The 72,089-nt window shown below is 41.5% G+C and overlaps 2 protein-coding genes across 2 annotated transcripts; both read left to right on the top strand.

Annotated features, from left to right (window-relative positions):
* The first annotated feature begins 19,930 nt into the window (after window positions 1-19,930).
* Window positions 19,931-68,181, top strand: si:ch211-195m9.3. The gene is made up of 19 exons (XM_039791389.1): window positions 19,931-20,062; window positions 20,159-20,191; window positions 33,148-33,184; window positions 40,310-40,458; window positions 40,986-41,117; window positions 41,904-42,092; window positions 43,112-43,210; window positions 43,355-43,543; window positions 52,584-52,682; window positions 52,803-52,991; window positions 56,627-56,640; window positions 56,967-56,989; window positions 58,646-58,746; window positions 62,152-62,243; window positions 63,049-63,128; window positions 64,932-65,091; window positions 66,072-66,234; window positions 66,358-66,411; window positions 66,520-68,181. Exons 1-19 carry the CDS (start codon window positions 20,014-20,016, stop codon window positions 66,774-66,776), a joined length of 2,109 nt encoding a protein of 702 aa, XP_039647323.1. The 5' UTR covers window positions 19,931-20,013; the 3' UTR covers window positions 66,777-68,181.
* LOC120553218 lies at window positions 44,902-46,498 on the top strand. The gene is made up of 2 exons (XM_039791399.1): window positions 44,902-45,558; window positions 45,729-46,498. Exons 1-2 carry the CDS (start codon window positions 45,309-45,311, stop codon window positions 46,145-46,147), a joined length of 669 nt encoding a protein of 222 aa, XP_039647333.1. The 5' UTR covers window positions 44,902-45,308; the 3' UTR covers window positions 46,148-46,498.
* Window positions 68,182-72,089: the final 3,908 nt, after the last annotated feature.

Below are 72,089 nucleotides of genomic sequence, written 5' to 3'. Positions count from 1 at the left end.
GCTCCGGTAGATAACGGTCGTTAGGGCACCTGTCGGTGCCGTAGCACCGGGTCTCGGTAACAGCTGAATATTCTATCTCATGATGAAAAAGTAGAGACGATTGTAGACGAAAATGAAGAGAGATTTTATCTTAGTTTTTATTTTATGCAAAACATTTTAGTCTCGTCTTTTTTCGTCAACAATAATGCATGTTAATTTAGTCTTAGTCAGCGTTTTTGGACATTGGCGCAGTCTGTCATCGTCTCGTCTTAGTCATGGAAAAAAAGGTCGTTGACGAACATATTTAGTCTCGTCTCGTCTGACGAAATTAACATTACGTCTCGCAAGCCCAAACAAGTGTATGCGGCCGCAGCGTGTGTCTGTTTTGTTTCCGGTCTGTGAAATTACGACTCCTGCTATGGCCATGCCAAGACCCGCCCTTCAATCACTACTATTGGCCAGGCATCCAAGGTAACGTAACCCCATTTGTTCAGGTCCTATCCCCTGACAAATCCGCTATTCTAACCACTCAAGGTGAAATGCCTAACTCCAACCAATCAAGCTGCTTCGTAGGGCGGGTCTTGGCGTGGCCATAGTGGGATTCGTAATTTTGCTTCCGGTCTAGCTAGATCCGAAAGAACGTTATTCCTTCTTTAACTGTTTATGCGTTAATCACGCGATAAAAAAATTGTCGCCGTTAAAATGGGTTTACGTTAACGCCGTTAATAACGCATTAAACTGACAGCCCTAATAGTAACCCAAGTTAGGTTATTTGTGACCCAACTCCTGGGTTAAAAAGGCCCAACTAATTTCTGGGTTATTTCAACCCAGAAAATGGGGTTGTTCTTTTGACCCAGAAGTTGGGTTATTTTAACCAAACATTTGGGTCAAGTATTTAACCCAGAAGTTGGGTCAAAAAGAGTAACCCAATTTTCTGGGTTGAAATAACCCAGAAATTAGTTGGTCCCTTTTTAACCCAGGAGCTGGGTCAAAAATAACCCAGGAGCTGGGTCAAAAATAACCCATAATGGGTCCAAAATACCCATAATGGGTTATTTTTGCCAGGAGTTTTTAGTGTGTAGGCTAGTGTGTCATATGAGTCACGGGATCTTGATTCCGATGGCTTTAAAAGTGAAATATTTTTAGGTGCGTCTAATGTGGGAGGAGTGGCCCATTGCCTATTTAGACGCAGGCCTTTCTCTCAGCATCTCTATCTCACTCTCTGGTGCAGCAGGTCAGCTGTCATGCCTCAAACAGGCTCCCAGATGCTCCCGCTATTGGCTCTCGGATTGGGTAGGCTATGGGCGCATTTTTGCCTAAATGCATTTGGATTTATGAGAGTAATAGGTTGAAAACAATGTAATCATGCTTGTGGTTATATTCTTTCAGTTTGGCTGATTTGCGACTTCACCACTGTCTGTGGTAAGTAGCATGGTGCTGATTAATTTTCCTTAATTGACGGATCTCAGAGCGTATTGTTTTCTAAGTTTTGTAAGTTACACACGTCCTCTCGTGTGTGTGTTTGTGTGTGTGTGTGTGTGTGTGTGTGTGTGTGTGTGGGTGTTTGGCAAGATTGTGCATAATTCCAGTTGGGAATTACTGTATATAGTTCAAGAATATATAGTTTTGTCTCTTGTGGTTTAAGAGAGCGGTGCTGATTAATTTTCCTTAATTGACGGATCTCAGGGCTTGTTCATCCCAGAGTGTATTGTTTTCTCTGTTTTTTTTGTCCAAGTTACACACGTCCTCTCGTGTGTGTGTGTGTGTGTGTGTGTGTGTGTGTGTGTGTGTGTGTGTGTGTGATTGGCAAGATTGTGCGTAATTCCAGTTGGGAATTAATGTATCTAGTTCAAGAATATGTAGTCTTGTCTCTTGTGGTTTAAGAGAGCAGCTAATCAGTATTATGTTTGATTTGCGCAATGATTTAAAAACCGCCACAGGTGCAGAGAAAGAGTAGCTTACATAATACATTTAATCATTCTTTCTTTCTTTCTTTAATTAAATGTGGCGTGCTTTCTCTTGTTTTCCTTGTGTGTTGAAATTGGAAACGTGTTTTGTAATGATGCAACACTGTACACGGTTGTGGAAAAGGGTGAGAAATAGGCTGCATGATGTTAGTGGATGTAAATTGTGGGGGTGTATTGTTTGTGCCTCTGATCTGAACCCGGAGAACCGGGCGTGAGTCAGGTTTTGAGCTAAAAAATTCTGACAGGGAGTAATCTGTATAATTTATGTGTTAACAGTTGGGGGGGGGGGCAATAAAAATAACATTTCTCAAACAAACATTACAGCCAAAATTCTGCAATTGTAGAGGATATGTGTAGGCCTAGTTGTGGAACTCCAGTTAGTAGGCTGGCAAGGCTATTTGATTCACTTTGAACATCGGTCAAAGTGTTCCACAACTAACGTCACTAAAGTATAAAACTTCGTTCTCTCCTACCCAGCGCCGTTTCTCGTGACTTCAGTGTGTAGCAGGCAGTGGACCAAACCACTGTGAGATAAAGAAGGGCTTAAAACACAGTATTTGCCCCACTTGTATTGTTTTACTACTTACACAGTTATTTTAATTATATATTGTTACATTATTTACAATAAACTCTCAGAAATAAAGGTACAGAAAAGTAAAAAAAAAAAATGGTACAAATGCTCGTCACTGGGGTAGTACCACCAAGGGGAACAACCTTGTACAATATTAATGGGTACAAAGAAGTACCCCTACAGTTTGTGCCTTTTAGGTACAAATATGTAAAAAATCATTCATGGGATCAGTAAGTAAAGCCTAAAATCATGAGCTTTTACAGCATAAAAAAATTGAATTTGTTACATATACATGTTTTAGTAAGTTGATAACTTATTTTAAGAAGTAGATCAAAATGAAAATAATGAAAAGTGTCTCAACTTAAATACATATTGATTATGAATAAACACTTTTACCTTTTCTTAACAAGAGAAAAGAATTGAGTTAGTGCTACTTGTCATTCTACTGAGCATCTTTCAAAAGCTGAGTTCAGTACTGAACTTGCCCGGACATGTTTTGCTGCTTGACCAGTCTTCTACAAGACAAAGGAAGAGCGGGAGAAATGGGTTTGCAAGAAAAGTGTCTTGGTGAGTATCTTTCTTTGTTTTATTTGCAACATGTACTAACTGTATAAGCATACAGAATTGGTTTTCACACACTAAAATTGAAGTTGTAGCTTGTCCTAAGCTAATTCACCGACTGTTGAGTTAGCATACTTTTAGCTAGCTAGTGTCTTAAGAGCACCATGCTTCAGAGCAGTCTTTTGTATCTTTTGTTTGCAGTGGTATCTTAATGATGTTAATTGGCACTGAACTGCCATTAATGTTTTGCATTGTGAAAAAGCATGGAGTAAGACCAAAGCACATTTCTGTGCAGTTTTTTGCAAGAAGATTTCTTAGTTTTAAAATGAATTGGATTTGTAAAATTTGCAAATTTGAAACACCAAGAAGGACTGATCTCTTAAAACATTATAGACTTAGACATGGCCATCAGATTTAATATTTATAAGGCTTTTTTTTTTAACTAATCAGTTCATTATTTGATTTTAATTCAAAACAATACAGATTGATCACCCCCAACCGGCTCGTCAGACACCGCCTACCAAGAGCCTGGGTCTGTCCGAGGTTTCTTCCCAAGAGGGAGTTTTTCCTCGCCACTGTCGCACTGCTTGCTCTTGAGGGAATTACTGGAATTGTTGGAATTGTTGGGGCTTTGTAAATTATAGAGTGTGGTCTAGACCTACTCTATCTGTAAAGTGTCTCGAGATAACTTATGTTATGATTTGATACTATAAATAAAATTGAATTGAATTGAAATTGAATTGTTAATTTGTACAGTCTAATTTTTATAAACCTCATTCTTTGGTCTTTTTTCCTAGTGATGTAATTGTTAAAAACCCAAATTCATAGAGGAACAGTTTAGCATATTTTTCTTATTCACAGGATGAGTCTGTGGAAAAAAGGAGAGAGGTTGCTATCCGTGGCTTAATGGTGTATCTCAGAGAAAAGGAGGAGGATCTCTTCAAAGAGCAGTTGGTAGGTAAATCAGACACTTAGGTTCAGACACACTGTACTTTGTGTTACTCTTGATTTTAAGTATGATGACTAAAACACTGACATTGATTCTGACCTACTTATGCCAGGCTGCTGGGGATACTATCAATGAAGTGATGAAGATTGTCATATCCAGAGGTGCCACCATGTCTGATCCACCCAGCGCGAGGATCTTCATTGAGGGAACAGAAGTCCTGCAAGACCTGGACGTACCCAGAGCCTGTGCCTTGCTAATGTGGCTGATATAGGGACTCACCCTCAGGTATTTCAAAAGATATTCCTTGAGCTGGATGGACTGAAAGCCCGTCCGAAGGTAATGTCTTTAAAAAGTAACTACTGTGCTAAAAATGTGAAGAATTAAACTGTCCTCAAATTCAACAGGATATGTTGCACTGTTATGTTTGTAAAGTTTTGTTGTGTAAGCACCTGGGGTCTCATTTATAAAACTGTGCGTAGGATCCTTACTATAAGTGTACGTGCGCCCAAAAGCCCAAATTGGCGTACGCCGAAAAAAAGTCAGATTTATAAAACCGTGCGTACGCACACCTGTAAGCAATGTTCCCTTTATAAATCACAGATTGACTACAAGTGCGCGTACGTGGATCAACCTCTTATTCCGCCCTGTACACGCCCATTTTTAACCATAAATAGTCAATGTAAAGCACCTCGTGAATGCTGATCAGTATGTGAATGACCCTGGCAGTTGTTCTTCGTTACACCGAAACATGCCGAATCATGACGACTGGCGGAGAAAACAAACAAACAAAAAAAAAACTCTCAGACGCTCGGGAATTGCTCCCAATTGAATTATAATTTCGGCCTGTTGTCGCCCAGCGTATGGAAACCGGATCTATAGACTACCTTTATTCATAAAATCTTCCAAATCAGCAGGCATTACGGTACTCGGGGACAGCTTCGATATACCAGACGTATATAATAAGATTTAACAGAACTATATATTATATCCAAACAAGCCTTAGTAATGAAGTTGAAGATTATATATAATATTTATTTTAAAAAAACACTTAGCTGTCAGCCATTTCCCTCTGGAAACAGTTTCACCCAGAGTGGCGAGGACCTGTATTTGGACCGGGATGGCACGGTTCCGGCGCGTTGCCCTCTCTACTGGACCCAATTCAGTACATAGATCCAAGAGCGCAGCTATATTACTATTACAGCTACATTAGGGAATTTAAATCGGCATATGAGCCAGTCATCGTCATGGTCCCTGAAGTTTCTTTCTCTCCTGATTCTTCCATTGCTGTCCTCCTGCAGGGCCAGCAGTGCCATCATGCAGCATTACGCACGGGTATTTATGTTTAGTCTACAACAATTTGTGATTGTTAACACCTTGCTAAAATCACAGCAACAACTGGTATCCCCCACACCGAGATACAATTTGAAATCGAAATGTAATAGGCAAACACACTTTTCTTCATGCAGGGTTTGTTATAAACAGTATTACATTTTAGACCGATAACAAGGACATAGAGCGTAACGATTTCGCGAGAGCTTAACGGCTGTATTTCCAGACTTTGACATTTGATGATATATGCACAGTTTTACAGACAGATATTTAGTTATTTACACTGTGTTGTTCAGTTATCTAATGGTAGGGTATTTGATGCTATCCTGTATTCCATGCAGTCGGGCCATCTCCTCCTCCTGCGCTTAGTAGCGGACAATGTGACGGCGAGACAGCGCTGATTAAATATTAAGAATGAGTTTTTATTTAAGATTTGAGTTTGAGGTGTTTATGGAACAATTATCACTCAGTACAAGCGCAAATAACACTGCTGGATTTAATCTTGATATGGTGTGAAGAAATGCGCGTGAGGCATTATTTGTTAATACTTAAACATATTAAGAGTAGCCTAACCCTTATTCCCACATGTACTTTCTGCAGTCTGACTTCAGTTCACCACCTCAACATCTGCATCGCCAATTCTAATTTTGTCTCCAAAATGTGCGTACGCATGGGTCAGAGTTTGCGTGGAGGACCGCACATTCTCCCGTCTTCCGTTTGTTTTTTATAAATCACAACCTTTGCGTGGGAAGTGGCGTACGCACGTTTTCAGCCCCGGTTTGTGCGTACGCCACGTTTATAAATGAGACCCCTGCACTGTTGACAGTTGGCACTTCATTAGGTACACCTACTTACAATGCTTAGTGTTCTTGCCAGTTTTTTAGAAGTGTTAATATGTATCAGACACTATTTACAAAGTCCCTTGGAAACATGCCTCTATATTCGCCATGGAGAATACATGTAGCTGTTTAATATGTTTTTTTCCAACACCAGCAACATTTCATTTATGTATTCCTTTTCACATGGTGCATGGTGTTTTTTGTTTTTTTATTGTATTCTTTAACATGCACAGAGAATGAAGCACTGGATTCAGGGGATTGGTCCTCCAAAATTTACATTAATTAATAATTTGAGCATGTTCCTTTTTTTAAGGGCAACTTCCTTGTAAAAGCCTGTAAGTATTTGACATATGCTCCCAAACACACTTTTAATTTTGATTAAAGGGGAACTTTGGTATTTTTCAACATGGGCCCTATTTCCCCGTGTGTGTTTGTGTGTGTGTGTGTGTGTGTGTGTGTGTGTGTGTGTGTGTGTGTGTGTGTGTGTGTGTGTGTGTGTGTGTGTGTGTGTGTGTGTCAGACGGATGGGGAAAAGAATATCTTTAATGTGTCCAGTATTGATGGAGAGAGCATCAGCTGGCAGCCGCAAAAGGAGCTTAAACGTAGTTCTTAGGAGACTTGGTTTACACAGCCGAAACAAGTGAAGGGTAAGGGAAATGTTTTCCATACCATTCCCTGTTAAAACTGATTTGGGTGTGAATGTATTTATTTCTTGTCTAAGTAGGCATGTTTATTTAGTTTATAAGTTATAAAATAGTACTATAATAATATAGTTTTTAAGTTTACTTTGCTTTTACAATAAAAGGTTTGATCATAAAAAAGGAATTGCTGTGTGTATTTTATTCTGGCTAAAGTGTATTAAGTTACTAACACAAAGTTAAGGTAACAATTTGCATGGACATTTCTGAGTAGAATCGAAGGAAAATAAATAAGTTAAAATAGCCTAAATAAAGTAATTTGACAACTTAATATAACCTAAACATTTTCATGAAATTTAAGTAGATTTACTTTAATTAAGCTTGTTAGTCATATTGATTGTACTTAAATAATTGAGTTAGTCTGACTATAAAAGAATCATGTAATTTACTCAATAATAGCTGAGTTGGAACTACTTAAAAAAAGTCCATGCAAATTGTTACCTTATTTTTTTTTTAAGTTGAGCCACTATAATTGTTTTTAGAGTGTACCCTCGAATATGTTCCTTCAAAGGTACAAATGGCTCGTCGCACGTAGGTACAGAGTTGTACCCTTTTATACTGTACCTTTTTGAGAGACAATTTTGTACATTAATAATACATTTGTACCTTAATCCACTGGTACAAAAAGGTATCCCATTAGATGGTATCAATATGTTCTCGTTAGGGATACCACCACAGCGACGATGCCATTGTACCTATAAAGTGGCAAAAATGTCCTTGTTAAATAGAAAAGAATGAGCGCAAAAGAAGGCAATGTTTTGTTTTCCCACAATCAATGATTTAAAAGAAGTTAAATTGTACTAATTCAAATACTGGAAAGTGAATAACTCCCGCACACCACAATCTTCATTTGTAATACACTTTAATGAACAAAGTTATAAAGAAATACACAACATCAAAAGATTAGTCAATACACACCAGTGCTAAAATATTTGTACAATCTGAAGGTGTAATTTTTAACTATTCTTACACACAGTATTTCATTGCCACAAAGACAGAGCTCCAGGTACCTCATCTGCATGCACAGGTGTGGTTTCAGATCCTAACCCCATTTGTTTTTTAAACTATTCTTACACACAGTATGTCATTGCCACAAAGACATCACCATCAATTGTATATATATCAAGAGCATTAAAATCTAGCTCTGCCCCAGGCTGTATCAGTCCATTCCTGGTCAAATTTGACTGAATCAAAGCATAAAAGTGCTGGCTAAAATACTTTGGAAATAACAAAGAACCCACACCGTAAAAAATGTGACCAATGGTTACTTAAAAAATGCATGGCAACAAAGTGACACGTAATATAATTGAATAGATTTAAAATTTTAAGTTACTAAATATCTAAGAGAAATTGCTTTAGATTTACTAAATATCTGGGAGAAATTAATTTAGATTTACTAAATATCTGGATAAAACTAAGTTGTATTCACTAACATAAAATAAATTATATTAACTAATATGTTAGCACATAGTTGCCTAATTCAACACATTTACACTGCGTTTCTTATTTATTCGTATCTAAATGAATTGTTTACATTGCATTTTTAATTGTTATCACATTACTTTAAATATATTCAATTATATTGAATGTCACTTTGTTGCCATAATTTTTCTATGTATAATACACTCAATATCATGCCTTCTTGGTGCCACACTTAAATTGGGTTAATAAATCATCATGCATAATAAGAACAGCAGGTAAAGATTTATTTGTCCATTTTTATGTCCAGTTTATCTAACATTTTTCAAGTTGTTTAGTTCAAAGTGCCAAAATACAACAATAAAACACAGAGAGAGGCTATAAGAAAACAAAGGCAGAAACCATGTATGTGTACAATAGGGACACAATATAATGGCATTTGGGATTCTTGTTAATAAATGTTTAATCATTTAATGGTGTTTAATTTCATTGGCTTAAATTGTCCACAGAGATTTGTGATGTTATTTAAGCTTTAGTCCTGTTAGTGCATTTAAATTAAGACAATGTTTTCAGTCTGCAAATTTTTCTTACAGTTTCATTTATGTTCCAATTGAAATCATCAGGGCCGTTATGTTTTTCAAACGGCTAAAAATAATTGATTAATATCACATGGCGTCTGGGATAAGGTCAAGTAATTCCATTAGCCTCACTTCTTTACTTTTTGCTAAAACAGGACTCACTTAAACAATCACATTAATTTGTTCAAATTCTTCAATTAAAACATGTCAAATTTGCATCCCTAGTGTAAACAGAGGAATCACAAGGTACAATAACAGCTGCCTGTGGAAATATAAATTCAAAAACACAATGCTACTCCTGTAAAATGAGTATGGTTGGTTTGATATTTCTAAACAACCACATGTTGCTCTGAAAATCAATCAATCAAATCAATCCTTCAGTAACAGTTTGCAGTTCCTCCACAGTGAGTGGGTAACCATGTGACAGTTTTGACAGTTACTTAATTGTTCCCTTTCATTCTGCGAGGGTCCCTTTTCTTAAGCTAGTAGCTTATTCTTGAGGCTGTTCACTTTTGGGTACAGCTTTGGACAATCCAGCTCAAGGAGGAGTTTCTGGAAGACTTCAAGCGTGTACCTGAGCTCCTTGGGATAGACAAGATTCACTGCATATGCCAAGCCAATGAACATGGAGAAAGCCCTTGGAAGGTTACCCAGAGCAGTCAGAACTTTCACGCCCTCTACTACGATACCGATATCATCAGGACCCTCTGGCGTAGTAGTCTTGATGTTGTAGATTTTAATCCTTTGTACAGCAGGTCCTGCGACACACTGTCTTCATCAGCGTCCTGAAATAGCAAGAACATTGGGTATTTCACTGTACCACCAAAGGAGAAGGTTCTAATTGAACAACTCCCAAATTGGCTGTTGCACATGATACACTTCAGTTACGTAGAAAAATCTGAGATAATGTACTTCCATAAGCATATTTTCATGCCAGGTAAGTTAAAAATGATCTAATCAGCTCACCACCACATGAAAACAATTTAATGACACCAGAGATGATGGTCTGAATTTAGTCACAGTTTTAAATATTTATAGAATTTTGGAAATTAAATCAATCCATCGCACAATTCCCGGCACTTGTCTGTGCACTTTGTGATCCGTTGCACACCTGTTATTTTACATTCACTAACACAGGCTGGTCACCTAGTGAGCCTCGTTTCTGGGGTATTATACTGTAGTCTTTTTCCTGGTGCACATCTATGATGTTAAATTAAACTTAGCCAGCCAATCAGCAGCATTATTAGACCTAGGTACAAGCATGCTTATGTATCAAATTTGGTACCCAATGACCAGGCACTTTTCAATACTTACTTACTTACTCAGTATCGAAGCAATTTCGCTGTCGATACCCAGCCCTAGAGATGAGACAGATTACCTTCTTTATATTTTCTTCAACTTACATCATACTCCTTTAAGAATTGATCTGTGGATTCCCCAAGGTACACCATCAAACACCGAATGACAACATCTCTGGTCATGCTGATGCTATGGTTGCTTGGGGCCTGAAATGACAAACATAAACATGATTCAAGGTCATGGTGTAAAAATCATTTAATGACATAAAACTTCTTAAACAGGGCTCCGGACTATCTTTTTACACCTCGGTCCCGTATAAACCTTTACACAACATGTACTCTATATGAAATGTGGCATCACAGCATTTTCTGTTTTGCATACAAGTCAAATACATACCTGTTCATAAATTTCAGTCAAAGACTCTTCATGCACCTGGGAAAGTTCGTATTTTACACATACATAAGAGGTAACATATAAGGAGTAACTAAACAAACACCAAAAGTTTACACTTGTTTGTCCACATATGAAGAAAATCTTAGCCTTATTCAAACAGGTAACAGAAATATTTTAAACAGTTTTGGAAAATGATCATGCACATTTCTGTCAGGAACATACTAAACACACAAGCAACAAAGTGAAACTTTCCTGATAAAATATAATGAAATTCTACTTAATGATTCACAGCTGCTTTTATTCAAACAAAACTGAGTAAAATGTAATTAATAAATAACTAAAATTTGTTTAATTAAGCTCAATGTGATTCCAAACTACAAATAGTCTTTTTATTATGTACATGTTACTAATGTTTGATTACTAAATATTAATTAACACCATTCTCAGTTTTTACAGTGCATATAGTGTCCACATTAAAAATGTATTTCGCTCGGAAAAAAAGAGGAATTCTCTCACCATGCAACACATTCACAGCAAAAACATCTGCCGACGATAAACCTCATCTACTAAATCTTTTTTTCTAAATGCCTCGTTTACACCCGTTTACAAGTGCCAAAGAAAACTACGGTGGCCGACAGGGGCAAACGCCCTGCAACTTCAGGAAACACATGCAAATAGACAAAACACAAGCAAATTAAGTAAACAACTACATTAATTTGACAACACATGCGCAGCATTCAGCAAACGCGCTGCAAATACACACAACACAACCAAATATAAAACGCGCTGCATTTAAAAAACGATGCAAAAAGAAAAGCAAACCCCGAAAAAAGAAGCGATGCAAAAGAAAAACAACTTCATTAATTTGACAACACATGCGCAGCATTCAGCAAACGCCGATGCAAATACACAACACAACCAAATACATAAACGCGTGCGAATAAAAACGATGCAAAAGAAAAGCACACAAACCCCAAAACAAATGCAAAAGAAAAACGCTGCATCCAAATTCCACAACGGAAGTTCTCCAGACCTCTAGAGGGAACAGCTGATCAGCTGGATTTTCGAACCCTTTTCTGCCTTTTTATTAGAGTCGGGTATGGCTGCATAGTAAAAAGAGAACTCCTGTCTCATGTCCTTATTAATAACATAATATAATATTAGTAATATACAGTCTCTGCTCCCGTCTCAGCAGGGACGCTGGTGCCGTGCTCGACCTTTCAAAATAAAAGCTCGCGTTTGGTCGGCTCGTCTTCCTTTGGTGTTTTGGATGTTTTTGAACTAAACACTACGGCAATCATGCTAATGAATACAATAACTTTTTCAGGGATGTATTACGACAACACATCGAGCCAAGGAGCAAAGCAATTTTGTCTTTATTTGCAGGCGGGATTTAGGCTATTCAGTTTGATAAATCCCACGGTAAATTGGCTGGTTTACTAAACAGGGGGGGACTATTTTAAATAGTCTATTTTTTGTATTTCAAGAGCGTATTGCTCCACTAATATGAATACAGATTGGTCGCTTATTTTGTTGTAAGTAAATGTTTAAATAAGGCTGTTATTTAGTGAATCTATCACTGCTGGCGCTGTATTGTACCACTTTATAGAGACTTTTTTTCTACCAAAAATGTTTTGCGCTTGGCTTAAAAAAGCAATTTAAAGGTGGTACAATATCCTAAAAAGTTTGAGAAACACTGCCATAGAGAACAAGACCCGGGAATTCCACACAACATAGACGCCATCTTCTAAAGTTAACCCCCCCCCCAGGAGGAGCGCTATGTCTAAAAGCCACCATGGGCTTAGCGGATAACGGTGGTACTGCACCCCATGGCCCAGAAAGACTTTTCACATAGACTTTGCATGGCGAAAGAAACTTGTATATTTCTTGTACAATTTTTTTGGGGGTACACCAACCTACCAGCCCGAAAACTTAAAGGGTCCTTGTTTAAAACGTCACGTTTTTAACATTATTAACATTCAGCCGAATCCAGAGTTATTAATCTAGGTATGACGAACGCGCAAAATGGACGCGAGCAGAGCCGCGGGACTGTACCTGTCCGCTCACATGACTGTTCTCCCGAGGTCCTGTAGCTGTAATAATGGATATAGCTAATGTTTGTAATTCACCATGTGTTATATTAATACGTCCATGGTGTTATCTTATGCTACACCCAAGGGATGTATGTATGCTGTAAAGCCTGTAACGATGTAACGTCATGTATGAAGCCCGAGTTTCCCACTTCTGATTCCCACAGGAAGTGACGTTAATAATGACGTTTTCACTGGGAAAAATGTTTTTCCGATGTCCATGAACACACGGTATTTATACCCGTGCTGGTGGTAGTGACAGTAGTTGCAGTCTTCTCCTGAACAGAGGTGACGCTAATGAGGAAAGGCTACCGACTTTGCTCTTTCTACGGACTAGAAGAAGAAGAAAAAGATAAACAACGGCGGAACTGACAGCAGCATTGGCGTCAATGCTTTGATTTGATTCAGTGACCTACTTCATCGGATCAAGGTTTCATTCACCATAAAAGAACTCACCTTAACCCAGTAAGTTTACAAGAGAGACTTGCAGTCACTCTGAGAGTCCTGACATCCGGTTCCCCGGGAGCTCGTTCATGCTTCCTGTTTCCGCTTTGTCGCGCGCCACTGAAAAAAGAAGAGTGGTGCGCGACCTTTGCTCGCGCTATAAATCCAGGCGCGCCGGCAAGATTTACGTAATTTTGATGTTACGATGGCACGCACCAGCGTGGCCATGGCTACTGTAAAACGCGCATGAGAAGGCAGAATCGCGACACACCCCTTCCAACTCCCAGAGTTATCCTTCTCGTCCAGATCCAATTCTACCACATCTTTAAATTACCATTAGTATTAGTCATTTTGGTGCCCTATCCCCCTTTTGTTGGGTAAATGTAGCTAAGTGTAAGGACGGCTAAAAGAAGCCGGGGTGGGAGACACCGGTAACGAACAGGGTGTAACGTTACGAATGGCCGCTGTTCTGACTCGGGTGCCTGGGTCTGTTTCCCGACGGTTCATAAACTGCCGTTACCGTCCTTAGCACCGGAGTTAAGTGCTGACTAATGATAGTGGCTGGCTGCTAGCTGGCTGGGCGCTGACTGTGGATGTGTCCCCTGGGCTGTTTTCAGCTCTCATCCCGATTCAGTGGCGTAACGAGCCAACACCGGGCCCCTATGCAGGATTATCAAGGCGGGCCTCCCTACTACAGGACGTGATGACAGCGCACTGTCCACGAGTAGGCTACCATGAATAGGACAGGATAGGATCATAGAAACACAGCATATAAGAGATGAGAAGACTGACAAAATCAGGAGTAGCCTACGCGCACCACAACAACAACAACAACAAAAACACTGGTGAATGCACACCAAAACACACAAGGGCAGTCCAGGATTTCGCGGCCTTTGTTTGAGATTGTTGTGGCCCAAAATGCTTGATTTCACGGGAGCTTTTGTAAAAAATTGCGATAAAAGTTGCAATGTCTTTTGTATGTTTGTTGCAATGAAGTTGCAGAAGATAGTGAAAGTTGCAAAAAAAGTTGCAATTTTTTTGTATAGTTCTTTAAAAATAAAAAGGAAACTTGTTTTGGGGAGAATGATAATTATTACTATTAATGAATTACTCTGGGCTGAGATTTCCTAGGAACCTGGTGGATTTAAGACAAAAAATTATAATTTATTGAATGAATCAAATATGAACATATATGTCACTGTCAGTGGCTTGTTGATCTTTACATTGTTAGTTAATTTCCTATCCTGGCCACACACATACACACACACATTCATACGGTTTGATAAAGTACTTATTGGACTTTAACTTATCATTGCAATTACAATAACGAGCGTAGCTGTCCTCAATTTAGTCATTGTGTCGTCTCATCTGCGTTTTTTCCTGCATCCACCGTGTGTGATTGTGTGTGTGTGCGTGCACAAGTCAGTCGTGGGGGAAATGTAGCAGCAGCCCCATCCGTTGCAGACTGTTATTGCCACTGTTCATCACACCCCCAACCGGCACCGTCAGACCACAACCCAGGCTCTACCAAGAGCCTGGGTTCTTCCTAAAAGGGAGTTTTTCCTCACCACTGTCACACTAAATGCTTGCTCTTGGGGGAATTACTGGAATTGTTTGGTCCTTGTATATTATAGAGTGTGGTCTAGACCTACACTATCTGTAAAGTGTCTTGAGATAACTCTTGTTATGATTTGATACTATAAATAAAATTGAATTGAAATCGACCAGAGTTTAAAATTCCAATACAAAGAAAGCGGAAGGTGATGGACATCCGACCAAAAAGAATGAAATTCTGCGGAATTTCTGACGGCAACGGAACAATCCCGGAAGAGAAAAAACCTAAGATTGTTTTTACTTTTGTTTACTTTTTGTCTTTGAAAAATCGTCCACTCTAATTATGTGTCAAACTGGTGTTTAACACATTCCTTCCTAACAGATTTGCCTGGACTAAAAACAAACAACTCTTTTTCTACCCACTCTTTGGTTATCCATCCTCCTCTGCCCTACTTACTTGAGGTCACACACACTTGTTTGGTCTTAGGCAGACCTGAAAGCGCCGAGGTTTTGTGGAGCAGACCTGGTGTGACTGTAATGCCTCCACTGGGAAACATCCAGGAGACATCAGCTCAGTTTAAATGTCCACCCGATGCTCCTCGCACTGAACCCACACAGACTCTAAAAGTCTCATGTGATCAGGGTAAATGAGTGAAAAAGGGTGCATATCCCCAAATCCTGTTAAAAGCCTTTTTCGCGTCAGACATTTTGACTTGTTTTTGACTTGTAGGAAAAGCACAAGTGTTACTGTTGTGGCAGTTTTGTAATCCCACTCGGACAATGAGGAATGAGACAAAAATCTCTTACAGTGATACATACAGTGTACAGTACTTACCCTGTAAAATCTGGGGCGCACACTGGATTATGAATTTTTCACTGCTCTCTTGTACTTACTCACTTATTTACACATAAACAACAAGCTATGTGTTCTCCCATTCTTACGTATACTTACAGTACATAAACAACAAGGCATTTGGCGTGGAATATAAAAAGTTTCTATTCTATTATTTACATTAAACTTTTTTTTATTTATTTCTAAAGGACTATTATTTATTTCCATTACAAATAACGACAAATGATGCCAAGACACATAAATTGTATCTAAGCAATTAAAAAGTGTAACTAATGTTACTTTGTTACTTACCAACCCAACTCCCTACAGACTGAGCTACTGCCACTCCCATTACTGTATGTGAAAATACAAAATAAACACACAAAAAAGCCACAGACAAATAAAAAAGAAAAGAAAATTAAGTAGTCTTCTAATCTGCCCGGTCTTCTGCATTTGGCCACATGTACTCATCCACATCACACCTGATATCTTCTCTGGCAAGGCATCTTAGGAAGAATCTTCTTTTTTGTGTTCAGCTGTGATGTCTAGGCATCCAGCATCCATTGCTTGTCCTCATCCAGGCATTCCTCTCCCTTGTCCTGGTACTTGTCTTCCTCTCCCTCCTGCAGGCATTTGTCTTACCTTCCTACTTTGTGTTCATCTATATTGTTCCCTTTCCACACAAGATCAGCCCAAATAGGTCCTCTTGATCCTGGATGGGAATCAGCTGTGATTGATCTATTTGCAAAACCCAACCAGCTGTTTCTCTGTAGAAATGGAATAAAATGCAAGGGATATATTTGTGTTTCAATTTATAATATAAACAGCTGTTCACTTTGACTTTAGCCTATAAGTTAGGTTTAGAACATGATGTTATCTGTTCTGACATAGTGTGAAAGCATTTCTAAATTTGTATGACATGTATGTAAAACTGTATGCATTTTGTGTCAAAGCATGCAACAAGAAATGTACAATTAATTGTATAGCCTACAGGATGCCAGATGCAGGATAGCCTACAGATGTTGTGCTAACTGCTTAGAGTTTAGGAAAGTTGTTAAAAGTAATGAAGAAAATTGTCATTGCAATCTACTGTTTTAAACTGTGTTTAAAAATTGAATCGTGTTTTTTTTAATTGTTTCTGTATAGTTTTAGTAGTTTATGTGGAATAAGCATATATTTTTTACAGACTATTCTATAGACTATTTTACAAAGAAAAATTAAAACCAGGCTGGAGATGGGTTAGCCATTTTGAGGGCAGGTATAGCAAATGGCACCGTTTTTTATTTAATGTGAGTTTTCTTAACACTGGTCAGAGGTGGCAGTCTTAATCACTCACAAGTTAAATCCTGGAATCGCCCCTGCTTGTTGCATCATGCCACACTGACAAAACAACCCACGGCCAGAACAATATGTGGGTGCATTTCTGGCCTCGATTTTCTACCCTACTGTGCGCAGATGCATTCATTTCAGTAGGCCTCAGATTTAAAGCAGTTTAGATGTAACCTTAGGCTATTATTATTATTATTATTATTATTATTTTATTATTATTATTATTATTATTATTATTATTATAGCCTATTTTGTCGTATTTTTTCAAGGCAAGGCAGCTTTATTTATATAGCACATTTTAGCAACAAGGCAATTCAAAGTGCTTTACATAAAAACTATTTTTATAAAAATTTTATATTTTATATTTTTTATATAAAAATTAAACGTTACAGTGCAGTATAAGAAATTAAACATTTAAGAGTAGTTAAAAACAATTAAACATATAAAAGCAGCTCAAATACGAGATTACTTTTACTCTCCTTTTTTTCCCTTTCCTTTTCCGTCATCATATCCACTATTGGTCCCCCTGGGACGAGTGGTTTACTCTGCTTGTAAAGTACTTTTTCAATAACAATTAAAACGTAACTTTGCACGTACACATATTTTGAAACATGATGTAAAGACACACCCTGATATGAAAGTGAAAGTAAGCAGAGATTGTATCACATGATATATGCAAAATAAAGTTGAAAAAAAAGTAAGCAGAGATAAAGGCGCCTCATCGCGCGCCGTTAAAAAAACTGTTTTATGAATGTTAATTACAGAACCATAAAATAAGCTAAATAAACCACACCCGTTAGAGATATAATTTTCAACTGAATGGCACTTTTGTTGTTGCTTGGGTTTTAAATCCTGCCTGCCAACCACTTTCTAAAGAGGCTATAGGAAATGACTCACTGCAGAACAAAATATCAGAGGAAACAAACGAAATCTGTGATGCGATTTCTATTTTTTTTCAGCTTTTTTTCCCCAACACATTTAAACTCATTTATTATTTGTTACCAAAAGCCTTCTATACAGCAAGAGTGCGCTTGTAGGCAAAATAGGCTGTCGCTTAAACAATCTATGCTATTTTAATTTCAACTTGAGCATTTTAATTCGACTTATTTTTAAGAGGACAAATTGAGTTTGCACCGTTATGGGGCCAGGCCTTTTTCTTTGATTTATTTTTATTTTCTTTGTGCAAACGAATACCCTTTGAATATACTACTGCTTGAAGGCTGGGATATTTGTGCAATATATAATGTCGGTATAGCCTAGGCCTGATTATTTTATTTTTTCAGGCCTTCCACTAGGGACCTGCTTACAACCTCTTACTGAATAGGGGAAGCGATTCTAGAATTCCTTAATCAAGTCAGGCTATTTAGTTAACGTAAAACTTTTTTTTTAAATTAACCTTTATTTATTTATTTACCAGGTAAATCGATTGAGAACAAATTCTCATTTGCAACGATGACCTGTCACATCCACACAGTTACACATTCATACCTGGAATCTGCCCAACTCATTCTGATCTGCTGGCCACAAAGTAGCTCCACTGGAGCGGTTGGGGAAGTGCCTTGCTCAAGGGGACCGTGGTGGTAATGACGGAGGGATAAGCGCTGCTCTTTCACTTTCCCCACCCAGATTTTATCCTGTCGGTCTGGGGATTGAACCGGCGACCACCCGATCACAAGATCGCTTCTTTAACCTTTATGTTACTATACATAAATCAGAAACGTGCAATCACAGTCAGAAGCTGTGTCGTGAACATCTTTCTCATATGTGTCCAATAACCGCTGTCTCTCTCTCTCTGTTTACGCCCACAGCATGAGACAGCAACCCAGTCTCACGGCAGTTGATTGAAATACATTAGTCGGCGAAACGTGACCCCATCACGAAAGTCTTCAAAATATCTGGATGGTATCATGATCTAATAGATTTCTTGCCATCACGAACTGCCGTGAGACTGGGTTGGCGACAGCGTTGTAGGCGTAAATAGCAACTGCAGATGATTTGATTTTATAAGTGGAAACTAACTGTCAGTTGTGGGCGTAGGGTAGGCTAAACAGCAACTGCATATGATGTGATTTAAATGAGGGGACACCAACGTGTCAGTATTAAACACGTGATTATACTGTAGAAATGCGGACAGGGTTTTCTGTAACTAAGTAGGCTAGCTACTACATTTAATAGCTAGACCTAGGCTGTTCAATTAAAATGAAGAAGATCTAGGCAATAGGCAGCCTACTTTATTAATCCCCGAAGGGAAATTCAATTGATTCACTCTGTTCTTGTAGGCTATAGGCTACACAATACACACACACATGCCCGAAATGCACATGCAATGGATGCTTTTATGTGAAAGGTTCTAGGCTAACCATTATTTTTGAACGTGGCCGCATGTTTCTCTTCCACTTGAGTTAATATGTTTTTGTTGCATGAAAACAATGAAAACAAAACAAAAAGTGATGGAAAAAAATTTGTTATTGTCTGATGAACAGCTGCACAGAGGAACAACGGTTCTTAGACAGCGTGATGAAAGTTATGATGAGTCAGCAGGGTTGCCAAGGAGTTGGACATTTCTGGAGGACCAGCCGAGCTTCGAGTCCGTCGATCGTCATCATGGCAGGACTTGTTGGACGCTTCATTAAGCCGGCAGAGTAATATTCCGTGACTTGAACGTCAGAACTGAAAATATTCCATATGGGCTACTGAAACAAGTAGCAGCTTGGATCTTATGTGTCACAAGACCTCTCTTTTTTCATTCAACCTTTAGCCTATATAGCCTATGCTACTTATGGTGGTTAAGGAATCAGGGGAGTGGAGAAAAGACAACACATCGTAGATGTTTATGCAATAGGCTACTTTTGATGTAGCCTGCTTCCAATCTGTTCATTTAGGAAAATCAAATCTACATTTCACATATTAGCCTATATTATAATATATAATAATAATATATAATATAAGGCTAAATTTCTATAACGCCTATAATAACATTTCTTTGGAGGTTTTACATTTGTATGGCGGTCTATAGGCTAGTTTGTCATATGAGTCACGGGATCTTGATTCCGATGGCTTTATAAATGAAATATTTTTAGGTGCGTCTAATGTGGGAGGAGTGGCCCATTGGTAGCCTATTTAGACGCAGGCCTTTCTCACAGCATCTCTATCTCACTCTCTGGTGCAGCAGGTCAGCTGTCATGCCTCAAACAGGCTCCCAGATGCTCCCGCTATTGGCTCTCGGATTGGGTAGGCTATGGGCGCATTTTTTCCTAAATACATTTGGATTTATGAGAGTAATAGGTTGGAAACAATGTAATCATGCTTGTGGTTATATTCTTTCAGTTTGGCTGATTTGCGTCTTCACCACTGTCTGTGGTAAGTAGCATGGCGCAGATTAATTTTCCTTAATTGACGGATCTCAGAGCGTATTGTTTTCTCTGATGTATTTGTTTAAGTTAAACACGTCCTCTTGTGTTTGTGTGTGTGTGTGTGTGTGTGTGTGTGTGTGTGTGTGTGTGTGTGTGTGTGTGTGTGTGTGTGTGTGTGTGTGTGTGATTGGCAAGATTGTGCGTAATTCCAGTTGGGAATTACTGTATCTTGTTAAAGAATATGTAGTTTTGTCTCTTGTGGTTTAAGAGAGCGGTCCTGATTCATTTTCCTTAGGCTAATTGACGGATATCAGGGCTTGTTCATCCCAGAGCGTATTGTTTTCTCTTATGTATTTGTTCAAGTTACACACGTCCTCTCGTGTGTGTGTGTGTGTGTGTGTGTGTGTGTGTGTGTGTGTGTGTGTGTGTGTGTTTGTGTGATTGACACAAGATTGTGCGTAATTCCAATTGGGAATTAATGTATCTAGTTCAAGAATATGTAGTCTTGTCTCTTGTGGTTTAAGAGAGCAGCTAATCAATGTTTGATTTGCGCAATGATTTAAAAACCGCCACAGGTGCAGAGAAAGAGTAGCCTACATAATACATTTAATTATTCTTTCTCTCTTTCTTTCTTTAATACCATTAAATGTGGCGTGCTTTCTCTTGTTTTCCTTGTGTGCTGAAATTGGAAACGTGTTTTGCAATGACGCAACATTGTACACGGTTGTGGAAATGGGTGAGAAATAGGCTGCATGATGTTAGTGGATGTAAATTGTGGGGGTGTATTGTTTGTGCCTCTGATTTGAACCCGGAGAACCGGGCGTGAGTCAGGTTTGGAGCTGAAAAATGCTGACAGGGAGTAGTCTGTAGCCTATGGCTATACAGTTGGGGGGGGGGGGGGCAATAAACATAAAATTTCTCAAGATGAATTTTTGAAGGCGACACAAACATTACAGACAAAATTGTACAATTGTAGAGGATATGTGTAGTTGTGGAACTCCAGATGGGCTGGCAAGGCTATTTTATTCACTTTGAACATCGGTCAAAGTTCCACAACTAACGTCACTAAAGTGATTCAAACTTCGTTCTGGACACACCCCATCAAGTTTTGCAGTCAAAAATGGCTTAGATAAGAGTTTCTATTGGTGGGTTTGACTGGGCATGGCCACGCCCACATTCAAGCGCTGCAGCCAATTGATACATGGCCGCAGCTCTGGGAGGCGTCCAGTGTCTTCACTTAAAGCTACACTTGACCTCCCAGCCATGTTGGTGCGTTTTATGAAGATATCTGACACATGATGTGGCTTTCTGCATGTTTAATTGTGCTAACAGACCCTCCAAAAAGTCTACACTCCAGTTCTTTCCGTGAGTGGAATAGTATTTTATTTTATGTTATAAGTTAGCATTATTAGCATGTAGCTTCGTAAAGTTAGAAAGATATTCACAGATTAGAACTTCCAGGATCAATTACTCTATAGTGAAATTTTATTTAATCATAAACGACTAGGGCTGTAACGATATGCGATATGAAACCGAAATCGCGACACTCGGACCCACGAACCTGTGTGGGCGTGATGGCCGTTATACACATTGACATATATAAACTGGACCAACAGATCCCGTTGCTCTGGACGGAGACCAGTGAAGGATATTAGAACCAAGGGGGTAAGCTTCGCTTCAGAACTCGAACCTCCTATGGCGCCATTTTGATGCTACAAAGCGATCACCTCCCGTTAGCTGCCATTCATTTTGACGTCACTTTGACAGCGAATCATTTTACATCTAAAGCATTTAAAGACTCTATTTGTCCATTGTTTATTTCTAAAGAAACACGACAGTGTATAAAAGGCTCCATCACCTTGTATCTGACGTTATGGCTCCATAGCAGATGTTTTTGTAAAAATAGGCTAACGATTGTGTCATAACCAAGTGACTTACTGTCGCATAGTAGAGGAATTACCGTACAGTACAGGAGAAGCTGGCAGGCAGTTTGGACTTACGTTAGCTGTTTAGGTTTAATTACTAATGTTAACTAGCATGTTAGTGATCAATAATTAGCCTGTCGTGGCGGCCATTTTGAGTGTTTAGCGATGAACAAAGAAGTTTTTGTAACTTGAGTGTACGTTGTCGTATCTGCCCGAAATTTCTCACGATTGACAAAGGTCCAGGCCTGAGGACACCTACAAGCCAAAATTGACTTTTGGTCATAGCGCCTCCCGCTGGCAACTGGAAATGCGCCTTACATGACAAACAACATCCGATTTACATGTAACTTAGAATGTGTGGTCTACATGTGATACTGAGCCACCCCTTATACTTTAACCACGCCCACTTACTCCGGCCACGCCCCCTTTCATAACATTTGAACCGTTTAAGGTAGAGTCTTGTGTGAGGTATCATTGAACTCAGCAGAGACTTCCTTCTTCATTGGTGATGGTTTGGCTCGCCCCCTATGTTTAAGCCACGCTCCCTTTCATAAATGCTGACCCATCTAAGGTAGAGTCTTGTGTGAGGTATCATTGAACTCAGCAGAGAGTTCCTTTTAAATTGGTGATGGTTTGACCCGCCCCCTATAATTTAGCCACGCCCCTTTTAACAGCTAATGAACTGTATGACGTAGAGTCTTGTGTGAGGTATCGTTGAACTCAGCAGAGAGTTCCTTATTCATTGGTGATTGTTTGGCCAGCCCCCTAAGCTTTAGCCACGCCTCTTTTCACAGCTAATGAAATGTATGACGTAGAGTCTTGTGTGAGGTATCGTTGAACTCGGCAGGGAGTTCCCTTTTCATTGGTGACGATTTGCGGTGTCTGAGTGCCATGCAAATGCACGGTCGCAAGGAGCGGCGTCCACCGGTAACCCCGACGCGCGCCAAGGCGCGAGGGCCCGTCCCGTCCCGTCCCGTACTGTACGGTAATCCCTCTACTGTGCGACAGTAAGTCACTTGGTTATGACACAATCGTTAGCCTATTTTTACAAAAATGTCTGCTACGAAGCCATAACGTGAGGTACAAGGTAATGGAGCCTTTTATACATTGTCGTGTTTCTTTAGAACTAAACAATGGACAAATAGAGTCTTTAAACATTTCTGATGTAAAGTTATTCGCTGTCAAAGTGGCGCCAAAATGTATGCTAGTCAGTGGAATGCTAACGGGAGGTGATCTCTTTGTCGTGTCAAAATGGCGCCATAGGAGGTTCGAGTTCTGAAGCGCAGCTTACCCCCTTGGTCAGTACCCGATCCGTTCCACCTGCACAATCCGTTCTGCGCATGCGCAAGATGTTCACGCATGCGCTGTGGTAAGAGGATTTACGACACTACCCAATCTGTTCCCGCCATTGACATATATATATAAGGTTCCCGCTAGCTGAGACAGCATGTAATAACTTTAAAAGACCCTCAAAATAAAACTTGAAAATAAACGTTAACATAACAGCTGTTACGTCAGTTCTACTTTACTTGTGCTCATTTAAAATACAATCACTCAATATTTGTCTTTATTGTTATTACTGTCAAATCTTAATTTAGCTGTAGCCTGCTTCTCCCATTAAGTTTGACTTAACGTTATTTTAGACTGAATTAGCTGTTAGCTAAACTAACGTTAGCTTCCCGGTGGAGGCTAGCCATAGGCTTGCGTGGAACAGATTGTGCAGGTCGTATCCATTGACATATATATAGGTCGTATCTTCGGTAAAACAGTATTATCTTGCGCATGTGCAGAATGGATCGTGCAGGCAGAACGGATCGTGTACCGACAGCACCTGCAAGTCTGACACCAGGTACCCCAAAAGTTTAGAGGGAGGGGTTTTTTTCGCCTTTCGAAAGCCCAAGACCCAAGCGGAAAGATGCAGACAATGGATTAAGCAGTGTGGGAGACCTCGCTCACAGCTAAATGCCTCGAAGATTAATAAGCATAGCTACATATGTCTGCTCCAAGGTAAGTAAAGCTAGCGAGCTAACTTATATCAATTATCAGTAAGTAGTTTAAGTAGCTAAGTACATAACAGTTACAATCGGTAAAACTGGACTTAAGTTAACAGTTGTGGTTCTATATAGCTTTATTATCGAAAGTAGTAAAGTTAGAACATTAGATACTTTATTAGTCCGTAGGAAATTCAGGCAGCCTGATAGCTGTTAGCCTGTCAAGCACATATTGCTATCGACACAGATAATTTAGCAAGAGGTTGACGGTCATTGAACATATCCCTCCACTGCATATTGCAGCCCTTTCTGTCATGCCCTGGAGAATGTCTGCTGCATTACTTCAAAACCAATCACTTATACCAATAGGTATGGAGCTCAACCCAGCCATGGCTATGTGTCTGGTTCTCAATAGTTTGACGGGCGTAGTAACAATAACTAGGGGGCGTGTCTTTCGCGAACGGTCAATTCTACCACATCTTTAAATTACTATAGTATTAGTCATTTTGGTGCCAGGCAGGTCAGTCACTTCTAATGTGAAAAAGATGTTACATTTAGCATATAGCATCACAGGTAACAAGCTTACCATCGCAAAGTGTTGTGCTAATGCTGGGAACAGGCACATTGTATCTTCATAGTTAGTAGTTGCTGAGGCTCAGAGATCCATGGCGCACAGGAGATGGGACGCACAGATCCATCTCTCCAGGAATAAACGCTGTGCCAGGTGGGCAAACTCATGTGATGCGTAATTGATCCCGTGAATGATTTGTAGGCTATTAAGTGAACAAGGTGTACCCGGTCCACCAAACACTGGGCCGTCTTGACTGTCTTCATTTTGCACATATTTCTGTCACTGTAGTCCTATTTACTGTTTCATTATTTCATCCATGCATGGCGCAGCGGATCCGTGCGCACTGTCACCTTCCGTGGCCTCATTCCTCTGAGTCGGGTCTCCCTCGCGCTGGATTCAGTTTCACTGAGCCTAACACTTAGAAAATAAATAAATTGCATTACATCAGTGAGTTCAAACTGCTTATTGTGCGTAATTTGGACTGACACTGAGATGCATGTTGTTCTGTAACTGGTGTGGCGCTGCCACTATTCTCATGATTTGTTTGAGTGAAAGAGACGTTACGTTTAGCATATATCGTCACAGGTAACAAGCTAACCATTGCAAAGTGTTGTGCTAATGCTGGGAACAAGCAAATTGTATCTTTATAGTTGTATCCATATGTGACAGACTTAGGTTATCGCACATGCGACCAAAATGTGTATAAGGGTGCAACTAAGATTTTTCCTAGGTTGCACCGGTGCACCTAACATCCTCGCATCCACTGCCTCTCCACGAACCAAGCAATGTCATTTATATCGATATGGTTTAATGTTGCGTTACATGAACCATTCCTTTTGTAAAGCCGTGCCTGTGTTATGATCTCTCCTCCGCGCAGCCCCGCCCCCATTCACTCACACACGGCTCACCTGCAACATGGAGAGACACAGTGCCGCCGGTCCAAACTGCTGACGTTTGTCTACAGTTGTAATTGTTATTAACACAGCTGTATTATTGTTAAGTATGAGAGAGAAACCGGTGTTGGTACCAGTGTTTCCGCTGGTAACTCTCTGTTATTGCGGCCACCACGTCGAAAAACACATTAGAAGTTATTAAATGCACTAACTTCAGTTCCTTGAGTAATAGCGTGTAAGACAGAGCCTGCTGGACCTGGGCGAGAGATGTGACACATGGCCAGAATATCATAGTTCATAAAAATGCAGCGCAGTGACGATACAGACATTTCATAGCCTACACAAGACGTGTGTAACGTCGCTGACCCGCCAAAGCTCATTCAACCCGTGCTGGACCCATTCATAATGAGTCAGCCGTCACTCTGTGAGTAGCATACGCTTCAGTCCATGCACTCCCCCTCTCTTCCTCTGTCTCCCTATGTCTATGTCTACGTATTACTGTGTTGCAGAGTGTTATGTAATCAATGACAAAACGATGCCATGTGGCAGAAAAAAAGTTGTATTACGTTTACTGAGTATAACTCTCCTCTGTCATGAATACATCAATTTCACAGGTTACAAATTCAAAAGTTGTTTTTTATACTTTAAGAACACTTAAATTAAAATAAGTGTAACAGTAAAACAGTGATAATAATATAACCTATGAATAACAACCTAGTGTCATAATTTGGCAAAACTGTAATGTCTTGTGAAATGAGTAATGATTTCCAAAGTGTTCACTGCACAGATGAGAAGTCTTGATAGGAGACCGGTCTTCTCATGTTGAGCAAGTGCTCCAGCCTGTCTGGAAACAATACAAACAGGCAGTGCTTGAAGTGGGAAAAAAAGGTGCCAGTACTCTCTTGCATTGGCAAATCATTATGACATTTGAGATTTCTACAGTGAAAAACTAAACTTGGAGATGCTGTTACAACAACAATTTATTGTTATTTATTAAAAACATAAATGTATGTATTTATTTAAACAAGTCGTGTGTGTGTGTGTGTGTGTGTGTGTGTGTGTGTGTGTGTGTGTGTGTGTGTGTGTGTGTGTGTGTGTGTGTCTGTCTGTGTGTGTGTGTGTCTGTGTGTGACAGATATGCAAAATATTTATTGTACAACTGTATAATAAAATGTACAAAGTTATTTGGAGATTAGACTCCATCAAATTAATAATATTTTTAAAGAGATAGAGAACAGGAACATAACCCCCCGATGGAGTCTAGACACTGAAAGAGACCAGACACCAGACCGAACGGAGCGTTCAGCCAGGAGAAACACGATGACCGGAGGTGGCAGGGGAGGAGGAGGGTTGAGCGCTTTGCCTGAAACAACAGCTGACAGCACAGGGCGAGAACAGATTCAAAGTAGAGTTGTAATGCTGTGATTGGCCCTTGAATTTCGTGGCCAAGTCTGATTGGTTTAACTGAAAGCATCGCTTCTAAACCGCTTATTTGATTTAACAAAGTGTAGTGATTGGGTTAATGACGTCTTCCTGAAAGAATTTGCGCTGAGCTTCATTAGTCCCCGCTCTGTTTGGCCAGCAAGTGACGGGATGCTGCTACATGTTTTGCAGTCCAGTTTGTTATCTTTAAAAAACGAGCCAGCTGTTTGTGGAGAAAAATACATAATTTGGTCCCCTGACCAACAGTCAGGCCATCCATGTGTTTCTTTACTCACGTTATTGTTGACGTCGGTGTCATTGACTAAGGTAAGATTAAAGTTGGTAGCTGCATACTCCTCATAAACGCTAGCTGTTCCGCTCACATCAACGTTAACGTTAGTTTGAAGGTCATGAATTGTACCTGATGTTTCTGGTTGGACTTGGACCTCTGTTGACGCACACGCCCGCCGATAGGGGGGGACAAATGGGTCTGTTGTCCCGGGCCCACAGTAGGGGGGGGGGGGCAGAACTGGGGGCCCAGAACTGGGCCCTCATTAAATTATGGAATAATTGAAAAACATTTTTTTAAATAGGCCTATTTGTGGAAAAAAATATGTAATATTTGAGTTACATAAAAGCTTTTTATTTGTTTTCTTCCTAATTGTCCTTGAAATAGTGGTCAAGAACCCCCCCACCCCCAACACAAAAATGGTTTGGCCACTGATGAAAAGTTGATGTTGTTTTCAGTAGATTTGAAGTTCAGTATGCTCAAAATGTCCGGTCAGCACAAGTCCGGTGCTCAGAAAAGGAAGGAAAAGAGAAGAAGAAAATAGAGGCCTTAGAGATTTTCTAAACAAATATTTTTTTTAAAAAGGTGGTGACGGTGAAGCTGGAACTGTCAACGTAGAGCAAGGTAAGAAACAGCGCAGCCAACGTTGACGAGCCTTGTAACGTAAGCTAACAGGCCAGCTCTCATGTTAACGTCCATTAGCTTGTATAAAAGCCTGAGACAACACGTTCTCTTTTACAGAAAGAGTTGAGTTTGGTAGCTCCGTCAGAGAGGATGAGACAGAGAGGAGAGAGATCCAGCTGCTGTCAGGGGACAGAGAGAGTGATGCGGGAGGGGCCCGCTGCCCCGCAACGGAGGGACAGAGTCAGGCTACCGGTGAGAGAGAGAGAGAGAGAGATGCGGGAGAAAGGGGCCCACTGCCCTGTCGGAGAGTCTGAGCAGGATGGATCAGAGACTGATCACATTAATTTCAGTGAGAGATGTGAGGAGAGGAGAGGAAGATCAGATTAGAGGAAGATCAGAGGAGAGGAAGAGCATAGGAGAGGAGCAGGAGAGGAAGAGGAGAGGACCAGGAGAGGAAGAGCAGAGGAGAGGTACAGGAGATGAACAGGAGAGGAGAGGAACAGGAGAGGAAGAGCAGGGGAGAGGAAGAGCAAGGAAAAAGGAGAGATCTGGGCGCGGGGGCCCATCTAAGCTTATCTCGTCCCGGGCCCAGGCAAGACTGTCAGCTGGCCTGCACACACACACACATTCTTTTAGTACCAGGGTTCATACGGGTGCTTGAAATCCTTGAAAATGCTTGAATTTTGATGTTTGAAATCAAAAATGTTTGAAAAGTACTTCCATTTTGGATAAAATGCTTGCAAATGCTTGAAATTGTAACTTTTATTTAATAGGCGCCGATACCTGTGTCTTTATTTTCCCCACTAACCGACAAACATAATTGACAGCCTGTAACAACCTGGGAGTTTTGACTAGCCCGGCAGCAAGTTTGAAAAACTTGTAGATTTAATGGATTGGCTTTCTCGTTGGTGGTTTGGCATGGAGTTTAACCAAGGGGGTAAGCTTCGCTTCAGAACTCGAACCTCCTATGGCACCATTTTGACGCTACAAAGAGATCACCTCCCGTTAGCATTCCACTGACTAGCATACATTTTGGCGCCACTTTGACAGCGAATAACTTTACATCAGAAATCTTTAAAGACTCAATTTGTCCATTGTTTAGTTCTAAAGAAACACGACAATGTATAAAAGGCTCCATTACCTTGTACCTCACGTTATGGCTCCGTAGCAGATGTTTTTGTAAAAATAGGCTAACGATTGTGTCATAACCAAGTGACTTACTGTCGCACACTAGAGGAATTACCGTATAGTACAGGAGAAGCTCGCAGGCAGTTTCGACTTACGTTAGCTGTTTAGGTTTAATTACTAATGTTAACTAGCATGTTAGTGATCAATAATTAGCCTGTGCTTATATTATCTAATTACATATACCTACACTCTCCGTCTCTTTAAGATTGGGAATGATTGAGATTTCTCTTGGCACAGCTACTAGAAGTCTTACACGTTGCTCACGTCACATTTACGTTGTCTCTGTCAGTTGGAGGCTACGCAGTAAAGCAAGAGATCACCGGAAAAGTGCTTCTAATAGCCTTCACTGGTCTCCGTCCAGAGCAACGGGGTCTATTTGTCCATTATATATATGTCAATGAGTTTAACCAGGGTTCAACAAAAGGTAGGCTCTAAATTACTACATTCCTGCTGCTGGTGTATGGGTGGGTGTGGAAGGTGGGTCGTTGCGGCGCCAACCAACTTGCGTAGTTTTCAGTGGACTGTCATTGGCAGGCAAGAGCTAGCCTATCAGAAGCAAATTTTATTTCAGTTGTACATGTAGCTAGCCTTGTATTACGGGCTGTGAATTAAGATATCCTACAAGCCATGTTCTAATGCACTGCTTGTTACTGGATAAGTTGTTGATTATGGCTTGCTAAGTGTTTGTGTCTAGTTTGTCAAGTAGGTTAGCCTAGGCTACTAGTTTGCATCGCTAGCTAAAGGCTACAGCTAGCTATTTCTGGATTTTAAATTAGGCTACCAAGATGTGTCTAGCTCAGGGACACATTGGTTGGTGTATTGCTGTGGGAATCAAACCCAGGCATTTTGACTATGTATTGGTATGTAATTTACGGTGGTGTAAGGTGCTGCAAAAAGCCTGAAAATGGACCTTGAAAGTGCTTGAATTTGACCTTGGAAAAGGTGTACAAACCCTGTAGTACCTTTATGAAGCCAGGCTAACATAACGACTTACAAACTTGACACTTCTTTTTAGTTTCTAGGTTTTAAGCAGTGATAAATCTGTTAAGGAATGACCGTAACAGTCTATGGTTACAGTTAGGCTGCAGGCATCAGACAGCTTTTCCGAACTAGCGTCGTTGGCTAAGCGAACTTCTGATAGGGTGGGCCGACTGCTTGCCTTTACGTGATTCATCAAGATCTGAGGTAAGTCACATAGTGCCCCCTGGGTAGTGTAGTTTATGTAAGTTAATCTCTCTGACACTGACGCTTTTTCTGTCAGTGGTAGAGTACCGGCTACATGCAAGAAGTAGTGGTACGCAAGAAAAAGTGCAGGTACGCTTAAGAGTAAAATGTAGAAGTGCCGGTACTGCTTACCGGTGAGTACCGGCCCACTTCGAGCACTGCAAACAGGTAAATTAATGCACAATTGGTAATGAAAACCGTCGGATTAACCCTGCCTGGACTGAAAAATACGTGTTGGTAATGGTTATTTTAGCGCCAAACCGATGGCGATGTGTTTCATTTGCAATGAGTAGCACCACATTGAAAAACACCAGACATTCCAGACAATACATTCCCGAGGAGAGGGCTGCAAACATGCAGAGTTTAATTGCATCTTATAACATCAATAACCAACTCCAGCCCAACCAATAACATACTGCAACATCTAGCTTAACGTTATTATTTTTAAAGCAACACCAAAGATTCTTTTGTACCTTTTTTAAAATAATGTTTCCAAAATCGTTTCAGTAGTTCTTCAACTTGTAACAGGGTGAACGTCACTTCTGCATTCGCTTTGTGACCCTCTCCCGGCTATAACCAGACTATGCAAGTTCAGATCAGGTAGCGGATGTGTAGTTCGAATGAGAATGGTAATGGACAATTCCACTTTTATCCTGTAGGGAGACCGAAGAGGAAAAGTGCTTCGGTGTTGTTTTAAGTTACACACTGTAACTCTACACAGCTCGCCAAGTCTAGCATGACATTAACGTTACATTGCCCATATAAAGTCAAAGATCAGAGCCTGCTGTCTATAACATTACATCTATGGCTATCACAGTGTAACGTTCTAGAAAGTCGAAGCTTCAGTGCGAGCAAAGAGCTCCACGGCAAGCACGTTCCCAGATAACTAAACTTGGTGAACCTTTATTTCCCATCCTCACACAAACACCTTTTGTTCTAAAGTATTATCACGCTACATTTTAGCACTTGTCTATTAACCCTTGTTTTGTCTTCAGATTTGACCTGTTTTCAAAATTTCTATCTCAGAAATATGGGTTTCTTTTTAACTATACCTAATTTTGATTACCCAAAAATAACACGGATGATTCCATACAACACGCTTCACAAATACAACAAAAGATGGGATCTCTACTTTCATTAAATTTTGGATGTTTTCTTAAATTTTTTAGCATTTGAAAAAAAAGTTGAAATGCTTCGAAACAGTCTTCCAACCTTGACCCTTCTGTGATTGTCCTTCCATTAATATTAGTCTAAATAATTCATAATTTCTGCTTTTTTAACTTACGGATTAAGTATAGTTTCCTATAAATGAGGTTTATTGACCATGAATTCCAAAAATACGTGTAAAACGGGTAATAAGTTGGTGTTAGTGGTGTTTATACATGGTAGTGAAAATAAGCGTTAAACATAAAGAAATGCGCCAAAAACATTAAAGAGAGCGCCAAAAGTGTTGAAAAAAAGAGAGTAAGACTTCGGAAAATGTTGATTTTCAGTTTTGACCCGGGAGGACGACAAGCTCATGGTCGAATGGAAGATAACACAAGAGTTAAGTCATGTTTTTACTTCCGTGCATGCCAGTTTAATGTTACTATTAATGTTTTATGGTCCTGTGGAGGCTCCATGCAGAGCTTTCGCCGTAGCCTACGTAAGTGGCCTGATGTTTATACTTGTGCGCTGGTGTGTGCATTGAGCCGGCATTTGTGTGTGTGGGGAGTGGGTGATAGAGCGAGGGAGAAGTGAGAGAGTGACCGCGATTAGCTTCGGAGCGAGTAGCAACTCTAGAGTCATAGTGAGAGAAACAAAGTGTCTCCCCTGTTCTTTCTGACCACGGTGGGAAATCTGTAGCAGAAAAAGTTAACCCTCTCCTTGATTTCATGTTGTTTATGGAGAAGGAGACCCAGGAAATGAGTCAGGGGAAATGCAACGCTACCAAGCCATGGCCGACCGACGTGCGTCGATGCGACGTGTAGTTCCATTTTTCGAGAGGTGCACGTCAGGTTACGGCGTAGACACAGAGGGATCTGCGGGGGTACGCTGTCGATTTGACGCACAATCATAAAAAGGCCTTAACTGTGGCTAACTTGTATGATGTAAAATAATATTTCAATCACCGAAAGAACTGGAGCGTAGACTTCTTGGAGGGTCTGTTAGCACAATTAAACATGCAGCAAGCCTCATCATGTATCAGATATCTTCATAAAACATTCTCCGAAAAGCACAAACACGGCTTGGAGGTCAAGTGTAGCTTTAAGTGAAGATACTGGACGCCTCCCAGAGCTTCGGCACTTGAATGTGGTCATGCCCAGTACCCACCAATAGAAACTCTTATCTAAGCCATTTTTGACTCGCAAAACTTTTTGACTCAAAACTTTTTAACTTGCAAGCAAAACTTTTTGATTCAAAAGGAAAACATTTTGTGATGCAAAAAACACACTTGCGTTTTGATTGCAGTGAGAAATATGCTCTAAAACTTTTTGCTTGGGTTATGAAGAAACAAAAATAACTCTATACACAAACATAAAGGGCATTGCAGTAGTCAAGCCTAGTTGAAATAAAAGCATGTATAACCCTTTCAAAATTGCTAATGATAAAAAAGGCTTGACCCTGGATAAGAGCCTCAGTTGGAAAAAGCTTAAATTTATTAGAGTTTATCTGCTTGTCCAATTTAAAATCACTATGCATTATCACCCCCACATTTTTTCACAGTAAACATATATGGTCCCAGGAAACATATATGGTCCCAGGAGATTCATATGAATGGAAATTAGTATAACTCATTTTAAGCTATAATTGTACTTCCAGTGACTCATAACCTGGAATTTTTGTTTGTTTACAGAGTCTGCCACAGGAGCTACTGTAGCCTCTAAAAACCGGTGAGTGTTCCCTCTGTGTGTGTGTGTGTGTGTGTCAGAGAGAGAAAGAGAGAGGATAAACGTGCATCCTCCCTCACATTTTAGCAAAGTAAAGACATTTTAGCTGGTCTTCCAAGGTGCAAACTGTGCTGTGACAGAAGTATAGAGGGAGAGATAATTAAGCTATGCTGTGGGATGCACTAATATGCTATTTGGATGTTGACAGTGAGGTCTGATTTTTTCCATATCAGACAATACTGATTACAATTATAGTAGCATTCTAGCAGCAATCAGATTATCAGACATATGCCAATGACTGGTCAAATTGCCATGAACATGTTCCTATTACCACTGACGTTGTCCCACAGGTCAAAGTCTCGCCAACAGTTTGGGCATGCTATCTCAAAAGCTGATCTTACAATAAAAATGGTAATAGTTCCCATGGATCCATCCTAAGGTATCTAGTGACCCTAGCTTTTCTCTAGTCACCGGATATTTTAACCTGATGATACACTATCAGAATCAGAATCAGAATCAGCTTTATTTGCCAGGTATGAGGACACATAGAATACAAACAACAAACACTATAAACAGAAACAATACAGGTTGAGGCAGTAGTGCAATGAAGAGTGCAAAGTGTGCAGGAGTAAATAATTTTTATGATAAATTATTATTTTAATTATGGAGCATAGTGCAAAGGATGCTGGAATAAATAAATATTATGTTATTATATACAGTGCCTTGCGAAAGTATTCGGCCCCCTTGAACGTTTCGACCTTTTGCCACATTTCAGGCCTCAAACATAAAGATATAAAACTGTAATTTTTTGTGAAGAATCAACAACAAGTGGGTCCCAATTATGAAGTGGAACGAAATTCATTGGCTTTTTTAACAAACTTTTTTAACAAATAAAAAACTGAAAAAGTGGGCGTGCAAAATTATTCAGCCCCTTTACTTTCAGTGCAGCAAACTCTCTCCAGAAGTTCAGTGAGGATCTCTGAATGATCCGATGTTGACCTAAATGACTAATGATGATAAATAGAATCCAGCTGTGTCTAATCAAGTCTCCGTATAAATGCACCTGCTCTGTGATAGTCTCAGAGGTCCGTGTAAAGCGCAGAGAGCATCATGAAGAACAAGGAACACACCAGGCAGGTCCGAGATACTTTTGTGGAGAAGTTTAAAGCCGGATTTGGATACAAAAAGATTTCCCAAGCTTTAAACATCCCAAGGAGCACTGTGCAAGCGATAATATTGAAATGGAAGGAGTATCAGACCACTACAAATCTGAGAGACCCGGCCGTCCCTCTAAACTTTCAGCTCATACAATGAGAAGACTGATCAGAGATGCAGCCAAGAGGCCCATGATCACTCTGGATGAACTGCAGAGATCTACAGCTGAGGTGGGAGACTCTGTCCATAGGACAACAATCGTCGTATACTGCACAAATCTGGCCTTTATGGAAGAGTGGCAAGAAAAAAGCCATTTCTTAAAGATATCCATAAAAAAATATTGTTTTTTTTTTTTGCCAAACCCCCCGGGGGGCACCCCCCAAACGTTGGGGAGGGGGGGGGGGGGGGAGATAAAACCAAAATCAAACTTTTGGCAACAATCCAAAAAAACGTTATGTTTATTTTGGCGAAAAAGCAAAAAACACAGCTCATCACCCTGAACACACCATCCCCACTGTCAAACATGGTGGTGGCAGCATCATGGTTTGGCCTGCTTTTCTTCAGCAGGGACAGGGAAGATGGTTAAAATTGATGGGAAGATGGATGGAGCCAAATACAGGACCATTCTGGAAGAAAACCTGATGGAGTCTGCAAAAGACCTGAGACCGGGGACGGAGATTTGTCTTCCAACAAGACAATGATCCAAAACATAAAGCAAAATCTACAATGGAATGGTTCACAAATAAACATATCCAGGTGTTAGAATGGCCAAGTCAAAGTCCAGACCTGAATCCAACCGAGAATCTGTGGAAAGAACTGAAAACTGCTGTTCACAAACGCTCTCCATCCAACCTCACTGAGCTCGAGCTGTTTTGCAAGGAGGAATGGGCAAAAATGTCAGTCTCCGATGTGCAAAACTGATAGAGACATACCCCAGCGACTTACAGCTGTAATCGCGCAGCAAAAGGGCCCTGGCGCCACAAAGTATTAACTTAAGGGGGCCGGAATAATTTTGCACGCCCAATATTTCAGTTTTTTATTTGTTTAAAAGGTTTGAAATATCCAATAAATTTCGTTCCACTTCATGATTGTGTCCCACTTGTTGTTGATTCTTCACAAAAAATTACAGTTTTATATCTTTATGTTTGAGGCCTGAAATGTGGCAAAAGGTCGAAAAGTTCAAGGGGGCCGAATACTTTCGCAAGGCACTGTAAGTATTATATTACAATATGAACAGTATGAACAGCTCTGAAATAGAGATGGATGAATAAATAATAAGTGGAAGGTGCAGATTAGAGACAGTGTTGCTAGGTTATTGCACAGGAATTGAAACTGACACTGTGAGTCAGAAGTCAGCTGTTCATCAGAGTGATGGCTTGTGGAAAGAAACTGAGTCTGTTGGTTTTGGCGTACAGTGCTCTATAGCGCCTACCAGAAAGGAGAAGCTGGAACAGGTTGTGTTTCCTGACTCTGGAAGTGAGTCATGAATGGAGGGCAGGTTGGCACCAATGATCTTTTCTGCAGTCCTAACTGTCTGTTGTAGTCTGCTCCTGTCCTTTTTGGTGGCAGATCCAAACCAGACAGTAATGGCCGTGCAGAGGACAGACTGGATGATGGCTGTGTAGAAGTGGATCAGCAGCTCCTTAGGCAGGTTGAGCTTCCTGAGCTGGCACAGGAAGTACATCCTCTGCTGGGCCTTCTTGATGATGGTGTCAGTGTTGGGCTCCCATTTTAGGTTCTGGGATTATAGTGGATCCCAGAAACCTGAAGGATTCCACAATCCAGACACAGGGCTGTTGAGTATGGCGATGGGGGGAAGAGTGGGGGGGATCCTCCTGAAGTCCACGATCATCTCCACAGTTTTGAGCGTGTTAAGCTCAAGGTTGTTCCGACCGCACCAGAGAGCCAGCTGATCAACCTCCCGTCTGTAGGCTGACTCATCACCGTCCCGGATCAGGCCGATTACTGTTGTGTCGTCAGCGAACTTCTGGAGTTTAACAGATGGGTCTCCTGAGGTGCAGTCATTGGTGTAGAGAGAGAAGAGCAGTGGGGAGAGCACACACCCCTGGGGGGCGCCAGTGCTAATAGTCCAGGTGCTGGATGTGATGTTCCTCAGTCTCACCCAAGGGGGTAGGCTTCGCTTCAGAACTCGAACCTCCTATGGCGCCATTTTGATGCTACAACAATATCACCTCCCGTTAGCAGGCGCGTAGCCAGTAATGGGCCAGGGTGGCACTGGCCCGCCCACTTTACTCACTGGCCCGCCCAGCCAAGTTTGATCAATAAGTTTTGTTTTATTATGAAAATATTCAAATGTATGTAAAAAAAAAAAAATAGTAACAGAACTAGTGTGTGTGTGTGTGTGTGTGTGTGTGTGTGTGTGTGTGTGTGTGTGTGTTTAATGTGTCTTCTCTTCTGATTAAAACGAAACTGTTTAAACCACAGAATAGGGATCAAACAATTAGGAAGACTTGGAATGTATGTGGTTGCTATGGTAACAACAGGCAGACTCTCCGTGCTGCTGTCACTACCCAAAATGAGTAGAGTGCAGCTCTGAGTTGGCGCATCGTGCCACTTTGGCAATGAAGTGCAGATGTGAGTTGGCGCGATGCGTCACTTTGACACAGCAGTCGCCTACAAGATGCTAACGGCGGTTTGAGCTAACTTTAGCAATCAAGTAGCCTACTAGATGCTAACGGCGTTTTTAGCTAACGTTAGCAATCAAGTAGCTAGCCTACTAGATGCTAATGGCGTTTTTAGCTAACGTTAGCAGTCAAACAATCATAAATGGCTAAAACGTTTTTGAAATGACTGCTAGCTACAAGTTTGCAATCAAACACAACATCGGCTGTCACTTGAATGGCGTTTTGAGCTAACGTAGCAATCTAACAATCATAGAGAGCTAAAACGTTTTTGAAATGACTGCTAGCTACAAGTTTGCAATCAAACACAACATCGGCTGTCACTTGAATGGCGTTTTGAGCTAACGTTAGCAATCTAACAATCATAGAGAACTAAAACGTTTTTGAAATGACTGCTAGCTACAAGTTAGCAATCAGACACAAAGACTGTCACTTTAATGGCGTTTTGAGCTAACGTTAGCAACCAAACAATCATAGATAGCTAAAACATTTTAAAAATGATTTCCATCTTCTGTTATTGTATGTAAAGAGAAAAGTTTATTATTTTACAGATTTCACAAATTTCAGTAAGACACGTTATGCCGTAAACAGTTTAAATCTGACCATGCGCAACTCACATTTGCACTCGACCAAAGCCGGTCTGACTCGGCTAACATCGGGTATGACACGTTATGCCGTAAACCGTTTAAATCTGAGCATGCGCAACTCAAAGCTGCACTCTACTCATTTTGGGTAGTGACACTGCCTTTGGCAGCTAACGCTAGCTAGCTGGCTGTTTAGACAATGTACAGTACAGGCCAAAAGTTTGGACACACCTTCTCATTCAATGTGTTTCCTTTATTTTCATTACTATTTACATTGTAGATTCTCAGTGAAGGCATCAAAACTATGAATGAACACATATGGAATTATGTACTTAACAAAAAAGTGTGAAGTAACTGAAAACATGTCTTATATTTTAGATTCTTCAAAGTAGCCACCCTTTGCTTTTTTTATTAATAAGGGAAAAAATTCCACTAATTAACCCTGACAAAGCACACCTGTGACTACCTCATGATGCTCACTACTGGTGGCTACTTTGAAGAATCTAAAATATAAGACATGTTTTCAGTTATTTCACACTTTTTTGTTAAGTACATAATTCCATATGTGTTCATTCATAGTTGTGATGCCTTCAGTGAGAATCTACAATGTAAATATTCATGAAAATAAAGGAAACGCATTGAATGAGAAGGTTTTCTTGGATGGAATCCAGTGTTAATAAGGACGTGTTTTTCTGCAGCATGTGCAGACATTTCCCCAGCAGAACTGACAGCCCATGAGCCAGAGAGTTTGAGTGCTGGCCCTCACAGGGGTAACATTAAGTAAAACGCATTTCATGCTTCTTGCGTTATTATTTAAGTAAACTAGTAGTAGTAGTTTAGTAAGAAATGATGAACACTGATGATGGCTTCTAGCTAAAACACATCTCGATACACTGTCTAAGATTTGGCGCCTTGCTGGCCACTTTTCATTATATCTTTCATAATTTAAACAATGCTAGGCTGGAAGTTTTCATTCTTTGATTTTGCGTTTAAAGACTTTATATGTCAATTGTTTATTTCTAAAGAAACACAAAAATGTATAAAAGGATCCATTACCTTGTACCTCACATTATGGCTCCATAGTAGACGTTTTTGTAAAATAGGCTAATGATTGTGTCATAACCACGCGACTTACTGTCGCATAGTAGAGGAATTACCGTATAGTACAGAAGAAGCTTGCAGGCAGTTTCGACTTACATGAGCTGTTTAGGTTTAATTAGTAATGTTAACTAGCATTTTAGTTAGCAATAATTAGCCTGGGCCCATGTTATCTCCTTACATATACTTACGCTCTCCGTCTTTGCAAGATTGGGAATGATTGAGATTTCTCTTGGCACAGCTACCAGAAGACTTACAACTTTCAGACAGGTTGCTCACGTCACATTTACGTCGTCTCTCTCAGTTGGAGGCTGCGCAGTAACGCTCAGCGCTCACGGAAAAGTGCTTCTAATATCCTTCACTGGTCTCCGTCCAGAGCAACGGGATCTGTTGGTCCATTCTTATATACTGTCTATGGTCTCACCTGCTGACTCCTGTCAGTCAGGAAGTTTGTGATCCACTGACAGGTGGAGGCTGGTACAGTGAGCTGGGAGAGTTTGGTGCTGAGGATGTCCGGGATGATGGTGTTGAACGCTGAGCTGAAGTCCATGAACAGGATCCTTGCATATGCCCCTGGAGAGTTGAGGTGTTGCAGGATGTAATGCAATCCCAAGTTGACTGCATCATCCACAGACCTGTTAGCCCTGTAGGCAAACTGCAGGGGGTCCAGCAAGGGGACTGTGATGTCCTTCATGTGGGCCAACACCAGTCTTTCAAAGGGCTTCATGAATACAGATGTCAGGGCGACAGGCCTATAGTCATTTAGTCCAGAGATGGAGGGTTTTTTGGGGACTGGGATGATTGTGGAGCATTTGAAGCAGGAGGGAACTTCAGATAGCTCCAGTGATCTGTTGAAGATCTGAGTGAAGATGGGGGCCAGTTGGTCTGCATAGATTTTCAGGCAGGATGGTGACATACCATCTGGGACAGGAGCCTTCTTGGTCTTCTGCCTCTGGAAGAGCTGGCGCACATCCACTTCACAGATGTTGAGTGCAGGTGATGGGTCAGTGGGGGGGAGGTGACAGCGTGGGGGTGGGGGAAGGTGATTGTCTGAAGTGTGAGTTGTTGTGGGGGAGGGGTGTGACTGTGGGCTTATCAAACCTACAGTAAAATCCATTCAGCTCTATCATCAGTATCAGTGTAGTGGATAACTTGTAATGAATGAATATAAGTTAAATGATTAATGAAATGTTGGAATTTCTGTAGTGCCAAACTCAATTTAGCATCTCTACTCGTAAGCCTTTTAGGAATAGCTGTTATAGTAACAATAGTTAGTTTTACAGCTCAAGCAACCAAACGGAAAAATCCAGACTCTGTTCTCTTGATTGTACACAAGATTGTCCCTGTTGAAAAGCCCAAACCGCCCCAACTGGACCCTTAAAAACATGACCTTTTACTGTAGGTCATGTTTTATTTTGTGTAATATGTTCGCATGCACAGCAATAGTGGAAATGTGTTGTACCTAAATATAGGTACCTATGTAACAGTTCTAGTTAAGTCCATCAGAGGGCAGTATTACTAAGGATAAGGGTAAAAATTGCATATACATGAAAATAGGCTACATTTATATACAATATAAAATAACTGTATTTGCCACATATTTACTGTGATGTTGATGCAATACTAATGACTGCCACAATGAATTTCAGAAAAACCTGTTTGAAAATAGAGAATGACATCCGTGAGGCCGTGTGCCATGAGAATCATCTTCCAGGTGCAGGGTGGTCATGTTGTGGAGGGCAGGCTTTCCACCCTGAAGAAGCCACTTGTTGTAAAGATGGATACACCAAAGACACAGGTAATGAACACACATATGTGTCAAACTAGCAAGACATTTAAATGTTGGATTACTGATCATACAAAAAAACAAAGGCAAACTATGCGGTGAGAACATGTAATAATATAGATAAAGACACTTAATGGCACGGCGAACACTAAAAAACTTCAACTGGGTGGGGGATTGCAACTTATTTCAACATCGGTGCATTTCCTCAAGCATCATCAAGAAGTTTATGCTGACTTGTCTCTAGAAATAGAGAAAAAACATTAGGCGTGAACGTGATGATTGCCTCATAACCAGTGGTGGAACAAGTATTCAGGTCTATCACACTGAAAATACTGCACTACTAAGTAAAAGTCCTGCAATAAAAAGCCTTACTTAATAAAAGTATGTAAAGTTAATGTACGCATTGTGCAGTAAAATTGTTCCTGTCAGTGTATTATGTTTATTATTATGTAATAATAATGATGATAAAAAACACAACACTTTTAAGCTGTTACTATCATACTGATGTCTGTTTCTTGACTCAATCACTGTTTTTACAGCTGTTACAGAGGGTCTGAGCGAAAAGGTGTCCGCTTGCTGTGGACTAAAGGCCTATGACCAACTCAACTTTATGTGTTGTAACTCAACCATCATAGCCAAACCTGCGCCAAATGCCAAATGTTGTGATAATGGTGAGTAGGACTGGACACAATTGATGGATGTAAAGCGTCATATATTAACATATTACCATACAGTATACACTTACAAAATACAATAAGTTTCCTTATTGTAATCCCACTAAAAATTGTATTCCTCTTATTGGCTGGCAGCTGTCCATTAATATTTAGTAACTGGATGGTTAAACCAAACACTCATGGTGCAGATGTTTGTTTACAGAGTATTAAACTTTTTGATATTAATGAACGTCCGTTACATTCAAGCCATTGCCAAATGAGTTGCTACAAAGCTAATTAAGACTATCAGCTCCACACAACTCTCTCTGGATTTCTCAGTATGGCTATGTACAGAAGATTGTGTCGGCCAGCAACTTTCCCGCGCAGAACCTCGAGTGAAGATAATAACCTCTTCTGAAGAGTCCATCATGTTTTTTTTAACCCTCGGTGTCCTCCTTGGCTACTAGAAACTGTGTGGACGAGGGGTGGGGGCTGTGCGCGATCACGGAAGACTTGTATCATGTTGACGCGCCGACAGTATTGGGTTTTGTCGGGTATTCCTTACATATTAAAATTATGATTTTCTGATACAAAATTGCAGAAGACTACAATATACAATTCTGCTAATGTTGCAACTGGTTTACCTCAATCTGACACAATTGTACATGTAAATTATGCATTTTGGATTCTATTGCATTTTATTCAAACATTTGTGGTCCACAGGATACTTAATAGCCAGTCATTTAAGTTGTGGTTGAGATAAAAGTGATACAGTTTCAAGAATCATCCTGATCTTTTCCACAGATGCTTATGATGTGGACAAGCAGATGTGTTGTGGTCCGATTAAGAACAAGACGGTCCTGACAAGAAATTCCAGCTACCACCGGTGCTGTGGACGTGACCAGTTTGACTCTAAGACTGAGCGCTGCTGTTCCATGAACGAAAGTCTTAAGATACAGCCCATCACATCCAGCTTCTGTAGGAATGAGTCAGGTGCGTTTTAGTCTAAATCCACAACGTTCCACTTCTGGGATTGCTCCCGTGCCGCAGGACATTCCGCCGGATGCATGTCTTTTCGCCGATGTCCGTTTCCTTCCGCTTTCTTTGTGTTGGGATATTAAACTCCGGTGGATTTATGAAGACTATGGTTAACTCCTCCTCAGATCTCTGCAGGGTAAATCCAGACAGCTAGACTATCTGTCACTAAAACAACCTTTGAACATATTATGTTCCACCAAAACATGTTCCTTTCCGAGGCTATTTTGCAGCGGCACCACAGCTCCGTCGGGCACTAGTGCCGCCCATGATGATTGTGATTGGTTAAAAGAAATGCCAATAAACCAGAGCACGTTTTTCCTCCCATCCCTAATTGCTGTGTGGAGCGTAGTGGATGGTCTGGCAAAGCGAGACTAGGTGCGTCTCAATGTCATCTCTATACCTGCCTACCGCAATTCCATGCAAATCTTTGAAATCTTTCTTAAGATTGTCAGGTTTATTATTTAAAATATGATAAGTAAATAGAAAAATCCAAGCAAAGACATGTCAATAAACTTGCACTGCTGTCATGTTCAGAAAATTTTGCAGGAAACAAGCTTTAGTTTTTGTGCTGGCGCTGTTTTTTTAACTTAATTAAAAAATGGTGCTTAGAATAGATATAATAATGTTTACATCGCCCAATGTGGTATTTGCATGTACATTGTAAATCTACAATTACTTACAATGTCACATTGATCAGTGTATTTTATGTAATCTCATGCTGTTTTATGATTGATTTGTAAATAGCACATTGTGAGAATTTCTGATTTTCCGTTTCTGATTGACAACCAAAGATTTTACCTCATTTTTCTCATGATCATCAATTTTAATCTAACACATGAAAATAGCACTACTTTAGGGGCTTCACACATCTCCCATTTTCATGGAAATCTTAGAAATACTATTAGTGCTCAAGGAACTTCATGCCAATTAATGTGTGCGGTGCCTGCACGTTGACTTGATCTTTGTCTTTACAGCTGTCTGTGGAACGAAGACCTACAACACATTCACTGAACTATGCTGTCAATCAACTGTTGTATCCAAACTTGCATCAAATGCCAAATGCTGTGCAGAAAGTGAGTAGAGCTCAATTTAAACACAGTATTTTGGTGAAATGTCAGCTGTATTGTGGTTGTTTGGGCTGAATTTAAACACAGTATTTTGGTGAAATGTCAGCTGTATTGTGGTTGTTTCCAGAATTATCCTGATCTTTTCCACAGATGCTTATGATGTGGACAAGCAGATGTGTTGTGGTCCGATGGAGAACAAGACGGTCCTGACGAGAAATTCCAGTGACCACCGGTGCTGTGGAAGTGACCAGTTTGACTCTAAGACTGAGCGCTGCTGTTTCATGAACGACAGTCTTAAGATACAGCCCATCACATCCGGCTGTTGTGTGAAGGAGTCAGGTGCGTCTTAGTCTATATCCACAACGTTCCACTTCCGGGATTGCTCCAGTGCCGCAGGAAATTCTGCCTGATGCATGTCTTTTTGCCGATGTCCGTTTCCTTCCGCTTTCTTTGTGTTGGAATATTAATCCCCGGTGGATTTATGAAGACTATGGTTAACTCCTCCTCAGATCTCTGCAGGGTAAATCCAGTTGTTGTGATTGGTTCAAAGAAATGCCAATAAACCAGAGCACGTTTTTCCTCCCATCCCTAATTGCTGTGTGGACTAGCCAGACCCTCCTCCGCAGCGCTGCTGCACAGCCTATACAACACATGAGGGGCAGAGTTTTAGTGTGTGTGTGTGTGTGTGTGTGTGTGTGTGTGTGTGTGTGTGTGTGTGTGTGTGTGTGTGTGTGTGTGTGTGTGTGTGTTGCATATGTAGGCCTACTTCTTGCACTTGATGCATGTATATTGTGTTTTTCTGTCCATCTTGGGTCCACACACGTCGCAGTGATTCTTTTTGTTGCTGCTGGCTGCAACCTAGAATAACGAAAAGATCCGGAATTTTACTAACACCTCTCTCTCTCAAAATATCTACCAGACAGTGTTTGCCACATAATATGATTTTATTGAGGTGTTGCGCAAAAAACGACTGCCTTCTTAAAATAGGACTGCACACGACGTGAAGGTGAAGCAATCTATATTTTTTCACTAAATGGCAGAGATGGGGACTCGAGTCTGAGACTCGGACTCGAGTCGCACTTAAGTCGCACAAACAGCTGACTTCAGACTTAACTTGGACTCGACCCAACTCGACCCAAAAGACTTCAGACTTGACTTGCGACTCGAATCAAAAGACTTCAGACTTGACTCGAGCTTCGAGACTCGTCAACAACATATTTTCATTTAAATTTAAATTGATTAATGTATTTCTATTTTCTTTTATTGCCGCATATACGGGGAAACGTATGACGAGCTTCATGTCCCCTGCCCTTTGCCGTAATGTGCAATGTAACGCATGCTCTATGCCTATGTGTGCGCACATCAAACAATGTAGTGACAATGGTGACACCAAGTCCTCCCGCAGTTGTGCCTTTTGTCATTAGTTTTGCTTTCAATAACTTTGTAAACAGTGGCAGTAAGAGAACAGTTACATGCAAGGTGTGTGGCACCAAGATAAATGATGCCGGATCAACAACGTCAAACTTCATCAGGCATCTCAAAACGCACCCAGATAGGTCAGTCACTCACATGCTAATGTGAAAGAGACATTACATTTAGCATATATCATCACAAGTAACAAGCTAACCATCGCAAAGTGTTGTGCTAATGCTGGGAACAGGAAAATTATATCTTTATAGTTGTAGCCATATGATGTGACAGACTTAGGTTAATATTTCACCAGTAGCAGAAGATTAGACTATACAATGGCAAAGGTGACAAAATTTTGCACTTTACTGCATTCTACTTGTGGCCTAAAGAGGCATTTGAAGCAGAGTATGGAGCCAACCGTAGCATCCCCTCTGCTGTAGTGACAAGATGGAACAGCACTCTGCGCCTTGTTGAAGCAGTCACTGACTTGGATCTTCAAAGCCTGAATACACTCCTGGACACCAAAGGTCATAAAGACCTGTGTTTATCAGCCAGAGAATGGGGTCAGCTGAAAGAACTTGTGGAAATTTTGGCCCCATTTCTTCAAGCAACGGACCTCACTCAAGGGGAGAAAGTTGTGACCCTTAGTGCAGCCCTTCCTTGTGTACTGTCACTTAACAGCCATCTCATCAGGATGTTGAATGCTACTCGCCACCTGGTTGGTTTAGCGAAAGCCTTGCAGAAGTCCCTTCAACACCGCTTTAAGGGTATATTTGTGAGTGTGAAAATGGATGACTCCAGTGACGTTGCAGTAGATCTTCCATTTGGGGACATTGTCTACATGATGTCAGCATTACTAGAGACATCATTCTGCCTCTTTTGGCTAGCGCAAGATGTCCAAGCACCAGATGAAGTGAAGAGTGAAGTCAAGGAGATGATAATAGGTAGGTGTACCCACCATTACCAAACACAAACTATCACACACATCAAATTATGCATATTAAAAATGCCAATTATTTTGTATATTGTCTTCCTAGATTGATTCACAACATTGACACTGTGTATATCAGTCCCATGATGCTGTAACTAAACATGGTTTTTGATAAACTTACAGATCTGGTCTTGGCTGAGGCTCGGAAACTGACTGTACCTGAAAGCAGCAGTGGAGACGATGATCAGGAGAAGTCACCACCACCTGCTAAAACTCCACGTCTTTTCTCTGGCTACCGAAAGAAAAGCACCAAGAAAAGTGTGGATCATGGCTCATTTGTCCAGGCTGAGATCGTCCGCTATATCCAGGTAGCATCTGATGAAGATGAAGTGGACTGTCTTGAGTTCTGGAAAAGACAGTCCAAGGCATTCCCGCGACTCTATCTTGTGGCTATGAGAGTGCTTGCTGTCCCGGCTACCAGTGCACCAGTGGAGAGGGTGTTCAGTCATGGAGGGCTTATCATGCGTCCTCACCGTGCCAGGCTTTCGGCAAAGACACTGTCACACTTGTTTTTTTTGAAATGTAACCAGTCTGTTGTTTAAAGACTTTCCAGGATTTAAAGCCACTATAGTGTGTTGCCAGAAAGGTCATCTGGCCCATATCCAGGGTTTTGAGAGAGCTAATTTATAAGATCAAATTTTCTTCTTATTTCAGTTTAAGTGGTAATTGTTTAATTTAAATTTCTTCAGTTTTTTTTTTTTTTTGTTAAATAGCAATACGGAAAGTATCAGTTCTCACATGTTTGCACCATGGTTGGTGAATTAACCTTTAATACAGATGTTTCCCTCAAACTTTGAACACTGGAAAATGTAATGCATGATGAGGTTGGGCTTTACAGCCAGTTAGTACACAGACAAACATGTATTCTTAGGTGCAGATACCAAAATGTTGAAAAATACAGTCATGAAATTGAAACTGAGGGCTAGATTTATCAAGCCGTTTGCGCCTGTTTCCAGGCGCTAATTGGTCGCAAAGACGGACGTAACCGATGCGGGCTATTTACAAACAGGGCGCACTTCGGTAAAATCGCAGATTGTCTGCCACATGAGCGAGAAGAGACAAGTTGCGCTTTCAATATGCGTTCGTGGGAGGGTCGTGGGGAAAGTGGGAGTTCCACCCAAAAAGGTGTGAGGATAAGCGCAAAGTGCACCTAATTATATATTCCGTGGTATTTACAAAGACTGTCAGTAAGAGCGCGCCTCTATTTTGCGTGGGAAATTCTCCGCCTCTTAAAAGCAGGTCTAAACCAGCCGCAATCGAGTTTCCTCGTAGATCTTTATGCTGCTGGTGAAATGGCAACAGTCATCTGAGCAAGACGAAGACATAGGTGAGACTGAAAATATTTTTAACACAAGAATCACATTTTGTCAGTGAACACAACATCATTTAGCGTTACAGATCAAGCAGCCATGCAATATTAGAGTTACTGGAAGAAATCAAAGATGAAATTGAATCTCCCACTCAGCGTTCACATCTTGCAAAAAATGACTTGTGAACATCTCTGCTAAATGGACTCGTCTGTGCAAACATATTGCACCCCCCTAACAGGAGGAGCAGAGCTCTGCTGCGCTGCTAAGTCGGTTCCTGCTGCTGACGATCCACAGCCAGCATGTTCCCAGATAATGTGGTGAACCTTTATTTTCCAACCCTTACACAAACACCTTTTTTTCAACAGTATTATCCAGCTACATTTAAGCATTTGTCTATGTGTGTCTAAGTTACGTTTTGACTTTGGTGCATGCCGGTTTAACACTACTAACTGTGGCCAACTTGGCTCCAAAGCTAATTAGCTAATTAACATGCTAATAATGCTAACGTATAACGTAAAATAAAATAATATTTCACTCCCCAAAAGAACTGGAGTGTAAACTTCTTGGAGGGTCTGTTAGCAATTAATTAAAGTAAATATGCAGCAAGCCACATCATGTGTCGGATATCTTCATAAAACATTCTCCGAAAAGCACCAACATGGCTAGGAGGTCAAGTGTAGCTTTAAGTAAAGATACTGGATACCTACCAGAGCTGCGGCCATGTATCAATTGGCTGCAGCGCTTGAATGTGGGCGTGGCCATGCCCAGTCAAACCCACCAATAGAAACTTTTATCTAAGCCATTTTTGACTCGCAAAACATTTTGACTTGAAACTTTTTGACCCCAAACTTTTTGACCCAAAACTTTTTGACTTGCAAGCAAAACTTTTTGATCCAAAAGGAAAACATTTTGTGATGCAAAAAAAGAAACTTGCTTTTTGATTGCAGTGAGAGAAATATGCTCTCAAACTTTTTTTTGGCTTGGGTTGCAAAGAAACAAAAATAACTTAATATTATTCATGTAAACCAGGCCTCTCTCACCGTAGCAGTTGGTCCAGAACTCTGCAGCTCCTTTTTTGACAGGAACATGCAGGCGAGAGTACATCTCTCCCCTGTAGGCCTACTGCCTCCCTTCACTGCAGCTCCCTGTATGTTTCAGAATTGATTTCAAGATACAATTGTTTACATACAAAGCACTAAATGGGCTAGCTCCAACCAATCTCTTCGACCTATTGCAACTGTATGTCCCCCACAAGGTCACTCAGGTCAGCTGACCAGTTGCTTCTTGTGCTCCCAAGATCAAGGCTGAACATGGAAATCGTCTGTGTGTGTGTGTGTGTGTGTGTGTGTGTGTGGGGCGGGGGGGGGTCGGGCCCCCCCATCTGAGGGTTGCCCCCCCACTTAAAAAATATTTTAAAACATGCTGTGTATTGTAAATAATGTAACAATATATAATTAAAATTATTGTGTAAGTAGTAAAACAATACAAATGGGGCAAAAATTGCGTTTTAACTTTAAAAACATCTGGAGCCCCCACCCCCCCCTTCCTTGTCTCACAGTGGTTTGGTCCACCACCTGCTACACACTCAAGTCCGTTAGAGAGACGGCGCTGGATAGGAGAACAAAGAGAGAACAAATTTTGAATCACTTCAGTGACGTTAGTTGTGCAACACTTTGAACCGATGTTCAAAGTGAATAAAATAGCCATGCCAGCTGAAGAAGTATTGACTCAGGCCCAGTTCTCTGGCTTCAAAACAGATTCACAGGAAATACACCCCCTCAATCATTAGTGTAGTTTAATTTTGCACTCGGTATACTGTACCACATCAAATGTCCTGCATCAAATGCCAAATGCTGTGAAGAAAGTGAATAGAGTAATTTAAACACAGTATTTTAGTGAAAAAAACTGTTTTAAGAATTATCCTGATCTTTTCCACAGATGCTTATGATGCTTATGTTAACTCCTCCTCAGATCTCTGCAGGGTAAATTGAGACTAGCTAGAATATCTGTCCAATCTGAGTTTTCTCTCGCACAACTATTTTATAGTAGCTCCTTGCAGAGCTTAGCACCGCCCAAGATGATCGTGATTGGTTTAAAGAAATGCCAATAAACCAGAGCACATTTTTCTCCCATCCGAATGCTGTGTGGATTAGCCAGACCCTCCTCCGCTCCGCAGCGTGTGGATGGTCTGGCAAAGTGAGACTAGGTCAATGTCATGAAAAATCCAAGCAGAGACATGTCAATATACTTGCACCGCTGTCCATCCATCCATCTTCGTCCGCTTATCCGGTGTCGGGTCGCGGGGGGAGCAGCTCCAGCAGGGGACCCCAAACTTCCCTTTCCCGAGCAACATTAACCAGCTCCGACTGGGGGATCCCGAGGCGTTCCCAGGCCAGGTTGGAGATATAATCCCTCCACCTAGTCCTGGGTCTTCCCCGAGGCCTCCTCCCAGCTGGACGTGCCTGGAACACCTCCCTAGGGGAGCGCCAGGGGCATCCTCACCAGATGCCCGAACCACCTCAACTGGCTCCCTTCGACGCAAAGGAGCGGCTCTTACTCGAGCTCCTCACGGATGACTGAGCTTCTCACCCTATCTCTAAGGGGAGACGCCAGCCACCCTCCTGAGGAAAAACCCATTTCGGCGCTTGCACCCTGGATCTCGTTCTTTCGGTCATGACCCAGCCTTCATGACCATAGGTGAGGGTAGGAACGAAAACTGACCGGTAGATCGAGAGCTTTGCCTTCTGGCTCAGCTCTCTTTTCGTTACAACGGTGCGATAGATGGAATGTAATACCGCACCCGCTGCGCCGATTCTCCGACCAATCTCCCGCTCCATTGTCCCCTCACTCGCGAACAAAACCCCAAGGTACTTGAACTCCTTCACTTGGGGTAAGGACTCATTCCCTACCTGGAGAAGGCATTCCATCGGTTTCCTGCTGAGAACCATGGCCTCCGATTTAGAGGTGCTGATCCTCATCCCAACCGCTTCACACTCAGCTGCGAACCGATCCAGTGAGTGCTGAAGGTCGCAGGCCGATGATGCCATCAGGACCACATCATCTGCAAAAAGCAGCGATGAGATCCCCAGCCCACCGAAATGCAACACCTCCCCACCCCGACTACGCCTCGATATCCTGTCCATAAATATCACAGACAGGATTGGTGACAAAGCGCAGCCCTGGCGGAGGCCAACCCTCACCTGAAACGAGTCCGACTTACTGCCGAGAACCCGGACACAGCTCTCACTTTGGTCGTACAGAGATTGGATGGCCCTGAGTAGAGACCCCCTCACCCCATACTCCCGCAGCACCTCCCACAGTATCTCCGGGGGACCCGGTCATATGCCTTCTCCAAATCCACAAAACACATGGAACCGGTTGGGCATACTCCCAGGCCCCCTCCAGGATCCCTGCGAGAGTGAAGAGCTGGTCCGTTGTTCCCACGACCAGGACGGAATCCGCATTGTTCCTCCTCAACCTGAGGTTCGACTATCGGCCGAACCCTCCTTTCCAGCACCTTGGAGTAGACTTTACCAGGGAGGCTGAGAAGTGTGATACCCTATGGTTGGCACACACCCTCTGGTCCCCTTTTAAAAGGGGGAACCACCACCCCAGTCTGCCACTCCTTTGGCACTGTTCCAGACTTCCACGCAATGTTGAAGAGACGTGTCAACCAGGACAGCCCCTCCACACCCAGAGCCTTGAGCATTTCTGTAACGGATCTCATCAATCCCGCCGGGCTTTGCCACTGTGGAGTTGTTTGACTACATCAGTGACTTCCGCCCGGGAAATCGACGCCAATCCCCGTCATCCTCCAGCTCTGCCTCTAACATAGAGGGCGTATTAGTCGGATTCAGGAGTTCCTCAAAATGCTCCTTCCACCGCCCTATTACCTCCTCAGTTGAGGTCAACAGTGTCCCATCCTTACTGTACACAGCTTGGATGGTTCCCCGCTTCCCCCTCCTGAGGTGGCGAACAGTTTTCCAGAAGCACTTTGGTGCCGACCGAAAGTCCTTCTCCATGTCTTCTCCAAACTTCTCCCACACCCGCTGCTTTGCCTCTTTCACGGCAGAGGCTGCAGCCCTTCGGGCCCTTCGGTACCCTGCAACTGCCTCCGGAGTCCTCTGGGATAACATATCCCGGAAAGACTCCTTCTTCAGTCGGACGGCTTCCCTGACCACCGGTGTCCACCATGGTGTTCGTGGGTTACCGCCCCTTGAGGCACCTAAGACCACAGCTCCTCGCCGCAGCTTCAGCAATGGAAACTTTGAACATTGTCCACTCTGGTTCAATGCCCCCAGCCTCCACAGGGATGCACGAAAAGCTCAGCCGGAGGTGCGAGTTGAAAGTCCGTTGGACAGGGGCCTCCTCCAGACGTTCCCAATTTACCCGCACTACACGTTTGGGCTTACCAGGTCTGTCCAGAGTCTTCCCCCACCCCTGACCCAACTCACCACCAGATGGTGATCGGTTGACAGCTCTGCCCCTCTCTTCACCCGAGTGTCCAAAACATACGGCCTCAGATCAGATGAAACGATTATAAAATCGATCATTGACCTTCGGCCTAGGGTGCTCTGGTACCAGGTACACTTATGAGCATCCCTATGTTCGAACATGGTGTTCGTAATAGACAACCCGCGGCTACACAGAAGTCCAACAACAAACAACCACTCTGGTTTAGATCAGGGAGGCCGTTCCTCCCAATCACCGCTTCCAGGTGTCTCCATCATTGCCCACGTGTGCGTTGAAGTCCCCCAGCAGAACAATGGAGTCCCCCACTGGCCCCTATGCAGGACTCCACTCAAAGGTCTCCAAGAAGGCCGATTACTCGAACTCCTGTTTGGTGCATATGCACAAACAACAGTCAGAGTTTTCCCCACAACCCGCAGGCGTAGGGGAGGACCCTTCCGTCCACCGGGGTAAACCCAACGTAGCGGCGCTCAGCCGGGGGCCTTTTAGTATCCCCACACCCCGCCCGGCGCCGCACACCCTGAGCAACTCCGGAGAAGAAAAGAGTCCAACCCTATCCAGGAGTACAGTTCCTGAACGAGACTGTGCGTAGAGGTAAGCCCCACCAGATCTAACCGGTAGCGCTCCACCTCCCGCACCAGTTCCGGCTCCTTCCCCCACAGAGAGGTGACGTTCCACGTCCCCAGAGCCAGCGTCTGCTGCCCGGGTCTGGTACGTCGAGGCCCCTGACCTTCACTGCCACCCATGTGGCAGCGCACCCGACCCCAGCGGTTCCTCCCACAGGTGGTGGGCCCATGGGCTGGAGAGATGGGAGCCACGTAGCTTGTTCAGGCTGTGCCCGGCCGGGCTCCGTGGCAAACCCGGCCACCAGGCGCTCGCCGACGAGCACCGCTGTCATGTTCAGAAAATGTTGCAGGAAACAAGCTTTAGTTTTTGTGCTGGCGCTGTTTTTCTAACTTAATTCAAAAGTGGTGCTTAGAATAGATATAATAATGTTTACGCATCCCAACCAAAGATTTTACCTCATTTTTCCCATGATCGTCAATTTTAATCCAACACACGAAAATAGCGCTGCTTTAGGGGCTTCACACATCTCCCATTTTCATGGAAATCTTAGAAATACGATCAATGCTCAAGGAACTTCATGCCAATTAATGTGTGCGGTGCCTGCACGTTGACTTGATCTTTGTCTTTACAGCTGTCTGTGGAACGAATGCCTACAACACATTCACTGAACTATGCTGTCAATCGACTGTTGTCTCCAAACCTGCATCAAATGCCAAATGCTGTGCAGAAAGTGAGTAGAGCTCAATTTAAACACAGTATTTTGGTGAAAAAAACTCTGGCTCATGTCAGCTGTATTGTGGTTGAGATAAAAGTGATACAGTTTCAAGAATTATCCTGATCTTTTCCACAGATGCTTATGATGTGGACAAGCAGATGTGTTGTGGTCCGATGGAGAACAAGACAATCCTGATGAGAAATTCCAGTGACCACCGGTGCTGTGGACGTGACCAGTTTGACTCTAAGACTGAGTGCTGCTGTTTCATAAACGACAGTCTTAAGATACAGCCCATAACATCCAGCTGCTGTGGGAATGAGTCAGGTGCGTCTTAGTCTATATCCACAACGTTCCACTTCTTGGAAATTCTGCCAGATTTCACTCTTTTCGGAGTGTCCGGTACCTTCCGCTTTCTTTGTCTATATCCACAACGTTTCACTTCCGGGATTACTCCAGTGCTGCAGGAAATTCTGCCTGATGCATGTCTTTTCGCCAATGTCCGTTTCCTTCCGCTTTCTTTGTGTTGGAATATTAATCTCCGGTGGATTTATGAAGACTATGGTTAACTCCTCCTCAGATCTCTGCAGGGTAAATCCAGACAGCTAGCTAGACTATCTGTCCAATCTGAGTTTTCTGTTTTGCACGAGTCGACCACGACTTAAACAACCTTTGAACATACACGTTCCACCAAAACAAGTTCCTTTCCGAGGCTATTTTGCAGTGGCACCGCGGCTCTGTCGGGCGCTAGTGCCACTGATGATTGTGATGCCAATAAACCAGAGCACGTTTTTCCTCCCATCCCTAATTGCTGGGTAGACTAGCCAGACCCTCCCCCCGCAGCGCTGCTGCGCAGCCTATACAACACATGAGGGGCAGAGTTTTACTGTGTGTGTGTGTTGCATATGTACTTCTTGCACTTGAGGCATGTATTGTGTTTTTCTGTCCATCTTGGGTCCATAGGTGGCGATTTATATTTTCCTCCATGGGTACTCACAGGCCCATGCCCTTTAGAAAAAAAAAAAAAAAGGAGTCAAAAATTGTTTACATTTCAGAACCTTAGGAAACGGACAACAGCCGACACGAACACACACTCCTATTAACTCGAATAATAAAGCCGTAAAGTAGGCTTTAACTCAGGACAGCGCCACTTCTCACAAATACAGATAGGATTGGAGATGAAAAGTTTAATTGACACGTTACCGCGATCAGCTTCGTGGGAAATTAAGACTCAATGCCACCGACATAACCAATCACACTATGACAGACGCTCCACTTAGCACCAACTGCAATGTTTAATTTTAAATGAATGTAGCCTACTGGCAGTCTGGCACACGTGGGTGCTCAGTATTTTCCGTGGGTGCTCGAGCTCTGGAGCACCCACGGTTTTTGGCTCATGTAGATGAAAGACACCAAATCCCAGAAAATGCACTTGCTTCACTGCTTTAGAGTATACTCCCAACTCCCAGTTAGCAGTTAGTTGGATACAAGCACCAGTCCGTGTTAACACAGCCCACCTCCACTAGTTTACCCGGCCTGGTAGCTGGATAGTCCGGTACACTGTTGTTCAGCAAAGTTTCCACAACAACAAAAACACAGCAGTCTCTGAACTCATTGGGAGTTTCGTTGAAGTTGGATGTAGTCCAGTTTGTTGTCTAATGAGCGGACACTTGTAAGCAGGCTTGATGGAACAGGTGGCCGGCTAGCATTAGCTTTCCACCGGCACTTGTTCAACGTTCCCCGCTGATGATGTCCCATTACCGACCAGAGGCATCGAGCACCACCGCTGGTCTCCATAGCAGGCAGGCAAAGTTCGCGTAGTGTGTGGAGTATTCCGTCTGTAATAAAGTGTCCTGCATATTCTCCGATCTGTACCAATGTATCCCGGTGGTACACATGTGCGGTAGTTTGAATGCACATAATTGTTGTAAAAGCTCCTGAGAGACTTAGCTACTGTTTAGCGAGGATTCAAGATGGCTGACGCTCAGCAATCTTCGGGTAAAGACGACAGTCCAACCCCCTATGGGCGGGATGAAACATGCGGAAGTAGCTCCTACTACTGGCTGTAGTCCATTGCCTCTGGTCAAAAAATCTTCCGATGACGCAAACATTTTAATTTTCCGTCATCGAAAGATATTTTTCCAGACCCACAATACAGAGACCTCTCATCTCAGGGGGACATGAGGGAGGGAAGCACGGTCATTCGAAAAATACTACCGGGTTTCTACTGATACAAAGCTTAATGCTAAATCGGTGAAGTATTCCTTTAAGTGAAGATACTGGACGGCTACCAGAGCAGCGGCCATGTATTTATTGGCTGCAGCGCTTGAATGTGGGCGTGGCCATGCCTAGTCAAACCCACCAATAGAAACTCTTATCTAAGTCATTTTTGACTCTCAAAACTTTTTTACTCAAACCTTTGTCACTCACAAGCAAAACTTTTTGATCCAAAAGGAAAACATTTTGTGATGTTTGTGATGATGTCATACAAACCACTAAATGGGCTAGCTCCAACCTATCTCACCCCTTCTGAGGGTTGCCCACCCCTTCTGAGGGTTGCCCCCCCCCACCTTAAAAAAGATTTTAAAACATGCTGTGTATTGTAAATAATGTAACAATATATAATTAAAATAATTGTGTAAGTAGTAAAACAATACAAATGGGGCAAAAATTGCATTTTAACTTTAAAAACATCTTGAGCCCCCACCCTTCCTTGTCTCACAGTGGTTTGGTCCACTGCCTGCTACACACTCAAGTCCGTTAGAGAGATGACGCTGGGTAGGAGAGAACAAAGTTTGTTGCACTTGTCACTTCAGTGACGTTAGCTGTGGAACACTTTGAACCGATGTTCAAAGTTAATAAAATAGCCATGCCAGCTGAAGAAGTGTTGACTCAGGCCCGGTTCTCTGGTTTCAAAGCAGGGGCACAGGAAATACACCCCCTAAATCAGTGGTGTAGTCTAATATTGTACTCGGTACACTGTACCACATCAAATGCCATTTGGCATGAAGAAAGTGAATCTAAACATAGTATTTTGGGGAAAAAAACGCTGACTCATGTGAGTCACTCATAAAAGTGATGCAGTTTTAAGAATTATCCTGATCTTTTCCAAAGATGCTTATTATGCTTATGTTAACTCCTCCTCAGATCTCTGCAGAGACATGTCAATAAACTTGCACCACTGTCATGGTTAGAAAAAGCTGCCGGAAACAAGTTGCTGTTTTCTCTACTTAATTCAAAAATGGTGCATAGAATAGATACGTCATAATAGAACGTCATCCCTTACCTGTTTAACCCAGTTTATTGCAAATCTTTTAAATCTGTTTGTACTCTCAGGTTCATGTTGATTATTTAACATTTTGAAGCACATCTGCTCAGTGCAATCCGCCCTGAAATAATAAAATGGTAACTTTTTTTAAAATGAGACCAACAGCAAAGCCTAACTTTACTTTTAATTTTATCAAACAACGAAAAAATGTCGTCCTAAAATGGTCATAAATCATTCTAGAGTAGCATTCTTCCTGCCATGAATGAAAAGAACAGGAGGAGAATTAGACTGTAAGATCGTCTGTCTCCACAAAATTAGGGAGAGAAACGTTCTCCCATTCGTCCTAAAATGGTCATAAAGCAATATGAGAGTACTTTCTCGTTTTATGAATGAAAGGGCTGGCGAGTTGAAGCAGCTGAGCTGTGTGTGTTGGACCAAAAAGCGAGGGTCATCCCTGCAAACTCTTTCCAAAGGTGGCTGCACAAAATGTCCATGAACTAACTTTAGAGCCCCGCCTGCTAGGAACCTCCCTCTGGGGTTCCTATAAATGTTGTGTTTCCATCAGGCATGAAAGTGTCTGAGCATGCAAGATGAGTCATTGATAATTGCTTTTGGGTTTAACCTAGATTTCTGCAGTGTTATGTTTTTCCTACATGCACACACTCAAAAAACATGTTGTTCCTTATCTCCACAGGTGTGCAGCAACAGGTAAGAAACTATCTGCTATCTCTCTGATTTAAGAGTCAGCTGTGTCAAAGCTGCCCAAAATTGCATGCACCATAAAAATAACATAAATCTACTATCTGAAATATACCTGTATTATAAATAACAGAAACACCTGACAAAATAGTGCAATCCACTACAGTAGTTTTGTAATAAAGATGTGTTGATTCAGATGGATTATAATAATGTTTAAAGCCACAGTGATGTGCATTGGATTGCCTGGCATTGTTAGGGAGGAACAGGGACAGAGCAAGGAAGTAGTGGGTTGCCCTTTGAGATATTTACATTTTTGTGTTTTATTTTTTTCTTAGAAACCCACACCTCAACCCAACTGGTAAGCTGATCAAAGGTTTTAACTATCCTGCTGAGACCACCAAAACTTTATTTTTACCACACACTAACAATCATCAAATCATCATTTACAGTTTGTGTCACAATACTTATGGCGTTTTTCTATTACATGGTACCTGCTCAACTCGCCTCGTCTCGACTCGCCTTTTTAGTTTTTTTCCATTATGAAAAAAAGTCCCTGGTACCTGCCAACAGGTAATTTTTTAGTACCACCTCCGTCGAGTTTCCAAGCGAGCTGAGGCGATACCAAAAGGTGACGTGAAAACCTGCAGACTACTGATTGGTCAGAAAGAATCGTCACTAATCACTGCATCATCATTGCTAGCGACAGACAGGGGTGTACTGAACAAACCCGCCGCTTTTAAATAGTTTAGCCAGCGGTGTTTTTTTTGCTGCCTCCAGCTTCTTTTGAAACTAAATTTGTCTTGGCTGTGGCAACAACAACACACCTTCGACGTTCTATGTGTGTGTCGCGTTAGGTCATGGCAGTTTCCTTTGGCGGCGCTATGACAACCAGCCGCGCTCGCCTCACGCATGAAACGTGGGGTTTACTCGCTGCAACCGACCTGTCGAGCGCCAGTGTGGCGTCATGCGAGCGCCGTAACTGTTTATACTCGCGTGTGGTGGTCACGACACTAGTTGCAGACTTCTCCTGAACAGAGGCTACCGACTTTGCTCTTTCTACGGACTAGAAGAAGAAAAAAAAAAGGTAAACTGGCAGAAATGGCAGCAGCATTTACGTCAATGCTTCGATTTGATTCAATGACCTACTTTGTCAGCTCAAGCCTTTCATTCACCATAAAAGAACTCTTCTTAACCCAGTAAGTTTACAAGAGAGACTTGCAGTCACTCTGAGAGTCCTGGCATCCGGTTGCCCAGGAGCTCGTTCATGTTTCCTGTTTCCGCTTTGTTGCGCACCTCTGAAAAAGCCATGGTCGCGCACTCAAAATCCTGGGGAGCCAGCGAGATCTACATCATTTTGATGTGACATTGGCGCGCGCGAGCTTGGCTACGGCGACTGTAAAACGGCCTTGAGGCGGTACTAAATCTGCAATGGAAAAAGGAGGACGGCACCGCGGCCAAGCCGAGTAGAGCTGCTACTAGCAGTGGGTAACGGCACGGAACACACCGAACAGACTCGAGTCACTGACCTCGCCAGACTGTCCAACGGCCGATTATCGTCTCTGTGTGTCCGGGCCTTTACCCTTAAATTGTCACAGATGTATTGTTAGTTGTCCAAACGATACATATGACATTCAAAAGTGCAAAGGATACTTACTTATGTTATTCATAATCACAAACACATATTGACATGTAAGTTTAGAGTTCATAAACTCTACAGGGAGTCTTTAACCCAGTAATTGCAGTGGTGCTAATTTGACTTTAAACGGGTTAAATCAGATTTATGCACACTTTTAGTAATTTTGCTGTACAAAGAATTGTGTGTCCATGCTTTTTACATTACATTACATTCATTAGCTCAGTGGTTTCCCAAACCAATACAATTCCTTTGGGAACCAGTGATTAGATTAGAACCTTACAGTAAATGGCATTCAACCTCGCTTTGTGTTATATGATAGTGCTCATGGGATGTGGAGTACTTTTGTGTTTATTTTTGCTTATCTTTGCACCTCTACAGCACTGAGCCAAACACAGGTCTCTGTGGGTCAGCATGTTACAATCCCAGTTCCTTTCGCTGCTGTGAGAAAAACCAGGGAAAGTCTCAGTGCCGCTTCCCAGGTATGAAAGTGTGTGTCTGTTTCTGTTGTGTGGGTGTTGAATCTGTTATTTGTTATGCAGGGCATTATGTCATCATCGTGGACGTCATCCTCATGTGATTACAATAACTGCTTACACCCACACAGTTCCCCTAAAGCTCACAAAACAATAATATTCTGGAGTGTTTTGATGCAGAAATGAGTTCATTTCAGTGGCACACAAAAACAAAACAACCTCAGGGGCAACTGTGATGGGATAGACTTCAAGAAGGCAATTATCACCTATGCCTACACTTGCTCAATGACAGTTCTGGCACCAGTGATGATTTTAATTAAATTGTTCAGTCATCACTCAACAATTCTTAGGCATATCAGTGTCAGGGTTCCACCGTCACCGGCACTCACTCCTCCCCCGTCACTCACTCACCTCATCCGCTCACAATCTCCTCAGTACTGATTGCACGCACCTGCACTTAATTACACCACATCATCAGTTCAACACCTGCACCTCATTAGTCCACCACCTTTAAAAGCAGCACACACACATGCACTCCTTGTCTGGTTTCGTTTGTAGCGTGACTCTCAGACTCTCTCTCGCCAAACTACCTGTTCTCCTACGAAGTACTTACCTGTTGAAGATCTGCCAGTTTGTTCCTGCCTCTGTGTTCCTCCTGTTGGATTTTGCAATAAAAGCTCAAACTTCACTCACCTTCAGTCTGACTCCTGGTCTATCCGTGACAATCAGCTTGTACGATGAATGTATTTTAAAGAGCATAAGCAACTTTCCCTTTCCCTAAATAACCCGGACACACAATTTATCACGTTTTTTAATTATTATTAACTGGCAGAAAGAGTGGGTATTGGGAATTATTTCCCCGCCAAGGTGACTGTGATCACCAAGCTAAGTACAAGTCTAACCTTTCTAATTTTTGGTATCATGATATGTTCTTTGGTCTGAAGAGCAGCTGCATTTGTGAAGTAGCACTCCTCAGCCAATCTACTGGCATTTGCTCTTCCAATATCAGTTATAATGTAGTTATAGTTAATATAACTTCCCTGCATGAGGTATGCGATATGATTGATTAAAAACAACACGTTTTCTGATATGACACCCTGATTGGCAGGATCACCTTTTCACTCCAAAAGTGTAACATTTGACCTTTACAAAGATAAAATAAGATGAGAAAAGATATATTTTTATTTTGCCAAAGGAAATTCGTCTTGGACAAACAAAAAGTATCTGCTGTTTAAAAAAAACTCAACACAACATAGTGCATACATACAGAAACCCAGACTATTGCATCACACTGTATGGACATGCTCATGTTGCATGCAGAGACTGCCATTAGCCAACAAAATTGCACACTGCCTGTACACCACATAATAATAGTCGTCATAATATGTGCAGTAAGGGTAAGCAGCCTTATCAACATAAAATTGAAAACTGATTAATATGATATGATTGTTAAGGAAAACTCAGGAGCAGCACAACTGATATTCACATACGTGAAGACGGTTCGGGAGACTTTGATTACTTACACAGAAGCATTTAATATAATCTCAATTGAGAAAAATCTGGGACTACACAGTACAGTATAGTGCCATCCCAACTTCTGAAGTAACTGTCTTCCTGTAGGTGTATTTAAACTCATGCTGGAGGTGTTAAGATTAGCTGTTACTTCAATGTAAACAAAGATATTGCGAGCGCCATAAACACAAATGCTTAGCTAAATCATTAACTCAAACCCCTCAGCGCAGACAGAAGACAATGTCGCCCTGACCGTACTGCAGTAGAGCCTATCCTAAGTGTGTGCGTATGAATGTGAAAATGTGTTATGTCAGGGATCTTCAACAGGGGGTACAGGAACCCTAGGGGGCCCTTAGAGTCAATGCAGGTGGGGCTCTAAATTATAGTAAATTTTTGAAATTTTTTTTTTCAAAAATGAGAGTCTTAAAATTAATCCAACCTATTTTTAGCAAATATACTGTAAATCCCTACTGTTTAATGGCCTATAGGTAAGGTAGCCATCCACAGATACAGTTAATCCTAAGGATTCACTCTGCCACATGTATGTTTAACATTAACACTTGATTTATAAAATCATGCCAACAATTATTAGGCTATATGAATAGCTTAGTATTCTATGCAACAAAAAAAAGTATGTACAGTTTAAAGCCGCCCTGTACTTTATTGTAGGACCCGTTTAATATGCAACTTCATTTTATACAATATGTAGTAGGGGGGCCCTGCTCCATCTGTCTTTTAGTTAAGGGGTCTTTGGCTTAAAGGTCCCATGGCATGAAAATTTCACTTTATGAGTTTTTTTAACATTAATATGCGTTTCCCCAGCCTGCCTATGGTCCCCCAGTGGCTAGAAATGGTGATAGGTGTAAACCGAGCCCTGGGTATCCTGCTCTACCTTTGAGAAAATGAAAGCTCAGATGGGCCGATCTGGAATCTTGCTCCTTATGATATCATAAGGAGCAAGATTACCTCCCCTTTCTCTACTTTGCCTGCCCAGAGAATTTAGCCCACCCATGAGAGAGAGAGAGACATCATGGCTTTCAAACAAGCAAAGTGGCAGTTGGTCCCATCATCTGACAGAGTTGATATACTTGATATTCTGCTTTAGACAGGTTATGAGGTTATGTTGGAGTGGACACTGATCTGAATGAGACCTGGGGTACCACTGTCTCAACATACATAGCAAGAGTCCGTAAGCTGGAAATTCCACCACACTGATCTGTTACAGCTGTGTTTGAGATTTGGCCAGGTTCAGGCTACTTGGTTAAAGATGGGGAAAGTCCACCCAGTATTAACCGACCGACGCCTTTCCTTTCCCATGACTGCGTCTAGAGTAATTTCCAGATCTTAAAATATGTCTATGATGAAAAACATAGTTTTCTATTTGCTTGATTTATCCCAAGGAGGCTCATTGAGGTGGGGACGGAGGGCGGGGTAAAGGAAATTCTTTACTGTACGTCATGGGTACATGGCAATAGTACAGACTGCTGTGAACACCCCAAACAGACGTCTATGCTCAATCTTTCCCTTCCAACAATTCTATTCTCCTGTCTTTCTTATCCATTCTGAGTCACCCTTTATTGGTATCAATTATCCCCACACCCTCTGCCTGATAAACCCTCAGTCTCCCCCACCCAACACCTGCCTGTTTAGGCCAATGTGATGATGCCTCAACTGTGTATAACCTACGTACACATGTCTGCTGGCATGGCTTTGTATCTGAGTTGAAGTTTTGGATTGATCATTGATATAATGTGGGGACAACAATTCTATTCTCCTGTCTTTCTTATCTATTCAGAGTCACCCTTTTTTGGTATCAATTATTCCCACACCCTCTGTCTTTTCTCTCTCTCTCTCTCTCTCTCTCCCTCTCTCCCCCCCCCCCTCCATCTGCCTGTTTAGGCCAATGTGATGATGCCTCAACTGTGTATAACCCACATACACATGTCTGCTGGGATGGCTTTGTATCTGAGTGGAAGTCTTGGATTGAACAAGTATGTACCACTGACATTTACAGTACTGTTTATGATTTGCTCAGCTGGGTAGAGTATTCTTCCTGTGAAGGTCAACCCTGTTTCTCTGTGTTTTTCTGTGGAAACGTAACCACCTTTTCCCCTGAGGTATGTGGGCTTGAAAATAATAAGTTCACGTCACTTAGTTTAAAAAAAAAAAAAACTCCTTTCTGTAAGGTCCTTGTTTTTCAGTATGCCAGTGTTTCTTCTGACAAGTTTAAATTAATAAAAATGCTGGTTTGAGCAAAATCAGCACATTTCTTTAATATAATATATGCAAATAATAATAATAATAATAATAACAATTTTAGAACTTAAAGCACTGCATCCCTGCAATTACTGTAAAAAAAAAAAACACTGCTGCTTCATGGAGCTTCGCTACGAGGGCTCGGAGCTCCTCCCAGCTCCTTATATACAGCAAGTGAGTGTGTTTTGTGTCTAATGGATAAAACGCACTGCTAACAGCTTTGTTTAGTTTTCATGCATAATAAAAAGGATATTACTTTTTGTTTTGTTTTGGCACTGTATTTTTGTCACACATATTTATGTTCCCATGTGTGCATTTGGATGTATGTAAGACTGTGCCTGCTTGTGTCTGTATTGTTGCACACTTTACTTTTTTGATTGTGATTCTTGTGATTCTTTAAAGAGGCTTTATGGCTTGGCCCAACGCAGAGTTCTCTGTTGTAATCGCATGACCTTGTACAAGGACAGAGAAAATGGAGAGGAATGTTCAGAGATCAGTATTCCTTATAACTCAGCTAAAGGGATTATGTGTTGTTCTCAGTTTCATGTCTCCCCTGGACAACACTGCTGCGGGACAGAAGTCTATCAGCCTCGCACTGAGATCTGCTGTGATGGACACAGGTGATTATGCGTGCATGTGTGTGTTTACACTTATCCGTGGACATACTGATGAAATTCAGTGAGTCGGTAAAGCATTTTTTTTTATCAGCTTGGTGTGTTGCACTGTGGTTTGTGTGCGGTTTGTTTATAATGTGTTTTCCATGGCTAAGAAATGAGGCTATGTGGGAATCAGTTAATGTTTGTGTCTTGGAGCTATTGCAAGGATACTACCCCAGACGGGAGTGGCAGGGAAAAACTCTCTCCAGCTAGTTTCATGCTGTCTACCGAGACAAAAAGGCATTCCAGCTACACTGGCCCTGTGCGTCCTTTGAATTTTTCCTGGCAACTTTTAAAACAGGCCAAGCTACTGAGCCAAGGAATTTCTGTGTCTGGGTTTTAAGCATATGAACTTTATCTGCCTGTCTGTGCAGGCGGGCCTGTGTCTGTGTCTGTGTCTGTCATGTGCTTGTGCATGTTATGACTGTTTTACAGTTATGCTATTCCATCTCTCAGGGGATTACAATATTTTAATAGGGATCTGATATTTAAGAGGACCAGTATTTTTTTAGTTTGGCATTTTGGTCTAAATGAAATGACAGTGTAATATTAAAGCTATCATTGGTAGTGATGAATCCAGAGAGAAGTATCACCCAACTCTGCAGCTCTTTTTGCTCCGTTTCCAGCTGAGCAGCTAGTCGTTTTAATTTTACACTACCAAACAGCAGAAAGACCAAGTTAATAACAATTAGCTGGTGAAAAAAATATAGCAAGCTAAAAACCTAAATATTGTTGTGAGGATTTGGTGGAGACCACACAAGAGCTGAAAGGAAAGCGAATGTTGGATTCACTTTCGTCAGATGTCAAGAGACTCATGCAGGCGGTTGCTCTGTCTGCTAAATGTGTCATGTCAGAATGTCTTCTGACATGTTGGCCAGATCAACCTGATAACATTTAAAAGCCTTTTCAGTCATCTGTCTCATCCATGACTGATGGATGATATAGGCTGAATCCTATTTCTCTGTCTTACCCCTTCCCCTACCCCTTCGTCATACCCCTATGAAATGAGACACCACTTTGTTACTGTTATGTCATCATACATTAGTGTAGCAGTTAGTGTAGCAAACTACCGATTTTTAAAAATGTTTCAATTAAGAACATGGTTGCAAAAGAAGACTGTCGTCATTTTTAAATCAATTATTTAAGCCGAAAATGCTTACATTTATGAGACTCTGGGTACCCCTTGGTTTCAAGTAAGCTTGTGAAAATGCTTGGTTTTAAGGGGTATCTACCCCTTCCCCTTAGCCCTCCCCCTCGATCAAAACGGGATTAGCCCTTACTTTTACGTGAACGTGCAAAACTAAGGGGAAAGGGGAAGGAGAAGGGCTAAGACAGAGAATTGGGATTCAGCATACTCTTCCATTTCAATCATTACAGCTATCTACAACGGCCACGAAACGGCTTTAGGTTTTACTGCGGTTTTACACATGTAACAGCAACTCAAAGCGTCTTTTCAGGCAACTATTTTTTTATCTTATTATTCATTTGTCTAACTACTAGACTACTGTGATTGCAGCTCTACTGTGGCACAGTACAGAAGCTGCACTGCTGACATGCTGCTTTCACCTTAAACTCTGCGTAGACACTGTGTTGAAAACGTTATCTTCCAGTCGTACTTGATGCTCACAGAAAGCATATTCTAACTCACCCTCTTTTCAACATTAAATTATCTGTCTTTATAACAATAATAATAATAATAATAATAATGACTTCTTTATCTCACACTCGTGATTTGATATTAAGTACGAGCACTGTTTCTCCACACAGACATGCCAAAAAAGAAAACACTCACTGCTGTGGGGGGAAAGCCTACAACATTAAAGACCCTCAGATGAAATGCTGCGCAGGGACACTGCACAACCTCACCCTGTTACGCAGGTCTGGACATGACGTGCAATGCTGTGGATCCATTCTGCAAACCCCACATGTAGGTTTTAAATAATAATAATATTTAAAGCTTGACTTGTATTAAATCATCAATGCATTCAGCCTTTTGTTCCGTTTTGAAAAGCAGGCAAAGCAGGGAAAGAATGCATTTTTTTGTCTTTTACGGACCTCTCCATAGTGAGACAGATTTTGTCCTGCACAGATTCTTACACCAAAAAGAACACAACATCGCTAATCAGAACGTAAACACAACTTATATATAAATTTAACTAGCCTGGTCCTATCAGACTCTCGTACGTTTCATTTGTACAGAGAGTCTGGCCACTCTCCATTGACAAGTGTTAAAGGTCCCATGGCATGAAAATTTGGGATTTTGGATTTCCATTTCATGGGACCTTTAACTTCCTTGAAGGCGCGTACCCTGTTGAAGTTTAAAACTCTTGGATCTGCCCAGAGCCACTCTGGATCTGCCATAACCAATTCCCATTGTCCCAAGTCCCATTCATTTTACATTGGACCGCGATCACCCCCAGTGGAACTCTGGTGGAACTGCAACCAAATTCGGTACAATGGGGCTGAATAGGGAGTGGAAAAGCTTTCCGTAGACCGGCTTTGACACGACAAGACAGAAAACAGACTATCAAAATAAAACAAACAGAAACATACACTACTCAGAATACACAAAACAGGATAAATCTACACAACAGGGAACAGAAATATACAGAATAAATATACAAAGCAAACAGGCAACAGAAATATAAACAACGCCAACAGACATATCCATAACCACAACAATTTTTATTATTATACCAAAACTCAAACATCTGATTTTGTGCACCAGTCACACCACTCCTGCCAATAACCCTGGTGAGATCCATTACTGTGTCCTGGATCCGTTTACTGTATATCTTGTATATCTTGGACACATACAACAGTGATATCAGTAAGCAAGCAAGCATATATTTACGGACCATCAATGTGACCATTCATAATTGTGCATTATATCTACTTTATAACCAGAATGTTTGCTGCTCGAGTGAGGACAAGGAGGTGCTTTACTCTGCCAAGAGAGGATTTGGATGCTGTGGTCACCTCTACTACAACGTCTCTCTGTGGTCATGCTGTGCAGGGAAACTGAGTCCAGTACCCAAAGTAGGACAGCATCAGAGCGTGATGATTAAAGGTCAGTGGTGCGATGCTTGTACAGTGCTCCACAAAAAGCATTTGATCATTGTCATTTTAACTTGATGTATATTTCAGTTTCTGCATCTTAGCAATGATGTGTGTGTATACTGTTCGTTTTCAGAATCCAGACTTCTGTCAGTAAACAATCTGAATGAAACGGATCTTTGCGATGAAAGTAAGATATCAGTTTTTACTTTTTTGAGTGTGAACTTGGGAGCAAATACCCTTTATGAAGATATGTGGATTTGTAAATGTTATGTGTTTTGTTTATGTCCCTGTTTAGTGCAAATCGGTACTGTGGAAAGTGTGTCTCAGGACAGCATCATGTTCAGCAATGTGCTAAAAATCCATGGAAGAAATGCCACGGTGAAACCTCTGGCCTCGCCTCACATCCTGGAAACACCTGATCGCTGCAGCTCCCCTAAACTGATCCCTGGGAATAGCTACTTCTTTGATGAAGTTAAAGTCTTCACAGATTTCAACCATAACTCTATTCTCCAGTCGCTCTATTTCATTCTTTCCAAGTGTTATCGTCCTTAGGTCACCACTGTTACCTGTTACTACCATCAGTTAATCTGTTATCGTATACATGGTCTGACTCACCGGATGTTTAGTTTAGTTTATTTGTTTATTTGAGCAGTAACCATTCTGCTCAAAGGGAGTGGGCAGAAGCAAAAGAGCTTATAAGCGCCCCCATAAAATAATACAATAAAATTTCTCATTTCACAATAGTACAAAAAAACATAGTGCAAAACAACGCAACAAAGCACAATAACAATCAAAACAAATACAAATGAAGCCTGCCATTGCCCCCCTATTTCAGAGGGCATTCTCCTCCCCTTTAGCTATCTCCGCTATTTATTTTGCAAGGGCACTGCAATCGCTGCATCCCGGACTTAGCGCCACCCAAGATGATTATGATTGGTTTAAAGAAATACAAACAAGCCATGACATTTCCCCTATCCTTGAATGAAAAGCAGTGCAGCCAGACTTTTAATTATTTTCATTGCTCAATATATATATATATATATATATGGTGCTTTACCAAACCATTTGCAGTCAAATTACCAGAAACACATTGCCACCTGTACACTGTGGACTATACCGCTACGATTCTAGATTAAGGTTTTTAAAGCGGTGCTCTTTGCAGAAAAGCTGCCTTCTTTCCTGTCTGGTAGCTGTTAGCGTGCAAGAATTAATGTGTAATTAATATGTAGCTTGATTTCACATAAGCTGAACAGCTATCAGCTAACATGTTTTATTTTTCAGAATATTATGATAGTCTTTGTTATTCTTTTCAGTCATGCACCCTTGCGTTATATTTTATTATTATTTTTTATTCTTGCACTAAACTACATTATAAACGGCAACTGTTTGCACACATTTCATTTATGTTGTTTACATTTACATGTAAATTACGTAAATGATTTGTCAATTTTTACTACTCCGCACCGGCGATAGCCTTGGCCGGTCAATATCTCTGAACACCTCAGGGGAATCTCTTCAAATTTGGTACCAACGTTTACTTGGACTCTGATTAGATTTGAGTGGTCAAAGGACAAGGTTAGAGTGGCCTCACAAAGCACATGTTTGGCCCCTCAAGAATTCCTATGCTACTTATAACATATTTCACAGAAATGTCTAGTATGATTAAATGATGAAGTGATGACACTTTATATCAAAAAGGTCAAAGGTCAATTTAACTGTGACATCATAATGTTCTGCAAAAACACTTTTCTTGCCATTATTCAGTGCCATAACTCAGGAACAGAAGGGGAGATTTTGACCATATTTCATATTTTGTTGGATACTGAATTGGTGACACTAATCTTGGGTGCCCACCCTGAAACTGTGGTGATTGTATAGATCTTCTGTGCTGCCGGGTTGAAGATGTGCGTGAAGCATTGATGTTTCGCCAAAAAATAAAATAATACATTTTATTAAATTGCTTCTAAGTCTCCACTACACATTATATGAGTCTAGACAGATATGGATGTAAACTTTACTGGTTGGAGGAGGCATATAACCACAGGGCAATAATTATAGTTTATCATGGCATTATTTATGAAGCTAGTAATTGATAAGCTTGTCTTCAAAAATATCAGGGATAAAAATATGCTATATGGAACTAAACCTCCAATCATGCAAAGATTTAGCTGTGGTGCATTAAAGCTATGTTTCTCAATACAGCAGTTTTTTGTTTTACCATACATTCCTGAACTTTATATGAATGACGTGAATTTAAGCTTGAAAACCTATTTTCATTTTACCAAAAAATATTCTCTATGTCTATAAATCTTCTAATTCTTATCTAATTTTAAGAAACAGAAACTCATAATAACTATTATATTGCATGTTTATTTTGTATACATGAAAAGCTACTTTGAGGGCTTTATGTTTTATATATTTTATCTCAATAAAAAAAATTATAACCTATAAACCTGTTGTGTCTTATCTTACTTAATGTTGGGCCGTTAGTGGAAGCTTTGAGTGAATATTAGGACATTACAGGATGTGTATTTTATCCTTGAAAGTGGCTTGTTTATTTTGTGTGGGTCCAGTAAGGAGAGGAAAAAAAACCCTCCCCTAGGAAAAGTTAGCAGTGATCTTCCCCTTGTCGGTATTGACCCGCTCTTTCCCACTCCTTACAGTCTGATGCAAGAGAGATGCAAGATTGGTGTTTATGAAATCCCCAATCTCTCTCCACTAAATTTTGCCGTTATGGAAGCCAACATTCACAAAGGCATCGTTGTTCGAGACCTCAGGAACCCAGTGCTCGAATTACGTGGGAGCCAGAGGGAGCCGAGCTCCCATAGTGAGGACTGGCTCCCATGAAAGCAACAACGTCAAAAATCTGAGGGAGTCTCTCATATCTGAAGGTGTCCGCCATATGTGGCATTGTAATTGTATCTTAAACAACGCTCAGTATCCATCCCTGTGCGGTCTCTTACCATTAAAGACGTAACATTAAAATATAGGCTACTACCATTAAAGACGTTAAAATAAAATACAGGCTACTACGGGACGACCTGAGCCAGACAGGGACGGTACTCGCGCGCACATGCATGTGGGGAAATACGTCGTAATCAATACGACGTGAGTGACCGATATGCTGGCAGTGCTTTACTCTTTTCATCCATATGATGATATCATGATAAATAACGCACACACAAGTACGCTGACAAAAAAACTAATCTAAAAATGGAGAATGTAGGCTATTCACAGCGCTGTAAGTGACACAGTCTTGTTACAAATTAAGTTGAATGGACCTCCTATTGAGAAATGAAACCCTGTGCCGTTCGTCCAGTCATGGATTAAGAGTGGACAGCGGACATCAATTATATATTCCGTGGTATTTACAAAGACTGTCAGTAAGAGCGCGCCTCTATTCTGCGTGGGAAATTCTCCGCCTCTTAAAAGCAGGTCTAAACCAGCCGCAATCGAGTTTCCTCGTAGACCTTTATATGCCGCTGGTGAAATGGCAACAGTAATTTGAGCAAGACGAAGACATAGGCGAGGCTGAAAATATTTTTAACACAAGAATCACACTTTGTCAGTGAACACAACATCATTTAGCGTTACAGATCAAGCAGCCATGCAATATTAGAGTTACTGGAAGAAATCAAAGATGAAATTGCATCTCCCACTCAGCGTTCACATCCCATTCCAGCAGTTGTTAAACTCCTCGCTACATTACAAATATTGGCATCAGGATCATAACAAACAGTCATAGCATCAGCAGTGGGAATATCGCAGTCTGCACTCAGCCATATCATAGCACATGTACCGCTTTGCTACAGCGCAATTTACGGTCTAGTGGGCGGAGAAAGACGCTGATTGCCTGATGGGTGTCAGGGTTGACAAATACTACGCAAAATGTGGAAGCATAGCGTGCGCTATTACCGAACTCGCATAAACAGACGCAGCGCAAACTGCACTAGTGTTAGTAAATCAGGCCCAGACTGCGCAAAAGCGCCACTCGCGCCTAGGCTATTTAATTGTATAGCCTTGTTAGGCTATGTGCGGGTATTTTTTTAGTTTGGCATTTTGGTCTAAATGAAATGACAGTGTAATATTAAAGCTGTCGTTGGTAGTGATGAATCCAGAGAGAAGTATCACCCAACTCTGCAGCTCTTTTTGCTCCGTTTCCAGCTGAGCAGCTAGTCGTTTTAATTTTACGCTACCAAACAGCAGAAAGACCAAGTAAATACAATTAGCTGGTGAAAAAAATATAGCAAGCTAAAAACCTAAATATTGTTGTGAGGATTTGGTGGAGACCACAGAAGAGCTGAAAGGAAAGTGAATGTTGGATTCACTTTCGTCAGATGTCAAGAGACTCATGCAGGTGGTTGCTCTGTCTGCTAAATGTGTCATGTCTTGGCCAGATCAACCTGATAACATTTAAAAGCTTTTTCAGTCATCTGTCTCATCCATGACTGATGGATGATATAGGCTGAATCCTATTTCTCTGTCTTACCCCTTCCCCTACCCCTTCGTCATACCCCTATGAAATGAGACACCACTTTGTTATGGTTATGTCATCATACATTGTCGCTGGCTGGCTTCCATGGAATCCATTTAAGGCTAGTCCATACCTGTCAAGTTTTGGATTTGAAAATAAGGGACATTTTCCGGTGCCCACCTTGAGCAGTCCCACCACCCCAACCAAGCTCCAGTATCCCTTACATTTTAAGACAGGTGTACAAGAAAGCTAAAATCACCACTTGATGCAGAATGCTGAAAACATTTACAATTTATAACATTGCTTGTCTTTACATTTACATTTTATTTTCATTCCACACATTCTTTTCATTTCATATTGCTTTTCTTTTACAGTTTTTCTTTTCATTTCCCATAACTTTTCTTTAGTGAGTTATTGTACAAATTTGTTGCACTTTGCATTCTTTAAGACTGTTTTGGAAGGAGTGTATTTGTGGGCTGGGCCAGAGTGGTTCATTTTACATGAGAGTAGAGCGCAGACAGTTCTGTTGTCTAACGTCTTCCTATTTTCTGTAACAATCTTTCGTACCATGCTAAACACCCTTTCTGAACTTGCGTTGCTATGGGGAATGCATAGTAAAGCCTTCATAAGTTTTGGCAGCGCACCGTCTCTGTCGTAGCGTCCATCATCCGTCTCTGTTTCTTTTCTTCTTTTTTTCCCCCCGCGTTGTCACTCATCATCTGACCTCACAAACTAACCTTGCGACAACTGCCACCTACAGTACCTGTAGTAGGCTACTGCACGTGGCAGTTATCGCGAGGCAAGTAACAGAGCTCAGATTGGGAATGTTTTTTTTCTTTTTTTTACTCCGCTCGGGTCCAGGGTATTATTATTTTTTAATAACGCAGGTTAAAATACGGGAGATTTACGGGAAAATACTAATACGGGAGGATGGCGGGAAAGAAGAGTAAAATACGGGACTTTCCCGGCCAAAACGGGATACTTGACAGGTATGGGCTAGTCAGAGAAATGGCCTACCGTGCGCATATACTGCGCAAAAGCGCCACTCGTGCCTAGGCTATTTCATTGTATAGCCTTGTTACGGTTCAGATCCATTTGTCCGTGCGACGCTTCTGTCGCGTCGCACCCCGCTCTATTCCTATGGGTGACGTCAAGCGACTTCAACGCGCACGCAAAGCATTCCGGGAAGGCGGCGCTGCATTTGAGAAAATGTTGCGCGTCAAGAAGCTGGCCGATGCCCAGCTTTATGCAAATGAATCGCGTTGAACGCGACGCGACTATCCAGTAGAAGTAGACGGAAATCTTTGTTGATCTGAAAAGAAGACAGATTCAGCAACTGCACAGCCTATTTCTCGCTTAAAATGTTTTCAGAAACACATTTCGGTGAACTA

The sequence above is a fragment of the Perca fluviatilis genome, chromosome 2, assembly GCF_010015445.1.
Source record: "Perca fluviatilis chromosome 2, GENO_Pfluv_1.0, whole genome shotgun sequence".
Lineage (NCBI taxonomy): Eukaryota > Metazoa > Chordata > Actinopteri > Perciformes > Percidae > Perca > Perca fluviatilis.
Note: the sequence above shows the minus strand (reverse complement) of the source record. Positions and strands in the feature narration are given on the sequence as shown.

Bases quoted from the DNA above. Each gene is read 5' to 3' on its own strand.
- LOC120553218 (XM_039791399.1), top strand. From the start codon at position 45,309: ATGTTGAATGCTACTCGCCACCTGGTTGGTTTAGCGAAAGCCTTGCAG. The intron at 45,559-45,728 runs GTAGGTGTACCC...ATAAACTTACAG, and splicing joins AGTCAAGGAGATGATAATAG to ATCTGGTCTTGGCTGAGGCT.
- si:ch211-195m9.3 (XM_039791389.1), top strand. From the start codon at position 20,014: ATGCCTCAAACAGGCTCCCAGATGCTCCCGCTATTGGCTCTCGGATTG. The intron at 20,063-20,158 runs GTAGGCTATGGG...ATATTCTTTCAG, and splicing joins GCTATTGGCTCTCGGATTGG to TTTGGCTGATTTGCGTCTTC. The intron at 33,185-40,309 runs GTGAGTGTTCCC...AATGAATTTCAG, and splicing joins ACTGTAGCCTCTAAAAACCG to AAAAACCTGTTTGAAAATAG.